Consider the following 53307-nt stretch of genomic DNA (forward strand, 5'->3'; position numbering starts at 1 on the left):
TAATTATAACATTACAAAAATTAATAAAAAATTATATTTATTTTTTATATATATTTTTTATAATTTTAATATAAATGTTATTGATAGATAGTTTTATTATAAAAATTAATAGTTTATTATATTTTTGTTATCTATATTTATTAATAAAGAGGATTGATTTTTTAAGTGTTTTATAACTATTTTTAGTATACATATTATTTTACCAAATTTACTTCTACTAGTATAAAATATATTTTACTATTTTATTTTTTAAATTCTATAATTATTTGTTAAAATTTAATTAACTACCTACAACAAAAACTATATATATAAAGTAATAAAAATTATTTATTTTATTTTTTTGTAATAATTATGATAAATTAATTTTGTATTATCATAGTAAAAAAACACATATATACTAATAAAAGATTATTATAAGAGCAGTGATGTAATCCCCTTATTTCTATCTTGATTTTTAAATATATCTTGATTTTTAAATATATTTTGAAAACAATAATACAAGTATGACATGATTAACACCTTGTAATATATCAATATTTAAAACAATAAGAATTAAAAAAAAAAATATGATGTTCTGTGCATTGTTCTCCACTTGTAGTAATGTTTTGATGGGTCGCACATAAGAATTAATGTTTAAAAATAATAATAATAATAATTAAACATGAAGTATTGTAATCTCCATGACCACTTACTAATTTCTTTTATTTGTTCCTTATACCAAGTTTTCTAAAGGAATACAGTAAAACATTGTTACCACCTACTAATAATATCAAAAGAGGAAGTTAATAATGAAAATTCAAAAGAAAACAAAAAATTTATAACTCTACTTTTCTTTTTCTTTCTCGTACTTATACTATTCTTTTTCTTTTTTTTTTTTCTCTTTACACTTGCAATCACCTCCCATCTTTATCTATTTTTAGAAACTAATCCCACCATAGAGACATTATAAACCTATGGAGCATATTGGACATATCAGTTTGAAGAAGAGTGTCACTATTTTAGGGCTGACAATTTTTTTAACAAAGAGAATTGTGAACAAACTGTTTTGAGTTAAGAGAAGTTAAAAATATTGATGGATACGTATTTAGGTTTATTTGGTATGTTTTGATATATTTGATATATATATATATATTTTTTTATGTCTTTTTCTAATAATTAGTATTTATATGGTGTGAATTATCATAGTGTAAATCTTATTTTTATTATATATCATCATCGTATTAATTTATATTGCATAAATATTTTCATTGTCTAAAGTTATGAATTATTTTGAGAACAAAATGTGATAGTAAAATATGTTTAGTATTCGGATGAGTTATTGAGATGAAATCTTAAATATTGAAATCTATATAATTTTGGTAAAATCTTATATTTTTTATTTTAATTTTTGAATAGAATTAAAAATTTTACACATAGTTCACAAACATATTTTCTCAATCTGTCCGTTACCATTAATAATTAGAGGTTTGTTGTTATGGAAATAACTTTTGCAATTTTGAGAGAAATTTGAATGTCATTTTATTTCTATTTGTTTTCAATTGTCTCGGTAAAACCTTGTGTTCTACTTTATTAACCATTGGATTGACTTGAAACTTTTACACATAGTTTGCAAGTCATGCTTCTTCAACCCGACCATTGGAATATTCTCTTGAGGTTTGTGTTTAAAGAAATTGAACATCATATTGAAAAACCTAGATTCCCATTTATTTAAGCGTTGGATTGGGTTGAAATTTTTCTACATAGTTGTTTACTTTAACCGTTGGGATTGTTAGTTATAGGTCTTCGGTGGTTGGAGATATTTGTCTCGTAATCTTAAGAAAAAATTTGTCAAAACTTAAATGAAGAACTTTTGTTATAAATATTGTAGTAAAGTAAATTATGTGAATCCTTGTTCAGCTATTGATGTGTTAATCTAAGAGTGGATGATGAATGTTATTAAGTAAAGTTAATTGTTTTATTGATTGTGTAAGCTATGAAGATGGTATAATATGTTGGATATTAATTAAAATCGTTGAATCTTTTATTGTTGGAATTATGGACTTTATTCACTATCTTACCCTTGCATGTTTATGGATATGATTTCTACCTATAATAATCATATAATTTTTATACATGAGCAAAGAACCAAGTTGAGGTTTCTACAGAAAATCTTGAGAAAGGGGGTAATGGGACAGTGAAAATAATTTTTATATCATATTGTAAACATGTATTATGTTGTAAAAATTGGAAATATGCTTATGTATTAAGTGTTAAGACTAACTTGGTTATACCAAGTTATAGACTGGATGTGAAAACTTTCATATGTATTATAAATAGAATGTGTGTTAAGATTTATAAAATGATTTTATTAGTAGTATATTATCTACTAATTTAAGTTGTTACAAGTGAAGTATATGTAAGATCTATGTTATTTTTACTAATAAAAGAATAAAAAGGATGTAAGAGAAGAGTGAGTTTAAAAATTATAAAATAAAGATTTAATTAATTTTAAGTTTATGATAAAGGTAGAATTTTGATTTGATTTTTTATTAAACTTTTATGTTTATTGAGTACTTAAAAAATTATAGTTTCAATTGAGTCATTGTCTTTTACATTTTTTGTTAAATGAATGATGTGATTGTTATCCATGGAAGCAAATGACCTATTGGAAATTATCCATAACGGCGTAAGAACATTATGACTTGTGCAGTATAATGGTAGCGTTTAGCAAGCGAAAAAAATACTTAAATTATGATTGTTTGATGACCATATGATTGAGCTTGCATCTTTAATCGATGTGGAATGTGATTGGAGTGGTGGAACCATGTGGTTGAAAGGAGAAGATGAAGGTTTGGTTCGGTGGTGTTGATGTCTTAAAGAGAGGTGAGACCACCTCTTAAGGAAGGAAGCCTAGAGTAATATAGAGAGGACATTAGTCTAGAGTGACTCGAGAAAAAGTAATAATGCAATTTCTATAACATTTATTAACTAATTCAAAAGTGATGTTTAAAAGAGGTGATATCATTTATTTATAGGTTTCATGACCAATGCTAGGACTATAAAAAAGAGAAAAGAAATTTAAATTTGGCTTTTGTGTTTGGCTCTAAAGAAAGTAATGCCTCAAGTGTGACTATGTCACGTGACACACTCATGCCTTTCACAATAAAGTGAGTAAGCTATTATTCACGCTTTGATACACATAATTGTCTTTGTTGTTCATATTTTGATAAACATGTTTTACATAAAAGAGTTATATTTTTGTTGTGATACATATGTTGTACACAAATGATTTATGACTTATGGAATTCCTATTTTATGTTAAAATCTTGAATAAAGTGATAATCATCTGATTGTACAAATCACATTTGTTGATAACATGTTACTTTGATAATGTTAAACGATATACTTTGATACATGAAAAAGAAAATATAATGATATATTCTTTTGCTCTGATAAATATCCCATAATTATGTTTCGCTCTAATACTTCTACGCTTTAATATACATTGCGCTTTGATATAATTGTCAAATATTTACACTTTATGTTCTTATATAAATCGTGTCATATAAAGGCCTAGAATATATAGTAAAAAGGAAAATTGTTGATTCATATTTGTTCTCGTACCTTTTACAAAATATTTGGTAATTTGACACAATATTTTGAAAAAAAAAAATTTGTTAAACATAAAGAATGGAGAGATTGTTAAGACAAGATTGCCTAGAGAATAGACTGTCTAAACAACTCGGCTTTTGAAGTTTAACAAAAAGCATTGAAAGAAATATTGCTTTGTATGAAAAGTTATTTTAAAGAAATAGTGTCTAAGAAAGAAATATTTTGTAACATCTGATTTAAATGAAGCCAAGCTTATGAAGAATGTTTTCTAGACCAAATTGTCTAATGAACAAAAGTTATGAACAATGTCTAAGAAACCTATATTATTCCAAGCTATGCTTCATGATGGCTCCAAAGGTGGTCCAAAAGATAAAGTTTAGACCATCTTCATGGATGATTTCAACTCTTATTGTATATGTTTGACCATGGCTAGGGGTTATGTCATCATCCCCTCCCTCTTGAAAAGGATTTATCCTCAAATCTTCAAATTGGGTTAAGGCAAACTTCCTCATCTTCTTTGGAGCCATTATGTCTCTTTTCCACTGGTGTCAAATACCCATCTTTAATAACATTTAATGTTTTCTTAGAATAACAAAGTGTTTTTGGATTTCCTACCATTGAGGTAGTGTTTGACAACTAAGTTTTTCTTCTAAAGATACCAAACGTTAAGTAAATATTTCATTGTTTGGACGAAGTAATGTTTTAGCTTGTGGTATCGTTTAGACAGTATAAACACATCTTGTGATTTTTCTTGTTTAGATAGAAAGTGTTTAACATTGTTTGTGTTATCTTTGGTGTTTTTAAGCTTTTGTCTTTTAGTGTGTTTTGTCAATGACATTATCTTTACATTGTTTTTGTTTTTTTCGAGAGTTAAACTGAATACCCTTTAGGTATAATAAGCTTTATGTATTTAGCTTCAACTCTTTTAAACACTTTTGACTTAATAGTCATTTAGCATTGCATCTAGATGTTTTGACTTAATTGTTTTTCTGTTTGCTTAAATCCTAAATATTTTTCTAAGGTTTTTTTTGTTAGAGATTTTAGTTTTAAGTCTTGTATTTTCATCCTATGTTGTTTTTAGATTATTATTCTATTTAATGTTATTTGATTAAACTTCAAAAGATGAGAGCTTTTAGGCATATAGATGATTTTGTCTTAACAATATCTGCATAAATGGTTGTGGTTTCAAGTTCTACTTTGTTTTTCATGGGTAACCTTATAGCTGTATAGGCAAGGTTAAGAGAATAAGTGTAATCCTCTTTTGTGTATTCTATTTTGTATTTGAGTGATTATAAATACAAATTAAGTGTTATCTTTTGTATTTTTAACTTAGATTTTTCAGTAGTGAATTTTTCTTCAATTAATATTATTATTGAAGGAAAAATTAATATAAACTCCTTAAAGAGTTGAACAGTGTGTTTCTATTATTTACATTTCATCTTACTTTATTCAACTACTTTTATCTAGATTTTTTAAAATTAAAACTATTTTCAAAACTCAATTCACCCCTTATAACAAGGTATAGGACCTGTATTTTTAACAAGAATATTAATATATAGCAGGATTATTTTTTTCAATATTTAAATTTGTGAAAATAGGTTAGTTTGTGTTTGTGTCTCAATTTTAAAAAATGAATCATTACTAAATATTATAATTACAAAATTATTAAAAGAAAAAATTGAGATATATTTTTACTTATATTTTTTATTTATTTGATATCTGAGATATTAAAAATTAAAACTAAATGGATTTTATATTATTCATACGTGTCTCTAACTTGCGGAACAAAACAATATTCAGTTAAGGTTAATAATCATTACCAAAACTATATTTATATGAACATTTAAAATTAATTAATAAAAATAATTGAATTATTATTAAATATTTTAATTAAATTATAAAATTAAAAATTATTTTAATAAACTTTTATTTATCCTTTCTATTTATTTGATATATGAGATATTCAAAATAAAAACTAAATCAACCTGTTGCATAAAAATTACAAATTTGAATCTTTATATATATATATATATATATATATATATATATATATATATATATATATATATATATATATATAACAATATCTTGGGAACAAAACAATATTCAGTTAACGTTAATAATCATTACCAAAACTATATTTATATGAACATTTAAAACTAATTAATAAAAATAATTGAATTATTATTAAATATTTTAATTAAATTATAAAATTATAAATTATTTTAATAAACTTTTATTTATCCTTTCTATTTATTTGATATATGAGATATTCAAAATAAAAACTAAATCAACCTCTTGCAGAAAAATTACAAATTTGAATCTTTATATATATATAAAACAATATCTTGCGGAACAAAACAATATTCGGTTAAGGTTAATAATCATTACCAAAACTATATTTATATGAACATTTAAAACTAATTAATAAAAATAATTGAATTATTATTAAATATTTTAATTAAATTATAAAATTAAAAATTATTTTAATAAACTTTTATTTATCCTTTCTATTTATTTGATATATGAGATATTCAAAATAAAAACTAAATCAACCTGTTGCAGAAAAATTACAAATTTGAATCTTTATATATATATATATATATATATATATATATATATATATATATATATATATATATATATATATAAATATCTTGCAGAACAAAACAATATTCAGTTAAGGTTAATAATCATTACCAAAACTATATTTATATGAACATTTAAAACTAATTAATAAAAATAATTGAATTATTATTAAATATTTTAATTAAATTATAAAATTAAAAATTATTTAAATAAACTTTTATTTATCCTTTCTATTTATTTGATATATGAGATATTCAAAATAAAAACTAAATCAACCTCTTGCAGAAAAATTACAAATTTGAATCTTTATATATATATATATATATATATATATATATATATATATATATATATATATATATATATAAAATATAATATAATTATTAGAAGTTACTTTTGAAAAAAAAAAAGAGTTATGTAATTTGGAGAATTTTATCATAGATACTTGTGGAAGGAAACACATGCACAAGCGTTCACCCTATTTTAATGATAAAAGAAATAAAATATATTAAATTTATTAAAATATTTTTTTATAAAATAAATCATTTTTATAATTTTACTATTTATAGTCTTTTAGTGTGAGTAATTAATTGAATAAAGATTTATATAAACTAAATAAAAAAGAATAATTTCTTTATTAATGTTCTTAATAGATTTTATAAATAATAAAATAAAAAATATTAATAACCTAATAATAGACTAAATATACTCTTATAAGAGATAAGATCTCATCAGGATGATAATTCACCAACCACCCTACTGCACATATATTCAAATTTGTTTTGTCCCTTGTTAACAGATGAATTTATAAATCTGAATTTATTATGGAATGTTAAAATACTAATAAGAGTCATTTTCTTTTATTTAAATGCTGAATAAAGTGATATATACATACATATATATATATATATATATATAATATACATATATTATATATATATATACATATTATATATATATATATATATATACATATATTATATAATATTATATATACATATTATATATATATATATATACATATAATATATGTATATATATATATTATATGTATATATATATATAATATGTATATATAATATTATATAATATATATATATATATATATATATATATATATTTTTTTTTTTTTTCAAGTAATCCATGAGAAGGTGATGTTTGATTCCTTAAGAAAATAAGTCTTATGGAATAATAACAGAACTTCTAAGTAATCTTTTAGCAAAAACTGACTCTTAATGAGAACAATTCAGAATGGTGCATAGTATTTATCTAATACACATTTTCAGTTTTCCTAATTTTAGTACTTCTTGTCACTCTGAGATCAAATCAAGGAAAACGACGTAGGTCTAAGTGTTGCCAGGTGTGCTCTTAGGTCTGTAAGCTTTTCATCATTATATTTATATAGCACCGTTCTTTTCTTCCTTTCCTATCTCTGTGTAAAACGGTTATCACTCACATTGCATTAACCCAAACCAAAACAGACTCTCAGATAAAGGAATATGGAGGAGAGTGGTGGCGGACCCCGCCCAAGGGAACCGCTTCTGGAGGCGCCGGAGGAAGAGGTTGCAAAAGCTTCGTGGAGACTTAACTTAAAAGAGTTTCGTTTGCCAAGCCAAATAGATGATCATCAACACAAACCATGCTTCACTTTTCAGAGTCTTCTTTGTAAACCAAGTGAGACCATTCTTTCTTCGTGTGGTTTGCTAATGATGGTGTCGTGTTGGACTGTGATGACTCTGTTTTTGTACACTCACTATCTTGCGTGTTGGATTTTGTTTTTCTCTCTACTGTTATCATGCATTTATTGAATTCTGCAAATTGAGGCTGTTTTTTTGCTGAGTGTGTTTTGTTTTCTATGATGTTTTTGAATTGTGAAAATCGAGGTAGTTTGAGAAGTGATTTTTGTAATTATTTTTTGTTGGTTATTTATTTTAGGCCATGGTGGGAATCTTTCGATAAAGACACGGTTTTTTCACTGTGAATGTGCATCTTTGGTAGTGCTTGTGTTTGATATCTTTGGCTGTGCTTGTGTTTGATTACTTTGGTGAAATTCCATTTTTTTTATAATAAGTCAAGAGTACTCATGTATTTTTTATTGATAATTATTACTATTATTAGAGATAGATACTCCATTTATCATATAAAGTATAATTACTTTCTGATTAGAATATATTTACTTGATTATATTGATAAAAATTACTATTATTAGATATAAATTAGATATAGATACTCCATTCATCATATCTTTTATAATTTCTTTCATGTTAGAATCTCTTGTACTTGATTATTCCACACCTAATCGAAAGTTTCCAAACCATAAGCAATCATGAATCTTCCTCTCCTTAATGTCTTCTCAAATGACATGAAACTGCTTTCTGTTTGGATTTCAGATCATTCTTTTATACCCTCTGTATTATCTTTTCTCCAAATATTAAATAAGAGTTGAGTAAAATAATTGACAAAAGTTGAAATGTTTACATAATGTTTAAAATTTTAAATCTTTAATTAAAAAGGGCTTAGTAAATGGTGATTTGAAAATGTTGTGACATTATTGATTATTACTTAAATTAAGTTCAGAGAGAATTCATCATCAACATCTTTCAGTTAAATCCATATTCTCTAGTTTATGGATTTGCGAACATACTCCCTAATCTCTCTGTTAATTTGTGTGTTTCAGGGAAGACACGCAGAGTGGCAGAATATTACAAGAAGCAGGAGAGACTCCTTGAAGGATTTACTGAGATGGAGACTATGACTGAAACGGGTGGTTTCCCTGGAGCTCTCTCTCAGGTTTGATTGTTCCATCACTACTATTGATCACTCATTATGATTTATACATAGAACAGAACTAACCATTTTTGACAATAATCTCAGTGAGTTTATGACTTTCCATTAAACTTGATCATCGCAAACACTTGCTGATAGATTTGGTAAAATATTGGAAGAGAACTCTACTAAATGTGCATTCCAAATGTTTGTCAGGATGAAATGAAGCAACTAGCGAAGAGTGAGAGGATGGCAGTTCATGTATCAAATATGTGTAACTTGGTGCTGTTTGCAGCAAAGGTTTACGCCTCAATTGCTAGCAGATCATTAGCAGTCATTGCCTCAACCATGGATTCTCTCTTGGATCTCTTGTCAGGGTTCATACTGTGGTTTACTGCTCATGCCATGAAAAACCCAAACCAATATCACTATCCAATTGGAAAGAAACGCATGCAACCAGTGGTAACATCTTATTTAAACTGTTTTTCATTAACTGCAACCTTTTATGTATAGTATCATGATATGAAAATAGTGAGAATAGCAATAATTGGTTATATAAGATACTTTGAAAATAGTCCTTGCATGGTTTGTTGATGCAACTACATGCTGATATGATTTCCTGTGCAGGGTATCATTGTCTTTGCATCAGTGATGGCTACCTTGGGGTTGCAGATTTTGATTGAATCTGCCCGGGAACTTATTTCCAAGGTAATTGATATAATTTGTTGTTCTTGTTTGTTCCCATAATTATTATATCTGACACAATTTTAATTTCCGGTGTCATTCTTGTTCTTAAAGTCTAAGCCTGACATGGATCCAACAAAAGTCCATTGGATGATCGGGATTATGGTGGGTGTGACTATAGTGAAGTTCATTCTGATGGTCTACTGCCGAAGATTTAAAAATGAAATCGTTAGAGCGTATGCACAAGATCACTTTTTTGATGTCATTACTAATTCTGTTGGATTAGCTGCTGCTGTTTTAGCTGTTAAGTTCTACTGGTGGATTGATCCAACAGGAGCTATTATTGTGAGTTTATAACTACATCCCAGTGCTTCTCTTCAGTTTTTATTTTGTTTGGTACTTGGAGCCAACTGCGTGATTGAACTACTAATGATACCATGAATGTGTGTTAATGCAGATAGCATTGTATACAATTAACACATGGGCCAGGACAGTGATTGAGAATGTTTGGTCACTCATTGGAAGGACAGCACCACCTGATTTTCTTGCCAAGTTAACTTACCTCATATGGAATCACCATGAGCAGATCAAGCACATAGATACTGTTAGAGCATACACCTTTGGTGCACATTACTTTGTGGAAGTTGACATTGTCTTGCCAGAAGACATGGTTCTTCATCTAGCACACAACATTGGTGAGACACTCCAAGAGAAGCTAGAGCAACTTCCAGATGTTGAAAGGGCTTTTGTGCACATAGATTTTGAGTGCACTCACAGGCCAGAGCACAAGACCATGGTGTGATGATATGCCATTGAACACTGATGGCATAGCTTAAATTTTCCAAATCTCTTGGTTATTTTATTTAAGCCAAATAGCATAGTTTTTCTTTCTGATGTTTATAGTTTCTCATTCCTCTAAATCATACTTCCTATGTGGTTCACTCAAAATAACGTAATAACATGTATTTAGTCCTTATACTTGGTCGACTCAAAATAATTAAGAATCTTTTTCACACCACAACTTTTTAGGTGTATGTACAGGTAGGGTGTAGGAATATATAATTTTGAAATATAAATAAAATTAGTGTTGTTAAAATGAATTAGAATCTACGAGCCAATTTGGTCAGGTTCAGATTGGGTTAGGTTTGAAAAAAATAAAAGTTTTTTATATAGGTCAATTTTCAATTCGGTTTACCCGGATTGAATCTGTGATGGGTCAGATCGGATTTGAATTTTTTCAATTCGCTAAGAAATGAGTCAGACAGCATTAACTCACTAATTCATAGTGGATCGAGCTGAATGACTTGTTTTAACAACACTAAATAAACCACATTGGTAGTTTGTAGTCAAATGACTTAGTTAATGAATGATTTGTTTTCTCTTTTAGAAGATTATTGTTTCTGATACTTAAATTGACTATCTTAGAGAGAAAGATAGAAAGAACAGAGAGAAAGGAAATGATACTTAAACGTAAAGATAAGTTTGAAGAGAGAAATAAACCGGAGTGTAAGATTAGATGAAGAAATTAAAGTATGAAAAAGGTGTGAAGAGATTTAAATCCTCTAATATAACGAATACATAAATTAAAAACTAATATAAAATATACTTTAGTTCAAATTAATAATAAATATATCCTAATTTTTGCATACTAAATGAAAATAATAACCTTTTCATCCAAAATCAAAACTTAGCAACGGAGTGCACTGTTTGGTCAAATGTATGGATCATTTTCCGTACACATATGATTCCGTAATAAAGGTGAAATTAATTGATACCTAATGTATTCTGTCATAAAGGGAAAATTAATTGATAGCTAAGGTATTCTGTATAAAGGTGAAATAACTGATACCTAAAGTATTCATACGGAAAATACAAACAAAAGAATGTAAACCTTGATAACAGCGTCCTCAGGATTGAAACCTTAATTATAGCATTAGATGAATCAAATTTCTTGTTCTTTCATATAGAAAATAAACTACATTGAATGTTAAATAATTTTTTTTATAATAAATTATAGTATAATATAGTTAAATTTCTTAATCAAGTTCATATTGAAATATAACACGTGTCATTTTTAACGTTTTGTTAATTCAAACCTCTTCAATTAATTACATATATTATTTGTAGTTTTAAATATTGCTTTTACTACATTTTTGGATTATCACTTTAATTGACTGAACTCTGCATATATGTTATAATTTCAACATCTGTTTTTCTGATTTTCTGTTTTTAAGAATATCTCGATTTTAATTTATATTTTATGTTTTGTACTGCTTTAACAAGCTAACGGTTATATATATTAAAATTAAATAATATTGTTACTTATTCATTGACTCAAATAAGATTAAAAATTGAAAGTTGATATTCAAATATTTATTTATTACTTAACCTCATTAACCAAAAATAAAAAGTTTATAAATGCAAACTAATATAAAAGAAATACTCATTCAATACTTAATTATTTATTAAAAGTACTGAAGAGTATTTTATAAGTGAATTTCTCATCTATCTTTAGAATAAGTCAAAGTTCATTCACAAAACTTTTATTTTTCTTGTGTTGCTCTGCATTAATTGGTTTGGTTTATAATTTCTTTTATTTTAGTTATTTTTATTTTGAAATAACTATTTATTCTCGAGGTTATGGAGTGTATTTGTGACAAGTCCTTTATGCTTTGAATCATTCTTAATGGAAAAGAATTAATGCATGTTTATGTTAGAAGTGTAACATATGCTTATGTTAGAAGTATTTTACGAAAAAATTATATATTTAAGTCATAAGTAAGAATACTTAAATGAGGTAAGTCAAAAGTGGTTGAGTGTTGAAAGAATACTTAAATGAGATAAATCAAAAGTGGTTGAGTGCAGAAAGAATAATTAAGTTAAATCATGAGTGATTTGTTCAAAAAATATCTTAGTTAAACTAAGAATAGCTTGTAAAAGAACACTTGATTGAATTATAAGTGAATTTTTAAAAGAAATCTCAACACATTACCAAGGAGTGGCTATGAATCCACATAATACTTACATTGTACTTTTTAGTGTTAACTTACTGAGTGAAACTTAATCAACCGATTGAGAACTGGACCTAACTTGCTTGGTTAGACAAACCACTATAAAAATATAGCGTGTATTATCTCATCTTCCTTTGTTGGAATTGTGACTCAAACAACATTTGATTGAAGGAGTCAAAGCAGTTAAATAAAAATATATTTGTATCTTATTTTTAGGAAGATTTTATGCATTATTTAATTAATTACTTTAGGAGACGTTTTACAAAGTTGGTTACAAATTATGTAGTATAAATATTTACTACTTATGCTCAATAAAATATATTAGTTTTCCTTTCATTCTTTTTCCTCTTATACTTTAAAACCACAACATCTGATATCAGAGTCCATGGTTCAGGTCAGGTGACCGAAAAAAAAACAAAAAAACTTCACCATAAGGAGGTAGAAGAACATAACCCTTTGTTTGAGAAGAAGATGTTGGGTACAAACAAAAGTCTCACATCGGATAAAATATAAAATATACATGGGTTTATATACAGATAAGATACATCCCTTAGTAAGAAAGTTTTTTAGAGTGGTACCAAAAACAAATCTGGGCTTAGCCCAAAGCGGACAACATCTTACTAGTATGAAGATCTATGGATATATGTGTATATTAAACCTACACAACGTGATCCTTGTCTTTTTATGTTTTATGTTATTTTTATCTATTCTAAAGTTAAAAGGTGAGTCTTCTATACAATCAAAATATTTTAAACAACCAAATAAGTTAAGTTCTAAAGCTTTATTTGATACATTTTATTAGACGGTGCAATTACTATAAACTAATTTCTTAATATATAAAACTATGGATATTTCCTATCAAACGATATATGCGAGAAGTGCAAAAAAAAAGTTTTAAAACATAATTCATCTCTTTCTTCGTGCATTTTCCTTATTTTCACAAGCTTGTTAGAACTTCAATCTAATACTTGATAATTGGGTTTGAACTATAAATTATTTCATTCCATAACCTGTGCAAATTTAGTAAAGTGTGCAAATTTAGTAAGGTAAATTTCATAAATATTTTATGATTGATTTATCATTTATAATGAAAGTAAAAAAAAATATTAATACTCGTGTTAATCATATCTGTCAACTCTATTTTTTTTTTATTGAAGTTGTATGAAATGTGGCATGCAGTGTAGACCCTCTGTCTACCATCTAACTTCTTCTAATAGTAATGACATGTAATGGGAAATACAACAACCCCAATAAAAAAAATTTATTCAACATGTTGGATATTCTTTAAACATTCACCACCTTCCATAACATATGTTGATATAGCTTTCAACTATATCCTTACAATCTTCATACTAACAAGTTCCTTATACTTATATTATTTTCCAACTCACCCAATTTTTTTTTCCACATCAAACATGTTTTCCACTTCTAAAAAGACACTTCTCTCATGTCATCTATGAATTATTTTAGATCCATAATACCTTGACATATGTTTGATCATGAAAAAAAGACGGCGAAAAACAAAAATAAAATAAAATAAAGATGATAACAATGATTATGACAATTTTCAAATACAAATTCATACCTAGGTCAAGTCACATAAATGAAAACCTAAAAGTCATGTTGGAACTTGGCAATTAAGGAATTGAAACCCTCACTCGAAGCCCATAAGTAGAAAAATAAAGGAGAGGAAGATGGTTCAAAAACTAACTCTTCAAGTCATAACTAGTCATAAAGAAAGAAGTTTGTTCAGAAGAAGGAAAAGAAATTGGCCATAGGAAAGATTGAAATCTCAAAATTTTAAGGACAATAATCAAAAGGGAAATTCCAACTCTAATATTGATAAAGAGTAGAAGTTTGACAAAAGGAAGGTTAAGTGCTACAATTGTAAAAAGTGGGTCATTATTCCTGAGAGTACTAGGAAAGTGATGGAGCCAAAAACATGAAAGTTCAAGCTCATATTGCACAAGATGAGGAGATATCTGATTATGAGATTGTGATCTTAATGGCGCAAACAGATGCAAAATGTATTGATGATGCATTATGGTATCTTGATTCGAGTTTCTCAACTCACATGATAGGAAAGAAAGATATTGGTTTGTAAGAATTCAAAAAGCTTTGCATGGGAAGACCATGTTTGCTGACAATAGTAGTTTGCAGCAAAATGAGTTGGAAGAGTTTTTTTGAGAGCTCTTAATAGCAGGGAAAATATTATTGAGGACGTTTTGTATGTGAAAGAAGATAAGTGATCAGTTCATCCAACAAAAAACATATACCAATTCACAAACATATAGTTAAAAGCAAGCATTCATAAATAAAACAATACCAAATAAAAGAGAGTTTCAAAGGAGTTACATCTCACTTCAACACTTAGAAGATTTAGCTCCTCTTGATAGATGGAAAGAAGATAATACAAGGAAGGAAATCCATATCCTAACCCTTTAATAATATTCTTTTAAGTACAAATAATGTGTGCGAGAAAACTCTCTAAAACCTCTCTCAAAATTTGTATAGAAGTCCCTTAAAATAGATGAGCAATAATGTTTTTATAAATATTCTAGAGTCTGGCTTTAGCAGTGACATCATGGCTCCAATTGCAAGGTTTCCTACCAAGGTGGATTTCCTCTATGGCTCAAGCATCGGGCCTCGCACTTTTGTGCTAGAGCTCTTGAGATAACTTTTAGGAAAATGATTCTTTATGGCTTCAGACTTAGATCTAGTTCTTGAGGTTTCCCTCCAAGATGGATTTCTTCATGTGGCTCTAGCTCAAGTGTCACGCTTTAGCCGCACCAAAGTCAATTTGCTAGAATTTGCTTAGAATTCCTCTATTTTCTCCATTTTTGTCCTTTGACTCTATATTCATCAAAATCTACAAAATAAATAAAATTGTGGTGATTTATTTAAATATTTAACAAAATAAAAACAAGATAAGTGCCAAATTGATATCAAAATTAACTCATATTGGACATTTATCATATATGCACCAATTAGAGGTGAAGTTTGCTTTCTTGAATGGATCTCTTAAGGAGGAAGTTTGTGTTGCAGCCACGTGGTTTTGAGATTAAAGGGCAAGAACACAAGGTCTACAAACTCAAGAAAGCATTGTAAGGCCTAAAGCAAGCTCCAAGAGCTTGGAATCGCAAGATTGACAATTTTTTTTATCTGGTAGGCTTTCTAAAGTGTACATTTGAACTTAGGGTATATGTAAATAAATTAAACAATGGTGAGCAAGCATAAAAATGATTGTTTTATTGTATGTAGATGATCTTCTTGTGAATGAAAGCAGTAAGGAAATGATCATGGAGTTTAAATCTCAGATGTTGAGTGAATTTGGGATGAGTGATATAGGAAAGCTAACTTACTTCCTAGGCATTGAATTTGTAAGAACAAAGCATGGACAATTATGAAACAATCTAAGTATGCTCATGATTTGTTGGATAGGTTTCATATGAGTCTGAGTAACTTTATTGAAACCCCCTCTAAAGTTTTTTTGAGATTGGAGAAGAATTCTATAGGGGAGTTGGTTGATCCTACTACTTATAAGAAAATGGTATGAAGCTTGCATTATTTGTGTCAGACTATGTTTATAGTGTTAGACTAGCATATTCATGCAAGAGCCTAGGCAGTCACACATGATTGCAACTAAAAGGATTTTTAGATATCCACAAGGCATAATTGGCTATGGAATTTTTTTTCCAAAGGATATGTCTGAACATAGCCTAATGTTAATAGGTTATTCAAACTCTAATTGGTGCGAAGATAAGGATGATTATAAGAGCACAATTGAATACATCTTCTTCCTTGGAGGAGCACCAATTTTTTGGAGTTCCATAAAGAACCTATTGTTGCTCTTTTATCATGCCATGCCAAATATATTGTTGCATCATATGCGACATGCAAAGCTGCATGGTTAGCAAATCTAATTAGTGAATTGAAGATTGAAATTAATGGAAGACAAAGGTTTTAATGGACCATAAATCAACAATTGATTTGGCTAAACATCTAACTTGTTATGGAAAAAGCAAACGCATAGAAACTCAGTTTGCATGAACAAGTAAACACTGAGAAACTAGAAGTTGAGTACTACAAATTTAAAGTTCAATTTGCAACTATGTTTACTAAAACCTTAAAATATGTTAGATTCAGATTTTTGAGAGTTAATTGGTGTTGTACATATGAACATAACTTTTACTTAAGGATGAGTGTTAAAGCTTTAAGTTAAAGTTTAATATGCTTGTTCTTTCAATTTGTTCTGATTTTTCGATACATTACTACATTGGTATAGCATTTAAGAAATAAAATGTTGGAATACTCTTTTTGTGTTTGTGTATGTATTTTCTTCTCTCCTTAGTTTCTATAAGTTAAAGGAAGTAACAAACTTATAATACTAACATGCATAATATAATTTATTTTCTCAATTATTTTTATTAAAATCTTATTATTATTTTTTATTTCTCAAATTATATTTAACTAACATCATTAATTTAATTAATTAACCATATGTAAAATATGGTGTATGTGCTTATAAAGTAAATACAAAACGAAATTAAAAACTACAATCTTATTTTTAATTTTTTGAATAAACAAAACAACATATTTTTAAATAAAAAAGTGAAAAATAAAAAAATAAAAAGAGAATGTGCTTGTAAGAATGATTTTTTTTTTTTAAATACAGATAAAGATATACTTTAAAACACGCTTTCATTAGCAAGGAAAAAAATGTTTATAAGCATGATTAAAAAAACTCGTACGTGAAACTTCTCTTTAAAAAAACATGATTTCTTTACTTTTAAATTTAAACTTGTAATTGTTTTTAAAATGTGACGATAAATTGCACCACTTCATAAAAACTTAAAATTTCACAATAATTCCATGTTAACTAATTAACACGACTTTTATTGAATTTTTAATAGAAATTTTTCTTACTTAGAATGTTAGTGGGCAAATTTGACAATTAAAATATGAACAAATCTCTTCTAAGTATTGAAAATGATGTCTTATATTTTAGTTAAACCCTTTCGAAAGTCCCTATTTAGGTGGATTTTTTCTAGTTAGATCCTCGTTTTATTGGTTTCGTCAATTTAGTCCTTAAAAATGAAAAATTGACTCAATTGGACCCCTGTCGTTAAATTGATTTAACGGGATTAAATTTTTTATGACCTGACACGTTGACATGATAAGTTTTTTATACGTGGCACATTCAAGCATGTTACGTGGAATGTATAATTAAAAATTAAAAAATAAAGTTTCTGATAAGGTGGCTTCACGGTTGCAGCGCAATAAGGTGGTGACAGCGAGACTGAAGACTTCGCAACGACGACGATAGGGTTTGCTTGCAATGGCTAGGGTTTCAAGCTTGAGAGAAATTAGGGATTTTGTTGGGGAAGATGGGCAGGAGTGATGTGGCTAAAACTCGCCACGTCAACATCTCATCTCATAAAAAACTTAACCTCGTTAAACCAATTTAGCTTTAAATGCTCAATTGAATTAATTTTTCATTTTTAAAGACTAAATTGGCGAAACCAATAAAACGTGAATCTAATTAGGAAAACTCCACGTAAATAGAGTTCCTAAGAGTTTAACCTTTAGATTCTATATAAAAAAAAGTTATGTTATGCATAAATTGCTTTAATTTATAAAAAAAATTATTTATTTTTTTTACATTTTTCTCTCGTGAAAGTTTTCCTAGAAATCCTTAGACTCAAACAACCACTATCTTTTTTTAACTAAAAAAACAATTTTATATTTCAACATTCATTTAGCATTTTCAACTACCTATTTTCTTAGTTGAAGAATTAAAATAAGTGCTAATAAACAATAACATCATCGGTCACCCTTACCTAGATGCAAGCTACTTCTTCTATTTGTTTTTCTTATTCAACCTTACTAAACCAATCATTTTCGAATCCAAATTATACTTGTGATGTATTTATTTATGTTTTTATTCAGGTAAAGCCTGGGAACTTTCGTTGATAGTCCTATAGGAAAATATTATTTAGTAATTAAACAATTAATGAATATTTTTTTCTTTCCTTTTTTGTTCAACAATATTCCATATAAAAATAATTTTTAAAAGCGACTAAATAAGAATATATTTACCTTTAATTCAAAATAATTAAATAGTAAATTATTCATTTTAATTAATAATACATATTTTTACCTTTTCATGTTCAGCTAACTTTCTAAACTGAAAAATTATACCTTTTTTTTGTCTTTCTTCAAATTTTATTATTCAAATTACATTTTAAGTTATGGTATTTTTCGATCTTATCAATATTATTCTTATAGATTAAGTTAACATTGTCTCTTTTTTCAATTTTTGTTAAAATTAAAATGTTCAATGGAGTGTTTTAATTTAACAAGTTTATGTAAGGCATAATACCCAATTTTGTCCCCACTTTGGTTTGGAAATCTCAAGTTAGTCCCTTTATAGAAAAGTGAGTTGAATGGATCCTTACTTGTAATTAATTGACTCTAATGAGTCCCTTCCGTTAAATAGAAGAAAACGGAGTTAGTGGACTGATGATGTGGCATTTGTCTTTGGTGAGGTGTCAATACGCAATTGTTTGCGTGCTTACGTGGTTCAGAAAGCTTCAGGTTCTCCTCTTCTCTTCGCGCCATTCCAACGGGATGAGACCCAGAGTCTCTTTCTTCTCCCAACAGGTTCTCCGTGCTTATGCTATCAACCTTTATTCCACTTTCAAATTCTAATAAAATTGCTTGAATTGAGGCGAGTATTTGGTCCAATGTTTTTGAATAAAACGCACCAGCAAGATCGTTCTGGCCTATGTCAAACATGTATAACCCCTTCTCAAAGGAGTCTACAGCAGGGACATACTGATCAAATTTTTTTCCTGAAACATTATTGAGATCACTTTCCTTCAAACGAACGGATAAACAGCAAGCTAGATTTTGAAAACAAAGTAGTAAGAACAAAGTTCGTTATTTTATCAAATACCTTGAAGCAATTGAAGAGACAGAGCTCTGAATCTCAGAAACTGGTATACCTGAACCCCAAAGCTGAACGACCTGATGGATGCTGCATTGGCTGGAAGGGGTGAAAGAACCCCAAAGCTCTATGGATTTTTGGTACCAAACTGATGTTGATATATTAAATTTCGTTTTAATATCTCTTAAACCATCAGAATCAGTATCCATCAGCGTATTTTAAAGGCAACACAGCAAAATAACACAGAAAAATCCAGCAGAAAATCCAAATTCATTAAACAATTGCGAGGTGAAAGAACCCTTCTTAGAAGAGGGAAAGAAAAAAAGGGAGTGGTGGCGTCGGTGGAGAAGCAAGCTCCGGCGAGGGCAGCGGTGAATCTGGGCCGCGAGCGGAGAGAGAAGAAGCGTCGCAGCCATCTGGGTCCTGGTGACGTGCGGCGGCGTGGGATCCGTCCGCGGTGGCTGAATCGAGGCGCGACAAGGATGGATTCGGAGCAGATCTGGGGCGTACGTGAAAAGCGAGGTCCTCCCCTCGCACGCGAGAAGGAGGGGCTGGAGCGGCGTCCGACGATGCCGGTTGGAATGCGCTGGAGAGAAGAACTGCAGGGAGAAGAAAGAGACTCTGGGAGAAGAACTGCAGGGAGAAGAAAGAGACTCTGGGTCTCATCTCGTTGGAATGGCGCGGAGAGAAGAGAAGAAGCTGAAGCTTTCTGAACCACGTAAGCACGCAACGTATTGACACCTCATCAAAGACAACTGCCACATCATCAGTCCACTAACTCCGTTTCCTTCTATTTAACGGAAGGGACTCATTAGAGTCAATTAATTACAAGTAAGGATCCATTCAACTCACTTTTCTATAAAGGGACTAACTTGAGATTTCCGAACCAAAGTAAGGACAAAATTGGGTATTATGCCTTTATGTAACGTCAGCTTATTCTGCTTTTACTCACCAAAAAGTAAGCTTGCCTACATACACTCCACAAACTGAGGGTCCCCCACGAGCTCTGTTCTTTTCCTCTTCCAGGGTGACCCTGTAAACTACGGAAGGCTCTTAACCTTTCATGTTCCAGACAACCACCATGACGGAGAGTTGCGGTGGAAACTGCCGGGGGGAACCACTGCTGGAAACGCAGGAGGAAGAGGTTGCAAAAGCTCCATGGAGACTTAACGTGGAGGAGTTTCGTTTGCCAAACCAAACGCATGAACATCACCATCATCGTTTTTTCTCTTTTGGTGGACTTCTTCGCAAACCCAGTGAGATATCCTCTTTTTTCCTTTTGTTCTGTTCTAACGCTCCTTTTTTTTTTTTTTTGTGATGGTTCGTATATGTGCATTCAGGTGTGCAAACCCAGTAAGCCATTTGCCCCCTCTTCATCTTTATCTTTCCTTGAATGTCGGAAGTTTCTGTTTTGTGCAAGAGTTGTGGTTTGTTTAGAATGATTGTATGTTGAATTATGTGGGTCTAAGAAGTGCCATTGTTGATGCCTTCAATGAGTCTTTTACTGGGTGCACAGTTTAATAAGCGAGTTATTGTAAGCCTTAAAAGGTGGCGTGTGGAATTTTAGGAAACCTGTGTTAGTGTGATTATGTTTTTTCTCTGGACCTTTTGATGTGTCTAGTTTTGTTGTAACTTTGGGAGGGATGGTTGGTCTGTTGGTTTGTGCAAACCCAGTGGTGTGCCTTTGTTTACTCTTTGATGCTAAACGTAGTAATGCCTCTATCTCGTGTAGTGGGCCTGTGTTGAAATCGACGAATTCAGACTTCCCTTGTACTTTGAAGTGTTTGATTTGTTTGATGGGTACTTGTTTTTCTCTTCGTGGTAATGCTTTGAATTTTGAAAACTGAAGAAGTTGGAGAGGTGTTGTTATTAGTTTGTTTTATGTTTATCGTAGACCATGCTGGGAATCTTTGCACACAGGCAGATTTTGTGTTGAATGCGGACCATTGGTTCTTGCATTTGATTGATTATGTCGATTTTATTACTTTCTCTCTAATAGTCCCAGTGCTATTCTTTTGATTCAGGGAAGCAACGGAAAGTGGCAGAATATTACAAGCAGCAAGAGAGCCTACTTGAAGGATTTACTGAGATGGAGACTATGACTGAAACGGGTGGTTTCCCAGGAGCTCTCACCGAGGTCATTGTTCTAAGACCATGGAGTAGAAGTAACCAGTTTTGACTTTAATTTCAACTTTGTCTTTTCAAACATGGGAAGAAAAAGTATTTGGTCAAATATAGTCTTATGGAAGTAGATTTTAAATCTAACATAATCTCAAGTCTAAAATGATATTTGCACTCATTTATATAATATAATTTGGACATACTATCTCTAGTATGTGTGAAATCTTTAATATGAGTTAGGTTTAAATCTACTTTCTAAGTTGGTATTGAAATTTATTTTAACAAGATTTGTTGGGTTTATTGTGTTAAGACCGTCTATAAAGATCATATAATATTGAGATATTCAATTATCGGCATGGAAAGGTGTGTTAAAAATTTCACATGGACTAAATATAATCAAATATAATTACAAGTGAGTTTAAACCTTATCATGTAGAATATAAAAATAGAACTCTACTAAATGTACATGTCAAGTCTTTATCAGGATGAAATGAAGCAGCTAGCAAAGAGTGAGAGGATGGCTATTCACGTGTCAAATATATGTAACGTAGTGCTGTTTGCAGCAAAGGTTTATGCCTCAATTGCAAGCAGATCATTAGCAGTCATTGCCTCAACCATGGATTCTCTCTTGGATCTCTTGTCAGGGTTCATATTATGGTTTACTGCACATGCCATGAAAAAGCCAAACCAATATCACTATCCAATTGGAAAGAAACGCATGCAACCGGTGGTAAGAAGTGATTTAAACTGCTTTTCAGGAAAATCAAATCTTTTAGATATTGTGTGATAATGTCCAGGTAGTGAAAATGGCAACAATTGGTTGAATAAGATAGTTGCCAAATAGACATTGCATGATATGACTTGCTGTGCAGGGTATCATTGTCTTTGCATCAGTGATGGCAACCTTGGGGTTGCAGATTTTGATTGAATCTGCCCGGGAACTTATTTCCAAGGTAATTGATATAAATTTTTGTTCTTGTTTGTTCCCAATAATTATTATATCTGACACAATTTTAATTTCCGGTGTCATTCTTGTTCTTACAGTCTAAGCCTGACATGGATCCAACAAAACTTCATTGGATGATCGGGATTATGGTGGGTGTGACTATAGTGAAATTCATTCTTATGGTCTACTGCCGAAGATTTAAAAATGAAATCGTTAGAGCGTATGCACAAGATCACTTTTTTGATGTCATTACTAATTCTGTTGGATTAGCTGCTGCTGTTTTAGCTGTTAAGTTCTACTGGTGGATTGATCCAACAGGAGCTATTATTGTGAGTTATAACTACATCCTAATGCTTCTCTTTAGTTTTTATTTGCTTGCTACTGGAGCCAACTGCGTGATTGAACTACTAATGATACCATGAATGTGTGTTAATGCAGATAGCATTGTATACAATTAACACATGGGCCAAGACTGTGATTGAGAATGTTGGTTCACTCATTGGAAGAACAGCACCACCTGATTTTCTGGCCAAGTTAACTTATCTGATATGGAATCACCATGAGCAGATCAAGCACATAGATACTGTTAAAGCATACACCTTAGGTGCAGATTACTTTGTGGAGGTCGACATTGTGTTGCCAGAAGACATGGTTCTCCACGAAGCACACAACATTGGTGAGACACTCCAAGAGAAGCTAGAGCAACTTCCGGAAGTTGAGAGGGCTTTTGTGCACATAGATTTTGAGTTCACCCACAGGCCAGAACACAAGACCACGGTGTGATGTCTCGGAACAATGCTGTCATAGCTTAGTTTTGGTAATTCTCTTGTTTATTTTATGTAAGCCTAATAACGTAATTTTTTTTAGTAGTTTGTGATTCTTCTGAATGATAGATACTTCCTATGTGGTTGATTAAGAGTAATATGGGTTTAGTCCTACATTTAGTTGTCAAATAGCATTGTTTTGTTATGTCATGGGACAATAATTGTATACCTATCGTGCTTTTTTCTTAGTTATTTTAAACCGAATAGCATAAGATATTTCTACTTGCTATCTCTAAAAAATACTTGCTATGTGTTAATTCATTTTTTTTAAGGATTAAACCCTCTATTGGTCCTCATATTTGTTGGTGAATCTCAAGTGGGTCATCGTTTTTTTTTTCGGTCTCAATTGGGTCCATATACTTGGAAAATTGAGTCAATTGGATTTATATATTTGAAAAATTAAACCAATTACGTCCTGTCTATTAAATTTTCACAAACGGCGTCAAAGTTTGCTGACGTGGTGCACGGTCTTCTATTGACTTAAACTGGGTCGTCTAACCCTTTGGGTTGTTTAACACCTTAGTCGTCTAACATAGTGACTTAGGTTTCTTGGAGGCTTGGATCGTCTAATGCTTTAAATTGGATGATTACTATTATTAGTCTCGTTTTACACTTTGACTCGTCTATTCCTTATACTCGTCTAACATTTTGACACGTCTAATCCTTAGACTCGTCTAGTGTTAAAACTTGACCTTTCCATGATCCAAACTGAAATATAGGAAAAACACTAGAAAAGGTGACACTAGTACAAAAACAACGTACAATGTCACGCGTTCAACGTTCAACCACTGAATAACTAACGTTAAAAATGACTGGTGACATTTTTGTAATACAATTATTAAACGTCGTTTAGAATTGTAATTCGACGTAAAAGGATATAAAACATCAAATGCCCCAGCATTAGACATCAATTTGAGCGGAAGATTGAAAATTCATTAACTTTATCTTAGCGCGCGAGACCCTATTTTCTTCTCAAACCTTTCTCGAACGAAGTTTGACGACCATCACATGTAATCTTTCTTTCATTTGATACAAATGCATTTTATGTATGATTTTCATTTGTTTTGACCTGTTATTTTCGTGCTCTTTTCTTTCATAGGCGCATTCTGCTTTCTCTGTCACCGGTGATGACACTTTATTCCAACCCACCTTTTGAAGATTAGTTTTCATTTTCGTTTTGAAGAACTTATTTGTTGAACTTGTTTGTTGTTTTCTTTGTTGAACTTGTTTGTTGTTGATACTACATTCATAGTTCTTGCTTTATAAAATACCAAAAATTGAAATTTTTTGTTTTTCTGCTTTTCAGGTCTTGTAGAGTTATAAAAAAAGAGCACAATTAATTAAAAAAACAAAAAAAATTAATTAACATCATATATTAACAAAATTTGACGTTAAGTTAACGTTGTATATTGACAAAATTCGACGTTAATTTAACGTCAAAATTTTTAAATTCGATATCAATTTAACGTCTTCTGATATGACGTCGTTCGCAAATTCGCCATTAAAAGCCCAAAATATTCGACGCTGTACGCGATTTTTGTACTAGAGTGAGGAAGGGGGAAGGGGGTTGGGGTTGGGGTTGGCGTTGAATAGCGTTTTTAAATTCTTTTGCAAATCAACACTTAATAACTATTGTAGGGGGTTTCGACGTTTGTGTTTTCAATAAAGCGTTTTATACTTTTGTTTATATTTTTATTCAATTGATGTTAAATAAATTAAGATTTTTATTATGTTAGTTTTCGAGATGTTATCCGATTTTAAAGTTCCACAAGAATGTTTTATACTTTACTCGTGGCATCCTAAATTGGAGTGTTACAAGAAGAATGAATTAATTTTTTCCAGAACTGTCACTAGATAGAGGATGTGCATTGATTACAAAAAACCCAATCAAGCTACAAGGAATTACCATTTTCCACTTCCATTCATATATCAAATGCTAGAGAGATTAGTTGTACAAGAATATCATTGCTTACTTGATTGATACTCAAGCTATAATCAAATAGCCATGCATCATCAAGACCAAGAAAAGATAACATTTACATGTCTTTTTGTTATCTTTAAATACAGGAAAATGCCTTTTAGACTTTGTAATGCTCCAACCACGTTTCAAAGGTGCATGTTAACTATTTTTTTCTAATTTGATTGAGAAAATCATTAGTCTTCATGGATGATTACTTTGTCTATGGTGAATCATTTGATGCATGCTTGAAAAACCTCAATATTATTCTAAGAAGGTGCATAGAAACAAACTTGGTGCTTAATTAGAAAAAAATGTCATTTTATGGTTAAAGAAGGTATTACTCTTGCCTACAAGATTTCTGAAAAAGGCATTGAAGTGGATCCCATAAAGGTGGAGGTGTTGGCTGCAAAACCAACGACAAGTGTATTGGTCGCATCGTAGCAAGTGATAAATATCGTTCTCTCCCAAGAGACTTGTGCAACACATGACAATTCTTCCTTTTATAACTCAATGAGACATCAAAATGCACAAAACAATACAAGAAACTCTTTTTGGTATTTTATCGAACAATTGGTGTGCAAGGAATTTAACATAGTGTATTTACAATTTGTCAAGACTAGAATTCATCCATTTCATTCTCATGCATTCACAAACATCTCAATTCCATCCAATAGGTATTCAATTTCAATTCTAGGTTAAAATCATATTTCTCAATACATCAAGAACCAAAAATCATGCATGGGTGATCAATCCAAAGCAAGCATTAAGCATAGAAATTGAACACTAACATGAAATAGAAAAGCATATATCATTAGCATCACAAAATACATAAGAATTCCATGTTTTACAACTAATCTCAACAAATAGAAAAATCCTCCATGGTGGAGAACTTAGGGTTCTACAAAATTGAAGAGATAGGGAAGAAATTGGAACCAAAGAGAAGATGCACAACCTTTCCCAAGGTTCTTAGCAGTTGCTCCATGCTCCATTTGCGCCTCCCCTTTGCAATTTCATCTCCAATTCGTGACTCATCTTCTTCCTCAACCCAAAAGGGGCAAAATCACCACTGATGAAGCTTAAAGACCTAAGGAGGAGAGGGAGAGCTTCCCAACACCCCAAACATCCTCCAAGGGCCTCTCCCAATCTCTCTAGGTGAAGAATGAAGTGTAGGAGGAGAAGAACGCCCAAAAAATCGCGAGAACCATGCTTAAATAACCCATTTTGAAAAGTCAGCGTCGTCACCGCTCAGCTACACTTTAGCTGCAGCCCAACCGTGGCATTTCAGAGGGCTGGCGCTCAGCTGGAGCCTCACGACAACATTCGAGAGAGCTAGTGCTCAGCTGGCGCACAACTATAGGCAGTTTTGACAACACTCTAAAATTCAAGTTCTTGTGCAATTCCAAAGGTGTCCAACATGGGTATTTGCTTCAAATTGATCTTTTATTTTCCCAAAACATGTTCCCTTGAGTTATTGCTTGCTTTCCTCCATTAAAATTATTTCCTATTCATTTATTTGACACACTCAAATAGAGAGATTGGAGGTAAAAACAAGCATAAACTAACTAAAACATAAGAAAACTAGAAAACACACTAAACTTGAGGATAAAACAAGGTAAAAGTTATGAAGGAGTTGATTTATTCATCAAAATATATACACAAAAACGCTTAAAATCAACCGTTATCATGAGGTCATTTCCAAACTTTCTCCGCCTATTAATGTCAAAAGGGTGCGAAGTTTCCTGAGCTACACTGCTTTTTATTGAAGATTCATAAAAGATTTTGCCAAAGTTGTCAAACCTCTAAGCAATCTGCTGGTCAAGGACACCAAATTCAGTTTTGATCAAAATTGTCTCATGGCTTTTTAGCAGCTCAAGCAAAAAATGAGCTCTACATGTGTCATCATACCACCAGATTAAAATTTCAGCTTTGAACTAATGTGTGATGCAAGTTTTGCAGGATTTGGGTGTGTGCAAATTTAAATATTGAGTTTTGACATTGCTTTTGGAGCTATTACGTTTTGACTTGTTTCCACATATTTAAATATTGAGTTTTTTAAAAGTATGTTTTAGTGCTATAAGAAAGTTTTGCATTGTTCCATTTTTGTAAGAACTCGTGACACTCTGAATTGGGATGTTACACTCTGCAGGCTTATAAGCTTAGGACAATTATGTATTGTTAGAGCAAACCCAAACTATATGATTGCCTGGTCAATTCGAATTGACTATGACTCCAAACCCATGTATTTTTGTGTGAAGCTTCCCCTAATGGTTAACAAGGTTAGAACCCTATTCAATGTCATAACTTATCCAACAACTCAACTAGAACAATGCTACATAGGGTTCTTAGAAACTTGAAAGGAAATAGAGTCAACCTCTATTGAGCCTTGTTTGTGTATCATCAATGCTAAAACAAGCCACATAATGAAGTTTAGAAGTTTTCTAGAGTTAGGTTTAATACTAACTAACTGGATGTGTGAGATTTGATAAAGTCAATAAATTTTGACCATGTTTAAGGCCAAGTCGATCAATCACCCATTGTCACACAAATGTGTACTACACCAACAAATAAGAGAATAAAACACACAAGGAGTTAAACTTCATGGCACTATTCTCTAACCAATTGTTGGTGTAGTTGGCTTGAAGAGCATTTCACCTGTAATAGACTAACATGTCATTGTCAAATTTGTAAGAACATATCAATTTTATTGAGCAAGCATAAATCTAAATTACTATTTTTTATGAGATGTTTTATATATTTTTGTTCCATAAAACTATAATTTATTTTTAAAGGGAAATATTTATTTTTTAAAAGATCGAAATGTTTAAACTTGAAAAAAAAAAGGATTATCTGGAAAACAAATTTTGAATTATTAATTAGACTATTACATAGTAATATAACAAATGTACCCGCAAAGTTTCATTATCATTGGTCACATAATTGAACTTTGATAAATTTTTGTTTTAAAAGGGCACATTTAAAAAATTGAAAACAACTTCAAGATGGGTTGTTTTTGTGGCAGTATCATTTACGTTTGAACTTGTTTTGCATCAAGAGGCCTAAAAATACTTGAATGCATATGTTTCTTTTTCGTGATACCAAAACCAACTAGTCATGACAAACACAAAAAATGATAATTGGATCAACCTATTTAAGATGGGTAAGTTTTAACTCCAAACTTTTCTAATATAATTAAAAGTCCATTTGAAGTTCTTTAACATCAAGACTACTAAAAGCACAAAAATACCACTTAGTGAATCGATTCAAGATGCATTGAATTTGACTTCACTCTTTTTCAATAATATTGTGAGTATATTTAATGTTATTTAACATGAAGAGGGCTAGAAACACTAAGTATAAAATTTTGGTGACTTATGACACAAAAAGTGACTTTTTGCGACAAAAACAAAAAATGATTCATGAGATCAATTCACTCGAAATGAGTTAGATTTTGTCATCTAAACCTTCCCAACATAAGTAGGGATCAAATTTTTGTAACTCATAAAACAAAACTAACTAGCCAAGACAAAAAATTACTGGATCAACTCATTCAAGTTGGGTTAATTTAACCCCTAAATCTTCCTGTTATCATTGAAAATTCATTTAAAAATGTAAAAAATACTCATTGTATCAACCATCCTAATATCATTAGGGGTCTATTTGAGTTTGTTTAATATAAAAAAATTAAAACATATATAAAATTTTGCGAATCAACATACATAATCACTAATGACAATAAAAAAAATGAATGAGTGAATCAACCAATCCAAAATTAGTTAGTTTTGCCTCAAACTTCCCATCATTATTTGGAAGCATTTTAAGTGTTTTAACATCAAGAGGGATAAAAAATACTCTAATGCAAAAACTTATAGGTGATTAGCCATAATAAACACAAAAAAACGACTGAATGAAACAATAAACTCATATGTAACTTTAAGATTTAACCGATTATAAAGGCGAAAATGGTTGAAATAAGTTAGTGGAGTGAGCAAGTAATTGCGTAGGGACTGTGCGGGCCGGAAAAAGAGGGCCTATTATGTGGCCCAAAATAGCGGAAGGACCCATAATGTAATTTCCATCACACTAGAAATTAGGGTTTCACCGTTATTCTCTTCGTTCGCCAACCTCACTACCTATTTAATCCCCCCATCATCTCCACCCTTCAACAGTTCAGATCACAGCTTTCAGTTTTTCGCATATTCGTATTCCGAAGCGCGTCTTTTCCTTATAATCCTTGCGATTTTCTTGTTCAAAGTTTTAATTGTTCGTTGATTTCATCAGTTTTGAGGCAGTGATGACTATTTTATATACCATCAAACTGTGAAAGCTTAATTGAGCTTGTTGATGCCATCTATTTTCTCTGAGCCTTTTCTTTTTCAAAAGTTTTGTTTTCAAACGATTTTCAATGCTTTGTTTATTGTATTGATTTGAATTTTTGGTGGAAAACGAAACAAGGCAACAAATTAGAGTCTCTGATTCGCCTAATCCATGACGCTATCAGTGCTGTACGTTGCCGACAACGATTTGGAGCTAATATTCTGGCATTGGCCGTTAATTTTTCCATAGGCTTATGCATTCAAATGTTCCTACATCTTTTTTTCTTTTTATTTATTAATTTTTGTTAGGGTTTATTTTGCCATTTCTTGTAGGTTTGGTTCATAGTTTGAATTAGTAATTTTGGTAGGATTTATTTTGCTACTTTTGGTTGGTTTTGTTAAGATAATTTCTATTTTTTTTAAAACATTTATTCTGAATTCGATAAGATATTTTAGTTTAAATTCTTATAATTTATTTTAGTTTTAAGCTATGGATTAGAGATTTTTAGTTTTATGCTTAATTCATATTAAAACAAATTATGCGCGTATAAAATATAATAACTAATTTTACTTTTCTCAATTTAATTTAGTGGATATATATATATATATATATATATATATATATATATATATATATATATAAATCTCTATGAAAATAATATATAAGGCGGGTGGTGTCACTTAAAATTAAATACGAATCATTTATAAGGGAAAGAATCTCTTAATTAGTCAAACATATTCCTCAAGGCTTTTGTTTGAAAGATAATAACCTAGTTTTCATCGAAACCCTGAAAAGAGTCGTATAAAAGTCTTTCAGAGGTGAACTTTTCTAAATTACAGTTTAAAATGTGAAAACAAAACAATTTTCTTTCAAAAGAAAGTAATATTTTGAAAAATGAAATGATAATGTATAAGGACCGCTACTACAAAGAGTACTACATACTTGATCGTGAAATATCTCTTGATGGAAAAAAATATGAATGAAAAATCCCGCTGAATTTAATTGGGTCCATGAATCTAAGAAATAGCGAGAATTCTTGATTTCTCTCAATATCTCTCTCAATTCGAAAATCCAGGATTTGAATTGATGTCCTTTCATCGAATCCTCCTAATTGCATTGATTTATCCGAAAGATTTCACTTCAATTGGAATTTGGTTATTCACCATGTACGAGGATTCCCGCTAAGCATCCATGGCTGAATGGTTAAAGCGCCCAACTCATAATTGGCGAATTCGTAGGTTCAATTCCTACTGGATGCACGCCAATGGGACCCTCCCTCCAAAAAGTCTTTACAAAAAATAATTAGTCAATTGGAAGGGAAGCTAATCGTTTTAAAAAGAGAAAATGAAAATCTTGTTTTAAAAAGATGAAAAGTTGGTGGAAAATAAAACTATTGTTGAAGATATTAAGTGTGTCGAGCTTCTTAAACGTGAAAATAACGAACATTTATAACTTCTAATCAAGGGTTGTAAGCACCCATATGATAAACAAGGTTTAGGTTTCAAAGGCAATAATACTCATTGTACATCTAAACCTAAAACTGCTTATTTTGTCAACACTAAAGAGAAAAACCCAAGTTATGCATCAACTTCTGAAAAGAAAAAGATGCCCAAGATTAACAAAATAAGACCCAATGCAATGTGGGTACCTCAAGATATAATTACTTCTCTCGTAGCATGCTTGATCACCATAAGGAAACCCCTATCATGATATCTGGACAGTGGGTGCTCACAACACATGACAGGAGAAAAGTCTATGTTCCAAAGCCTTGGAACAAGAAAGGAGGATCAGAGGAAATCAAAGAGACAAGATAATAGGAGTTGGGAGGATAGGTTTAAGTTCTTCCCCCTCTATTGATAATGTTTTGTTAGTAGATGACCTAAAACATAATATGCTTAGCATAAGTCAATTGTGTGATATCGGATACTATGTTATTTTTGAAAAAGGTCAATGCAAAGTCTTAAATGACCAAGGTCTATTAGTATTTTTTACTAGTAGACAAGGTATCTTGTACAAAATAGATCTAAATTAATTTGCTGCTCAAAGCATTTCATGTTTAGTATCTATAAGAGATGAGGCAATCTTATGGCATAGCAAATGTGGACATGCAAATATGAGATTAATCTCAAAGATTCAATGTCATGACCTAGTAGATGGTTGCCTAAAATATCATTCAATGATACAATCTTTTGTAGTACTTGCATTAAAGAAAAAATGTGGTTTCTATTGAAAGTCCTCTTGAGCTGCTTCATATAGATTTATTTGGACCTACAAGAATCGCGTCTGTAAGTGGTAAACGCTATGGACTCGTGGTAGTCAATGACTTTTCTAGATGGACATGGGGTATGTTCTTAGTCCATAAGGATGAAGCATTTTGATGCTTTTTATAAACTCTCTAAGAAGATGGAAAATGAAAAAGGCTGTAAGATTGTGTCAATCAGAAGTGATCATGGTGGAGAATTTGAAAATGATTTTTTTCAAAAATTTCGCGAAAACTTTGACATTAATAAAAAAATCTCTCAACTCCAAGGACACTAGAACAAAATGGGGTCATTGGGAGGAAAAATAGATTTTACAATAAATGATCAAAATCATGTTAAATGATTTTAATACTCCCAAACACTTATGGGCAGAAGCCGTCAATACAACATGCTATCTTCATAATAGAATTTGTATAACGCCTATCTTATGCAAAACTCCATATGAATTATGGAAGAACAGGAAACCCAACATTTCATACTTTATCCATTTGGATGTCAATGTTTCATCCTGGATGTTAAGGAAAATTTTTTAAGAGTGATGAGGGAATCATGCTTGATTATTCTATATATTCTAAAGTGTAAGACCCGTAAAAAATATATATATATTTTTATTTATTTATATTAAGATAATTTATTATGATTGTGTTTTTTGGGTTAAAAAGTGTGGAAGGAGTAAATAAAAAACTAATTATAATTGTTTTAATTAATTTTGTAAAATGTGTGAAGTATATTAAATATTGGTTTAAACCCTCATTTGGTCCTCGTATTTGTGTGTCAATCTCAAGTGGGTCATCATTTTTTTTTCAGTCTCAATCAGGTCAATAAACTTGTTAAAATGAGTCAATTAAGCCATCTCCGTTAATTTATCAGTAACGTCGTTTGTCTGTGTTGAGTTGTAATTTATTTTAGTTGACGAGGCATTGTGTATTAAATTAGATTGGTGTTCTGTTGTGTAATTACCTTGCCACGTGTGATGTTGTTAATTCATTCTTCACCAACTCCCAAGCCTTTAGTCTTCGTTTTTTCTTGGGTCTTCCTGGCATTGTCCTCTTCTTTGGGGGTAATACATCTTAATATGAAGTTATGTCCGAGACAAGTTGACCATTAATAGGATAAATGATGGTGTTGTAGGTCTCTTCATAAGTAGACTTCCTAAACCAATGGCCAATGTAGTCTTCTGCATTTAAATTCAAGAATTTCATTGCGGTTATGGCGTGAGTGCAAGGAATGCTAGTAATTAACCACTTTCTACAACTTCACTCCTTATTTTCCATATTCACAACAAATTGCTCCCCAAATTGTGAAATGTGTAGGACTTCAAATAATTGATGTGATGACCATCTATCATGAGTACAAAATGACAACACAAATTAATGATGAACAAGCTCTTCTTAATGATGAACACAAATTAATTGTAGGTTTAAAGTTACCTTGGTAACCAATATCTGGTTAACCATGACTACTTTTGAAATTTGTTCAGAACCTTACGGGACACAGAACCTTGATATAATGCCATCTTTGTCCTGTTCGTAGCTCATCTCACTAGTGCAGAATTAGCCTTTAACGTCACCCCGCAGACGTCGGTCCCCCAAACAAGCAACGTAAATTATTGACCGGTGGCATTTTCGTAAATAAGCGGGCATATAGACGTCCGTTAGGAGGGGCACCGACGTCTATAATATTATAGACGTCAGGGCCCCTCCTAACGGACGTTTAGATGACTGAAAAAATAACTTATAAACGTTGGTTAGGTGGGGCCCCAACGTCTATAATATTATAGACGTCGGTGCCCCTCCTAACGGACGTCTATATGACTGATAGGGTAGGTGAGAAGTTATTTTTTCAGCCATCTAGGCGATAGGAAGGGCCCCGACGTCTATAATATTATAGACGTCGGGGCCCTTCTATCGGACGTCTAGATGAATGACAGGGTAGCTGAAACGTTCACTTAGACGTCGGGGCCCCTCTAAACCGACGCCTATAATCCCCGCGAATATGAATTTTTAAATCAGAAAGACGTCATATTAGTTAGGGCCCCGACGTCTATAGCCATTTATTATGCAAAACATAAACCCGCGAGGAGTTACTCTCACTGTTCATCGTCTTCCCCGCGTTTTCTCTCTGAGACAATGCATGTGCAGGTGCGTTTCCTCTCTTTTGGACCGTTTAAATTTACTTTTACTTCGATTAAATTACTCTTTGTTGAAATATCTTCCATTTGAACCGATTAAAATTCATTCTCGTTACGTTTTGGTGTAGTTTCTGGCTTGTGCTTGAGCGGCGCTTTTGACTCTTTTTAGCCTACGTTTTTGGGCCTACGTTACTCCATTTCCCTGCATTGCTTTTTTAATCTGCTAAAAAGGTTAACTTCTTTATTGATAACTTTTGTTGTATGCATGTTATTGGCTTTTGTGTATGCATGTTATTGGCTTTTGCGTATGCATGTTTTTGACGATTAAGTATGCATGTGTTATTGGTTTGAATATGCATGTGATAGTTGTGTTATTATAATTGCCATGTTAGATTATAAGTATCAAATCATTGAGTGAAACTTAGTTCCCGTTTCAAATTTAACACAAACGATTAATCTTTTAATCGTTTGTATTAAATTTTGAATTGTCTGATTGGACATTTGCTGTCCAAGGTAGGGACGACATTCTAACAACGACCATTGGAAAGCCCGAGCAGCCAGGACGTGTACGTGGAGTTCCTGGGGCGATTGGTCTTCGTGACTACTTTGGCCCTACACAGAAAAAAACTCAATCAATGAGTCAGGAGGCACTAAGGCAGATAAATCTTCAGTGGGAGGAAAGACTCAACCAAAGCATGAGATCAATGGAGCAACGATTCATGAAGCAGCTACAAGAACAAAAAGAAATACAAAGAGCGCTTGAAGAGAAGCTGCATTCCATGACGCAGGGCACCATGGGGCCCGCTGAAGCTCCCACACTACCTCGTGTCAGCACTAGAGGATCATGATCTGCTGTAGAACCTAGTCAGTATAGCGGTCAATATGAGCTGTTGGTTGATGGGGATCCCCCACGCATTGTGGTTGTCAGACGAGTGCTTGAGGGAGGGCAGACTATTCACGGTGTTCCCATATTACCCCACTACATGCGTGTGACGATTGACGAGGTTCGGGATCCCCAGGTTCAGGTGCATGTACCCACTCCAGAAATTCATTTTGTGGGGAGGCCATAGGATCATTTATAGTCTGGCCTAGAGCATTGATCATGTCACACATCGCTAATCCATAGGTATAATGTCTTTGTTATTAGTATTTCTATGTTAAATTTAAAAATATTTGTTGATAACTTTGAAATTCTTATCTTCAGTTCACACGTCCTTAGAAGCAGCCGATTTATGATACAGTCATACATGAAGATGGTGACATGGCTGAAGCGGAGGATGATCCTCTATCAAAGCTAATGACAAGGTTACCCAGGTTGAAGAGAGCACCATTAGAACTATACTAGGATTTGAGAGTATTTGGTCTCCCCCACCCCATGTGCTAGTATATATCACATTGACTGATGCATTGGAGGTAATTGGGGGAGACATGATGTTGAATATTTCCATCATTCAACTGTGGTGCAAGTAAGATAGTTAATTTTTTCTTCCATAATAGTTTTATTTAGATTCCTATATTCTAACAACTTAACTTTGTTGTTTTAGGTACATGGACACAATCGTTGTAGACCAAGGACGGTCTTCCATGTATGAATTTGTTGAACCTCAGACCATTCAACCTTTTGGTAACACACTTCAAAGCAAACAACATTATTTGCAAACATGGATGGATGAGTCAAAAAGAGACGTATACCTTGTGCCATACATTGATGGGTAGGTGTTGTTATATGTAAAAGTTCATTAAAGTTTACTTAATTAGTTAACTAACTATTTGTGATTCGTGATAGGTCGCACTGGCAGTTGATGGTCATCATTCCCAAACAATGTAAAATTATATGGTTTTGTTCGCTGCAGAGGAAGATGAAAACTGACTTAAGAACCATGCTTCAAGGGTAAGTGTTTCTACACCCTTAATGACTTTGAATTTGATGTTCACCTTAAACTTTTATGATAAATATAGTTATATTAATTTTACTTTGTGTTTTCAATCTAAATAGAGTTATTGGTAAATCTCGAGGTCAACTAGTTCAAATTTTGTATCCAAAGGTGGTAAGTCATTTATACTTCTAATTCATTTTCTATGTTATTGAATGATCTAAATTCTTGACTATTTAGTTTGTCATTTTAGTGTAACCAGCAGCTAGATTCATGAGAATGTGGCTTCTATGTCATGTGTTGGATTAAGACCATCATTCGAGTTGTCATCACAGATGATTGGAATGAAGTAATGATGCATACCTTGAATACATTACAAATCAAATTCATCTTTAAACATATATGAAACCATAATGAATCTTTCTTCATTTTGCAATGCTTCAAGAGTACATCTCCTATACCAGAGGACACAATTAGGCAGATAAGGCAGGAGTGGACAACTTATCTTCTGCAAAGATGGAGCTAGGATCACTTATATTTCTTGTTGAACATTAGTTTAGTTTAAGTTTATATTTTTATAGTTTTGGTATTGGATTGTTTTTTACATTAAGTAGAACTTTCTTTATATGAAACACACACACACACACACACACACACACACACACAAACACACACACACACACACACACACACACACACACACACACACATATATATATATATATATATTATAGTATATTGTTCTGGGACAATTTTCAGTTTTTCAGGTGTGCTTTTATTGCAAAAACAAATCAATTTTTTTAAAAAAAAACACCGAATAGACGTTGGTTAATGTATTGCCTGACGTCTATAGACGTCTGTCAATGCACACACCGACGTCCAATGAGTTATAGTGAACAAAACGTTTCAGGGCCTATAGACGTCCGATATTCCTACATCCGACGTCTCTATAGACGTTGGATATATCCATTCCTACGTCTATATTGACGTTGTGTATGCCACCTCCGACGTCTACATATACATCGAGTATACACTGCCTGACGTCTTATTAACGTCACCCATAAAGACGTCGGATGCATATCTGATGTTAAAAGGCCAAAATAACAAACGTCTAAAGCCCTTTCTGCACTAGTGTCTCTTCATGATGTAAACCCTAATGTCTTCTAACATAGTGATAATTGGCTTACACCTAGTACGAACTAGCACACTGTTGAAGCCCTAACACATGTTGTTGATAAGAGTGTCAAATTGTGATCTAGGGGTGAATCTAGATCTTGACCAAAACCTGAGAGATTTAAATGTCAGTAAATATAACTGTCAAAGTAAATATAACAATAAAATAACAATAACGTTTGGAGATAAGTGAATACATACCTAGGTGGAATTACAATCAAGTATTTAAATGCCTCTACATTGATCTCTTTAATTTTCCTCATTTCAGCCTCCCATAGTTGTGGATATGTGGTTGTTGCTGCCCTCCACATCAGACGTTTAAGGTCTGCCCTCCACATCAGACGTTTAAAGTCTTTTCCAGGATATTTCTTTCTGAAGTTAGAATACAAATGTCTAACGCAAAATCTTTGCTCTACACCAAGTAGAAGATCTTGAATATCTGGCAGAAGACCTACAATTTAAAATATTGAAGTTAGCTGAGTTATTTCTGAAGTAGGTTGTAATTAACATTTCTTTTCAGTTATTGACCTTTTGTTGGTCTGAAATAAATGTACATGCTCCACAAACAACTTCCCCACCAAGGTCTGCAATGAGAAGCTTCAAGAACCAAGTCCACGAGTCTTTGTTTTCTACCTCAACAACAGCATATGCAATGGGCAAAATTTGTTCATTTCCATCTCTTCCAACTGCTGTTAGTAACTCCCCTCCATACTTGCCTTTCAAAAAGCATCCATCCAACCCAATGATGGGTCTACAACTAATGAAGTTATCTTTGCATGCTTTCAAGCATACATAAATTCTATTGAATATACACTCATCATTACTATTTTCAACCTTTATTTTGACTGTTGAACCTGGATTTGCTCTGAGAAGCTCATGACCATAATCATAGATTCTTCTATATTGTTCATTGAATGACCCCTCAATATTATCTTTTGCCATGGCTTTTGCCCTAAAAGTCATATTTCTAGAGATTCCTACATTCCATTTCCTACTTACTTTGTCCCTAATGTCCATGACCTTCATATTAGGGTTCTCTCTGACAGATGTTTCCATCCTTTGACTCAACCACTTAGAAGTCATCAACTTCACATTGAAATTTGTACTACAGTTGTGATCATCAATCACTTTTCTTAGTTGCCATGACTTCACACCATACCTATAGGCACAATAAGCATACCATTTGCATTTCCCCTTACCCCCAAACATTTTACAGCAACCCTCTTCTTGTTATTATTCATGAATTTCAAATTTCTACCATTACTCAGTGCATAAGTCCTAATGGCGTCTGTGAATTCCTTTTTCTCAGTGAAATAGGTTCTTACTTCCCATTTATAATCCGTCAAACTTTTAGGCATGCTAAATGTGGGAAACAAAGTTCTACAAATGGAATCATCATCCTCGTCACTATTTGGACCATTATCGAACTCATTTGACACCCACTCAATGTTAGACAAGCCATGAACATCATGCATAGATTCATTATCAGTTGTCCTTGAAGACTCACCTACTGGACTGAAAGGTTGTTCTTCCCTTACATTTCCTTTCGAAGTACCAATGTCACACTCAATGGTGACATCAACTAGACTTTCTTCACTCACAGACTCATCTACATCTTCATCCTGACCATCATCTCCAGCCTCATCCTCAGCCTCATCTACATGATCATCCTCATTCTCATCCTCTTCTACATCTTATATCTCAAAATCATTTACATCATGTACCTCAACCTCCTCTACATCATTTACTTCACCATCCTCAACATGTTCAATCTGTTTAGCAACTTCACTCTCACCCTGCTTCATTTCTTTTCCAAATTCAGCCTCACCTTCAACCTCACCCTCACAGTGACCCTCTTCCATTTCTGTTCAAACTTCAACCTGACCCTCATCCTCACCCTCAACCTGACCCTCATCCTCACCGTGAACCTGACCCTCAGCCTCACCCTCCACTTGTCTTCCAACATCACCTTCATCATTAACATCACCATCAACCCAATTAATCATTTCTATTATCTGTGGTTCCATGGTATTATGAACAACGTACAAATGAACTTCATCATTTAATCTTGCAATATTCAGCATATGCATAACACCCATATCATCAGTCAACAATTCTAACCTATCTGGCACCATTGACTGACTTCCTAAACTGTACCAAAGTTCTTTTATGTCTATATAACCTAAGTCTTTCACTGAAGCTAATATTACAAAATAGCACCACAGGTCTGATCACAAGACCATTATGTTATCTCGCCATCAAATTTTAAATTTCCATTGTCATCACTAACAAAATGCCTACAATGATGGACCACAACTTTAATACGTTCAGCCATGCAATATTATGTTTGAAGCACAAGCTTTTAAGACCTGTACATTGGGGGGAATATTATGATTTCACTCTTTACCAACTAAGCTAACAGTAAGACATCAAGGGGACAGGGGAACAAACTAACATCACCACTAAGGAAACACTCAGACAGAAAGGTGACCACTACTTCTAAACAATTGATAAATGCAAATTTGGGACCACAACACTGTACACATTTCAACATACAATAACATACCAAAATTGAGACCCATCACAGAATAACAGTATCAAACCAATTATAACCTAAACGCTAAAAGATAGCAAAATTGGGACCACAACGCAACACATTAGGGACCACAACAACGCATAAACGTAGCAAAATAACTACATATTCGTAAAGGCGAAAAGATACGAAACTAACCTTAACTGGCCTCCACTTTCAATTTGGTTTGTCCACCACCACGTGATTCTCTTCGTCTTCACAAATTCTCCCGAGCCATAATTCTCACACTCACTCACCACATCAAAATCCCTAACTCATGAAATCTCTAATTCCCTTTTAAGTTTTTCTGTTTCAGTTAAAAAAAACCCAATAAAAATCAATAATTCCCTTATTCCCTACCACGTATATACGTTTTTTCAAAAAACTAATATCCACGTATTAAAATCATTATAACTGAGCTCATTATCTGTGCACCACGTAATCACAGGCAAACGACGTTACTGATAAATTAACGGAGAGGGTTTAATTGGCTCATTTTAACAAGTTTATGGACTCGATTGAGACCGAAAAAAAACGATGATCCACTTGAGATTGGCACACAAATCCGAGGACCAAATGAGGGTTTGAACCTAAATATTAATATTTGTAGTATAATATCAATGAAATTGAATTGGTTTAGTGGTATTGCATTGTGTCTAGAATGAGTTGGGATGGAGATGTCTTCTCTTCAACTCCTGATCGGTGGTATTTTCTTGTTTGGTTTTTTCATCTTCAATTGGAAGATACGTGAAGTAGTAAATGTATAAGAAACTTGGTGGGACATGTGGGGTCTACATGAGTGGTTATAATACTTTATTTCTTTTATAGATAATGGGTTGGTGGTGGTTGTAATTAAAAAAGAGGGGTGTGTATAGTTCATATTTGATTATTTATTTTTGGTTGACTTATTATTTTGTTGCTTGATAAATTATTTTGAGCATGTTGGACATATGTGGTTTTACTGGATGATTGTGTGAGTATAATATGATTTCTTTGTGGAATTGTATTTCATGTTGTCAAGTGCCCAGTGAATATCCTGGAAGAGTGGTGGGAGTAACACTGGTACTTGTCCGGTGAAGCTCTTTGAGGGTAGAGTGGTGGGGGTGTATACTTGTCTAGTGAAGCTCCAAGAGGGTGGTGGAAAGCGTATACTTGCCCGGTGAAGCTCTAAGAGAGTGGTGGGAAGTAGTGTATTTGTCGGTGAAGCCTTCCAGAGAGTGGTGGGAAATGTCATGGTGTAATGGCGTGATAAAGTGTACTGGCCCGGTGAAGCTCTTTAAGAGAGTGATGGGAGGTGACGCTCGACCTTATGTTGTATGTGAGTGACCTGGTGGTGATTCAATATATTGTGAATGGTTTCAAACAAATTGGGAAACGAGTTAGTGAATGACCAACTGAGTTTGGGTGTGAATTGGTTACTTTGATGAAAATGATTGTATGGTTACATGCTGGTGATTCTGAATTCTGATAGTGCGGTGTAAATGATTTTATGTGATGTTATGTAAAGATATGTATAGGTGTATGATGATATGTACTATTCAGAAATACTATTCTAAGTTGATGTTTAATACTTATGTATGTTATATGACTTGTTTCTATTAGCTCACCCTTGCATGTTGTGGTTTTCACCTGCGATGATCGTACTTGTACGGGAGTAGATATTGTGACAGGTATAGGTAAAGCGAAGTTGAGCAACGAGATAGGTGAGAGAACTATGGGATTTGAATTTCAACACTAATAGTTTTGTAATGAAATTTTATAAACACTTTATAGTTACGTTTGATTTATGAAGTTTTCTAAATTCAGTTAAAATAAATAGAAGTTTTTGTACAATCGGTATTTCATAATGGTATCAGAGTTAAGTTTTCAAAAGTTTTTGTAAACTCGTGGCATCTCAGAATTTGGGATGTTACATAAAGCGTTTAGGGTTTATACTTCGCGGTGAGATTGGGGGTTAAGAGGTTTGACTTCGCAAATATGTGACTGGGTTTTTCTATAGCAGCACGAAGATAGTTGACGAAGGAAGATGGGGTTCTACTAATTTGGGGTTTTTGGGTTTGGAGTTAGGGTTTTCATGATGGTGAAGATTGCAATTGGGTTTTCGCGTTTCGTGATTTTGGTCTCTGGTTTTGGTTGGTGCTTGGAGGCTGTGTCCACGGCAGCACGAAGGTCTTGTGGTGGAAGATGATGATTGAACAACAATTTTACAAAAACAATTTTAATTTACCATTGTCACATCCTTTTCACTTAACTTACCACATATATCCAAAACTGATAGCTCATGTAATATTAGCTTAGGTGGACATGATGCCATTAGTGATTTAAATACCATGAGCGAAAAAGACCAAAATGAACCCAATTTTACAAAAAATGAACTATTTTGAATGTTTTAAAAACTTGAGGACCACTTTTAACAAAAGTGACTAATATAAAGACCAAAATAAATATTAAATCTAAATAAAAAATATTATCTTTAATTAATAAATACTTAATATAATTCCCTTATTAAATTTTTCCAAGCCTACTAACCGCCTTCTTCTTTCTTGAATTATTGATTGATTTTAAAAAAAATTATTAAAATAATTATCAATCTATTTGAAAAAATTTCATCATGATCAAAATCCTCATAAATTTTAGAATATTTTAATTATTTGATAGATTTTACTATGAAATAGTTAAAGTGTAAGGCCAAAACTTTAATATACATTTTACCAACAAAACTTATTGATAAAAACATCGATAACAAAAACTTTAAATATAAATAAATTTTAAATAAATGCATTATCAATGGATGTTTTTATCAATGATAATACAAAATCTGTTACTAATAAATATTTCTATCAATAAATAAAATTCTATAATCCATCAATAAAATTTTGTTTTATCAATACTTTTTTTTCTTTGGTTGATAATTTATAGTATAACTATAATTTTACTATTATTAATTATATTATTCTGTCATTATTTTCTGGTCACCATTAAAGAACAATAAAGTACAGTCTGTGTATAACCAATAAGAAAGAAAATATATTATTTAGTATGCAGTACCTAGAAAAGGAATGTGCTCTTTCAATGGAGAAAAGATGCTATTATAGTACGTTATATATAGAAAACAAATGTGCTCCCTCTTGCTATTGGCTCTTGAAAAAAAATCAAACCTTTGAAGAATATTCTTGTGAGAATTCCTCTTGGGGAAGATCCTCATTGTATTGTTTCCTCTACTTTACCATTTTATTTTCAACTCCAAGAACTTTATCTAAAGAGGTATGATACTATGACACATTTTTACGCTCATTTAACACAAAATATAAGGATAAAATAGTCATAAAAATATAAAATTTTATATTTTTTCAAAAAAAAAGTAAAAATAATGTCAAATAAATATAAAAAATTTAGGTGTGTCAAATAATCATTTTTCTTATCTAAATAATCTGTAATTAGTTGCACTCAAATAGTATTGGTTGAAATTAAAACAACAACTTTGCTGACTAGTCTACTCTAGAGTAACATAAAGTATTTTAGTTAATTTTTAAATAAATAAAAAAAATTATGTCCATGTACCTAATATTATTTGTTTATTATTTGTTTATATATACAAATTTTATATCTTTCTAGTCAATATTAACACTTTGTAAAAATAATTATTAAAAGTTATTTCATGGCTTAATCTTATAGGTTATATGTTATGTAATATTACTACTTGTCCTTCGTTTTTGTGTAAGTTCATTATGTGTAGACAAAATCAAAACAAAATAAAAAATAGTAATAAATTTCAGTTATAGTTCAAACTGAAACATATAATTAAGAATAAAATTATTACTACTGTAGAAGGTGACAATAATAGAATAAAGATCACGAACAAAAGACTTTCTAAAGCGTGTAGATCACTGTCCTTAAGGATTTATCTGTGGTGTATTGCGGCAAGCCTCTCAGAATACAACAGAAACTTTTCAGGATTTCTGATGATCTCAGAACTAGCAAAGATCTCTAAAAACATAATAAAATAAATCTAGAATAATTTTAAGAGATAAAAGAAAGAAGATAAACTAAAGGATAATAATAGATTAAGAGAAAAAGAAGAGTGCCTAAGTCTCTGTTTGAAATGGATGAAAGCTCTATTTATAGAGTTGGAAAATGAGTGATCCAAGAAAAAATAATCTTGCGGAAGCAGCTACCCGAAATTGATTCTGTAACTTGCGTGAGGAGATTTGACGGAAGATGTTATTCAAAACCTAACTCCCAAGCCTTTCAGGATGGTAACAGTGATAAACAAATATCCCGAGACTTGTGGAATGATATTTGACCCTTATTAGGACAACGTGTTTCAATTTCTCTCGTACGAATCTTTTGCAAAATAACAAGTTTTACAACAATTACTATAATCAAAGTCAATTTCCTCACTACCTGATTTTAAATAATTTTGAATTACTTTGGAAATGGTAACAAATAGACTTTTTGTTATCCAAAAGAACCGTTGCCTTGTTAATCAATAGGTTTCAGTAGAAATAAGAACTAAAACATATGATTAAGAACAGGTTTCGGTTATTGTAAGAATCAAAACATACTCCTCTAGTACTTGGCTTTTAATAATTTTGAATTATTCTTGAAATGGTAATAAAGAGGTTCTTATTCTCTTGTTTCCTGTTTTTAAATAGGCTTCAAATGTCTTGATAACTAAAACATATAAATGTTTTGGACTTTGGTTGTTTTACCAATTTAAGTTAATTTTTGAAATATAGGCTTTTATTAGGAATCAAAAACCTAGAACCGGGATGTAACGTACAAAAAACAATGCTAAAGAGCTTTCTCGCATCATTGTCTTCTTCTCTTCTTCTTTTTCTCTTGATGTTTTTCTCTTTTTTTCTCTTTTGTTTCTGTCTTAGAATTTTAATCATATAATTTCACTTAATTAGATCTAGAGTTAAAATTTATGGATTCCTATTTTTCTTAAATCTTATTTTATAAATTGTGATAAACTTTATATGAATCCACTCCAATGGTAGAAAAACACCACTTTGGACCTTCCATTTCAATCTTAAGATATCATTTACTTCATTAAGGTAAAGGGTATCAATCACAATCACTAACTCATTATAGTTTATTACATTTTTCTTTAAATATACAATATGTCCAATATTTTTACTCAGTATTTATACATACACAATTTGAATTTTCAGAATTAAAAATAAATTCTTTGAGTACGAAAACCTAGGGTTAGGTTCAAAAATCTCCTCATTTAAAATTTTATGCAAAAAGTTATAAATAAAACAAATTTACTGTTCTACTATAAAATATTTAAACAAAAGTTGAAAATTTTTTTATTGTTGTTCTAGTTTCAATTTCCTGTACTTACGTTATTTTTTTTTACAGAAGCCTTATATGATATTTTAAATTAAGTAAACATGCGAAGGATTCAAATGCATAAGTAAAACACTAAAATATATCGTATATATAATTTGTATTGGTTCTCTTGTAATTTTGATGTTTTAAAATTTTTGAGAAACTAAAAATATAGTCGTGATGTCACCAAAAATTTATGAAAAAATTTTAATTTCAAGAATTGTATTGAATTTATTTTTAAAATAATGATTGCATAATAAATAAAATTAAAGATGGAAAAAATAATGTTCATATTTCTTCCATTTTGCAAAAGAAAAAAAAATATAACCTACTCTAAGGATAAGGATTAGTGTAAAAACAAATCCTTATAGTCTTTAGGCAATGAGAATATGTATATAAGAAATTTTATAATGACATGATTATAGCAAGTTAATTTTTTCTTTTCCAAATTTTAAAGTTTTCAAGATGGTAAATTCTAGGTAAACGATAATATTTCATAAACAAAATTAACATAATTGTAAGAAAAATATATTAGGTAAAGTTAATGAGAATTTTATCCATGAGGTACTTGGTCTTAAAACTAGCAGGATTCTCATGATCTAACATTTGAATAATATTTTTATATTCATAGGTCTTTTACATTGGTTAAGAAAAATAGCTATGAAAGTGTTGAATTTGACCATTTCCAATTCATTTGGCTAAGAAAAAGAAGATAAACGAAACCCTATTTATGTGGGAATGGGATATTAACTTTTTTGGGGAAAAAATATTTTTTTAATAATTTTTTTAATAATTATTTTACAATATTAACGTGATATCTTATAATTGGACTGTTTCAAATATTTTTTTTAAAAGTAAATTTAAATAAATCAATAAAATAAAATAATGATACATTATTTATTGTAAAAAAATTGTTATAAAAAATATCAACATAATAACATGAAATTCATGTCTTGATTTAGACTTTAAAAAGTGGCAATTATGTTTGATGATGTGTATCAACTTTACAACAAAATTGTGTGCTTCAAAATTTATTTCCACCTCTCTTCATTGATTTGTTTATCCACACAACACGAAACCATTAGATTTGAAACAATCGAATTATTTTAATTTCTAAGCGCAAAAGTATCAAAGTCAAGAAATCTAATTGGTCACCTTTGAATAGGAGTGAATAAAATACAAAAAGACTATAAAATAGAAAAGAACTTAAAAATAACTCAAAGGTATTTATAGTCGGTGATTTTGACGATTATAGCAAAATATCATCCGTTTTAATTTTTTAGTGAATAATAAAAGGAATTAAATAAATGTATTTTATACAAGAGTTAAAAACTGTACGAAGTAAATTAATTAATTCTTATATTCTGTGGAACAAAAGTAAAATTACCTAAATTAATTAGTGTCGTAATTTGAATATTACAAAGATTAGGATGACGACATCCTAATAAGAAAAGAAGAGGAGAAAAACTTAAGAAATGCTTAGATTGCAAAAACATTTTTCCTAAAGAAATGTTTAGGATTTTAAAAATAGTTTTTTTTTCTATTTTTTGTTTATATTTTAAACTAGGTAAAAACTAAGTAAAAACTATCCGAATTAGTAAAAAATGGTCAAATATAACAATTAATTGAAATTTTTATTAAATTGGTCAGTTAAGCAAATTCTTTAAAAAATACAACCTGACACAAATTTAGTTCATATAAAAAATTGATAAAATCTCCAATTCAAAACAAGTAATGATTTATGAATTTTCCTTTGTCACAACATATTCACTTTTTTTTAATCTTTATTTAATATGAAATTTAAACTGCACTTAGATCTCAACGTATCATAACTTGTGCAAGTTCTATGGCGATATTATGATGACAAAAAATAAAGTAATTTGAACTCACCTAAAAGTTTAGGTTGAACCCTAATTTTTTATTTAATAAGGGTAAAATGGTTTTGGGGTAGAAACGTGGTGCTTCTTTTGTACGTGTAACCCGCACACTTAAAAATAAAATAATTAAATAACGTACGTTTATCACGTGTTATATTAATTCAACATATCTTAAATTGTGCTAATTATTCAATTGTCCAGCAATATACAAAAGTAAATTTTAGATGTACTTTGGTTTAATTAGTTTTTTATTTGATAAAGAGATAAAAGAACAAAAATAATAGTAAAATTTGATTTGAATTATACTTTGATTCAATTTACTATAAATAATTTAAAAAGTTTTCACTTTTAATTCAGATGGTACTTTAGTTAAAACTGAGAATATCAATAAATTAATTGAAATTTTACATTAATTAGTTTTAAAATGTCAAACAATAATTAATTGAATAATAATATTTAGATAGAAATCTTATTTTGAAAATGCAATTAAATCAACTTATTTTTTTTACAATTATTTTCATATTTTCACAATTTTATTTTTTCTTTGATTATTATTATTTTATTTTATTATTATTAATTTTATTTATCTTAGTCTTCTTTTATTACTATTGTTATTTTATTAAATAACTTCTTTTTATAGTTTTTTTTATAAAAACCAATTTATTAAGAATAAATTATATGTTTGTTGGAAGATGATTTTGTATTATCTTATTTATACTAATATCTTTTGTTGCTATGTCTTAATAATACTAAAGATTTTATAATTTAATAATATTAATTTGATTGTGTCAACAATGTTATGAATTATTTTAGTGCTTATAATATTTGAAAGGATAAATAATGAAATCATAAATCTACAACAAAATTAAAAAAAAGTTTTAGAATTTTTTTTAAGAAAATAGTAATTTCTATAAAATTAAACTTGATTAATAAAAAATTTATTTATAATATAGTATTTTAAATAATCAAATTTTATTATTTATTAAAATTACTCCTATTCTTAAATAAAAGAGCACCAAAATTGTGATCTAAATTACAACTTAACCTAAATTTTGAAATAAAATCGACGCATAAAATTATTAAATAAGGTAAGAATGTATATAACTCCGTAGAACAATGCATTTCTAACAAACATTTTTTATTAATTAAGATGTATTAAAAGCTATAAGATTCATGGAGCTAAAACGATGTGAACTCAAATGTATAAATTCATAAATATAATAAATAAGGTGTCAATACCCCTACCATTGCAATATATTCTTTTTGAAATAAATTATGAAAAATGTCTTTTTAACAATTTTGTTTAACATTTTACTGGATACTTTATGATTGATCCATGACCAATAAAATAATAACTAATAATTTATAATAAAAAAAAGTTATTATCGTATCATAGTACATAAATTATTACGTTATTACAAAATACGAGGGTGAAAGCGCAAAATCGGCAACATTTGTATTCATCTAAATTTCATGGCTACGTTGGAAGCCACAAACTCCAAAGCAAACTTCGAAATCAACAACAGCCTCAATTTGCAACATCAAACTCACACAAACACAAAAATTTCTCTTCTTTCTCACACACAGAGAGACAAATGAAAAGCTAAGAATATCTTTAGCAACAAAACCATTGAGAATAACTGAAAGCCATGGCTTTTCTCCTTCCCAACCTTCAACCTTCCCTCTTAGCCCAATCCAAATCCAAAGACAAATCAAACCTTCACCAAAACCAAACCCTTTCACCTCCAAAACCCACTTCTCACTTCCCCTTATCTTCTTCCTCTCTCCATGCTTCCACTGCACAAGTTGCACAGCTCACCACACCACAAGACAATAAGCAGCCAAAGGATGAATTCTACCTCAACCTTGGCCTTGCTGTCAGGACCATACGTGAGGACCTTCCTTTGATCTTCATCAAAGACCTCAACTATGACATTTATAGGTATCTTTCTCACCCCCATCTGCCCTTCTCTTCAATTTCTTTGCTCTCTGTGCTGCTTTTTTCCCCCACTTTCAGACAAGATTCTAATAGAGTATCTCATCCCTTTGTAAATATAATTTTCAATTGAAATTTTCATTCTTTCTTGATATTTATTGTCTTTATATTGCCAGCTAAATTTGGTTTTGGTTAGCCACTTAAAATGCTAAATTTGAAGGATTCTTGAGAGAGGATGAAAGAAGTAATCTCAGTTGCTATAAAAAAATCAGCATCTAATTTTGTGTGGATGTATATAACAAATCCTAAATGCTTTTTTATATATCATTGGAAAGACAACCATGCTTGTTTACTCTCAGTTTTTTCAGTCTTTAGAGTTGGATACAATTATTGTGGTTTTCTTCTCTTGTTTTTTATATATTGAGTAGTTTGTTAGAGCAGGGGTTAAAACTGACCAGTGAAGCGTTTTGCAATGAGTTGAAGGGCAAAGGGTCCAACAAAATGTATACATTAGAAAAGTTATTACAATTATATATATTGCATGCTTGGAAGGGGGAGTTCCTTGTCCAAACTTTTACGGAATTCCCATAGGAATCCAAATATATAGTTAAAATTGTTATAGATGTAATATGGTGTATCTGAGTTATATCCTTTTTCTTCTATTAAATGTTATTACTAATTTAAGGAGGCTTCCACTAAAATTTGATAATTTCAGGGATGACATAACATTCATGGACCCCATGAACAGATTTACAGGGATTGAAAATTATAAATTGATCTTCTGGGCATTGAGGTTTCATGGCAAAATCTTGTTTCGTGAGATTGCACTTGATGTGTACAGGGTGTGGCAGCCTTCAGAGAATGTGATATTGGTGAGGTGGAACCTTAAGGGAGTGCCAAGGGTTCCATGGGAAGCCAAAGGAGAGTTTCAGGGCACTTCAAGGTACAAATTGGACAGAAATGGCAAAATTTATGAACACAAAGTTGATAACTTGGCATTCAATTTCCCACAGAATATTAGACCAGTTTCAGTTTTGGATTTGGTAAGGGCAAGCCCTGCAAGTCCAAATCCTACATATTTGTGGGGTCCTGTTGACGCCTACTCTTCTTCATGGATAGCCTTTTACAAGGCAGTTCGGGAGACATTGGATCAAGAAGGAAGTTTGGTCCTACAAGATGGTCTAGCTACATGCTCATAGCTACGTATGAGCTAGCATTTGATGTTTTATTGGTAATTATGCATACATTAGAGTTTAATAAGTTAGGTATAAATACGATGAATTTGTTCCGCTGCATAAAATGGTTTATCTTCAAGGACAAGAGTGTATATAGATAGGCAGGGATGGAAAAATGAAAACTTTGTTGTTTGGAGGAAATGGGGATTCCTATGTTTTCTGAGCTTATACAAATGATGACATATATCTATTGCAGTAATCTTCCGAAATTCTATTTTGTTTTGGACTATTATTGGTCTGATGCATACAGCAGACTTCATTCTCCACGTGAACATAGATCACACTCAGTTCCTTTCACTTGATAAAGAACTCATACACCTACTTTTGACAGTAATATAACCTAAAGCAGTATCCCCATTTTTGCAATTGTGTGTTTTCATCTATGTTGATAACATAATTGTCTATAAGCATATAATTTTACATAACCCATGTCACCAATTTCGTAAATTTTATCTAATGTGCTTCTATCAGCCACTTCATCATTTCTCGAGCTGTCGTCAAATGAAATTTAATTACTTTCAACATCTGTTTTCTTTTATTGAGGCTTTTGTTCACCAACTCTACACTGGATTACCAGGGTAGATAAGGTAGGTGAATAAGGGGAACCTGATCGTATTCAATTTCATAAGGTGTAGGCTTGATAGTCGTGTGATATGTTGTATTATATCACCATTCTGCCAGGGGAAGCCACTTCCCTCATTTGTAAGGTGATTCATTACACATACATCTCAGATAGGTTTCTAGACATCTATTCATTGTTAGATAAACTTAAAATTAAAGAAGGGTTAAAATAGGAATTTGATGATCATTTAAGTTACTGCTGTGCGTTTCATTAAAATATGTGACAGCTGTTTTCATTTTAGTTTGTTTAGTTACTGATAAGCTGTTTTATCTTGTTTGATACAGTATTATTTGCAGAAAGTTTTTATGTTATAGTTAGGTATTATTTTATATTAACATACGGCCCTTTGGCCCATTCGTAAGACTATTTAAAGCCAGCTCCGTGAATGAAAGAAATCACCTCCTCAATTTCTCACATAATTATATTAGAGAATTTTAGTGCAGAATTTCACTCTAGTATATTTATAGTGTGCGAGTGCAGAAAGTGGTATCAGAGCTTTATGCTCTAAGTACCGAGAAAAAAAAAAGAGAAAGAAGAGAGTCAAATACTATGAGAGAAAAAGCGAGTGCTTATTTTTTGTGAGAGATGACAAAGTTATTCAACAGGATAAGTGTGCCACAATTGTTGGAAAAGATCAATTATGATAATTGGTCTTTGCAGAAGAAGGTTCTTCTTGGATCCCAAGATGTATGGGACATAGTGGAGGACGGGTACAATGAACCCACGGATGATGAGCATCAGACAGTGAACCAGATTGCTGCATTGAAAAAGACACGAGTGAAAGACAAATCGACTTTATACTTTCTGTATAATGCAGTGGATGAATCTGGATTCGAGAAAATAGCTAATGCAAAGTCAGCAAAAGAAGCATGGGAAATTTTGAACCTGGCATACAAAGAAGATACCTGCGTGAAGCAGGTCCGAGTTCAAGCCCTTAGAAGAGAGTTTGAACATATGGAGATGGATGAAAAGGAAGGAGTTGCCAAGTTTATAGCTCGAGTGCAGAAGATGGCCAACCAACTCGAAATGAACGGAGAAGAGGTTCCTCCTAACCGGGTTACAGAAAAGATCTTGAGAAATCTGACAGATGATTTTGAAAGTATCGTGGTCACTATTGAAGAGACAAAAGATTTGTCAACTCTCACTGTGGAGGAGTTAGTTGGGTCATTAAAGGCCCACGAATTGAGGAAGAAGAAGAAAAAGAGGGAACCCGATGATCAAGCACTACAAACAAAGTTTGACTCAAATGGAGCTCGGAATACTCAGAGCGGAGGTCCTGGAGGCCGAGGACAAGGAGGTCGAGGACGAGGACGAGGTGGACGTGGTAGAGGCAATGAAGAGCAAACCAGTTAGCAGAATTGGCATGATCGGGGACAAGGAAAAGGCCGAGGAGATCGGTCAGAAGTGGAGTGTTTTAAGTGTGGCAAGCATGGCCACTATGCAAATGAATGTAGATCAATAAAGTGCTACAATTGTGATAAGCTCGGTCACATTGCTAAATTTTTGTCGAGCCGAGAAGAAAGGTGAGAGTAACCTTCTTACAGAAGAAGGAGATGAAGAAGAGTGTGGAATTTTGTTGACATCAAAGATCTCAGAGTCGAAGGTGGAGAATTCGGATGTTGGACCATGCTTGAAATCAAAGGCTGAGGAGATTTCTACCAATTCGGTATGGTATTTAGATACTGGAGCAAGTAATCACATGTGTGGAAACGAGAATTTTTTTGATAAACTCACCAAGGTGGAGGCTAGATTTGTGTCTTTCGGAGATGACTCCAAGGTGACCGTGAAAGGGCGTGGAACAATCTGGCATATGGAGAAGGATGAACGAGTTGGAGAGATTAGGGACGTTTACTATGTTCCTGAGTTAAAGAGCAATATTTTAAGCATTGGTCAAATAATTGAAAAAGGTAATTTAGTTTTTATGAAAGACCAGGTACTGTATTTAAAGGATAAGCATGGTCGTCTAGCAGCCAAGGTTAAAGCAAAGAAAAACCGGTTGTATGAACTATAACTGAAGATCTTACATAAAAGGTGTTTGAAGCAAGATATAACTAGCAAGAACTCAGATAACTCCACTGATGAGGTAAATGTAGCATGTTTGTTAACAGGTGCAGAAGATATAAAATATGAAAAAGTCGTGCTTGATGAAAGATGGAAGAAAGCTATGGATGAGGAGATCAACTCAATTGAAAAAAATGAAACGTGGGAGCTGATAGATTTACCTACGGGTGTTCAGTCAATTGGTGTAAAGTGGGTATACAGAAAGAAAACTAATGCAGAAGGAGAGGTGGAGTGCTACAAAGCCCAACTTGTGGTGAAGGGCTACAAACAGCAGAAGGGGATTGACTATGATGAAGTATTTGCTCTAGTAACAAGGATGGAAACAATCCGGCTACTATTCTCACTAGCCGTTCAACAAGGATGGAAGATTCAGCAGATGGACATGAAGTCTGCATTTTTAAATGGTTTTCTTGAAGAGGAGGTATATGTAGAGCAACCTCTCGGTTACATGAGAAGGGGTGAAGAAAAGA

The 53307-nt window shown here is 31.5% G+C and overlaps 4 protein-coding genes, 2 non-coding genes and 1 pseudogene across 7 annotated transcripts in view; 6 read left to right on the forward strand and 1 right to left on the reverse strand.

Annotated features, from left to right (window-relative positions):
• The first annotated feature begins 7419 nt into the window (after positions 1-7419).
• Positions 7420-10655, forward strand: LOC124826839 (metal tolerance protein 10-like). The gene is made up of 7 exons (XM_047299784.2): positions 7420-7552; positions 7662-7854; positions 8858-8970; positions 9163-9408; positions 9574-9654; positions 9745-9975; positions 10088-10655. Exons 2-7 carry the CDS (start codon positions 7680-7682, stop codon positions 10430-10432), a joined length of 1191 nt encoding a protein of 396 aa, XP_047155740.2. The 5' UTR covers positions 7420-7552; positions 7662-7679; the 3' UTR covers positions 10433-10655.
• A 9200-nt stretch (positions 10656-19855) lies between these two features.
• LOC124838691 (metal tolerance protein 9-like) lies at positions 19856-23669 on the forward strand. Of its 2 annotated transcripts, XM_088110009.1 has the most exons (7): positions 19856-20421; positions 20617-20846; positions 21615-21727; positions 22196-22441; positions 22584-22664; positions 22756-22986; positions 23096-23669. In XM_088110009.1, exons 2-7 carry the CDS (start codon positions 20654-20656, stop codon positions 23438-23440), a joined length of 1209 nt encoding a protein of 402 aa, XP_087966135.1. In that variant the 5' UTR covers positions 19856-20421; positions 20617-20653; the 3' UTR covers positions 23441-23669. The 2 variants fall into 2 exon arrangements, with proteins under 2 accessions (XP_087966135.1, XP_047170322.1); XM_047314366.2 differs by lacking the exon at positions 19856-20421 and having other exon boundaries at positions 20456-20846.
• A 6055-nt stretch (positions 23670-29724) lies between these two features.
• LOC124838700 (small nucleolar RNA snoR116) lies at positions 29725-29806 on the forward strand. The gene has a single exon (XR_007028864.1). It is a non-coding gene; the product is annotated as a small nucleolar RNA snoR116 (small nucleolar RNA).
• Positions 29807-30940: 1134 nt separating this feature from the next.
• Positions 30941-31014, forward strand: TRNAM-CAU (transfer RNA methionine (anticodon CAU)). The gene has a single exon. It is a non-coding gene; the product is annotated as a tRNA-Met (tRNA).
• A 6225-nt stretch (positions 31015-37239) lies between these two features.
• Positions 37240-38280, reverse strand: LOC148201453 (uncharacterized; annotated as a pseudogene).
• Positions 38281-48478: 10198 nt separating this feature from the next.
• Positions 48479-50383, forward strand: LOC124838699 (uncharacterized). The gene is made up of 2 exons (XM_047314377.2): positions 48479-48925; positions 49635-50383. The coding sequence occupies exons 1-2, from the start codon at positions 48633-48635 to the stop codon at positions 50116-50118; spliced, it is 777 nt and encodes a 258-aa protein (XP_047170333.1). The 5' UTR covers positions 48479-48632; the 3' UTR covers positions 50119-50383.
• A 978-nt stretch (positions 50384-51361) lies between these two features.
• Positions 51362-53307, forward strand: part of LOC148201454 (uncharacterized) — a 2323-nt gene continuing 377 nt past the window's right edge. The window contains exons 1-3 of the mRNA XM_088108911.1: positions 51362-52124; positions 52288-52683; positions 52885-53307. The exon at positions 52885-53307 is cut by the window's right edge and continues 377 nt beyond it. Of these exons, the coding sequence (XP_087965037.1) occupies positions 51362-52124; positions 52288-52683; positions 52885-53307 (1582 nt within the window). The remainder of the gene's footprint in view (positions 52125-52287; positions 52684-52884) is intronic.

The sequence above is a fragment of the Vigna umbellata genome, chromosome 3 (assembly GCF_029865625.1).
Source record: "Vigna umbellata cultivar VRB3 chromosome 3, Vumbellata_1.0, whole genome shotgun sequence".
Lineage (NCBI taxonomy): Eukaryota > Viridiplantae > Streptophyta > Magnoliopsida > Fabales > Fabaceae > Vigna > Vigna umbellata.

Excerpts from the sequence above, each read along its gene's own strand:
- LOC124826839 (XM_047299784.2), top strand. The coding sequence starts at position 7,680 with ATGGAGGAGAGTGGTGGCGGACCCCGCCCAAGGGAACCGCTTCTGGAG. Across the intron at positions 8,971-9,162 it reads TCCCTGGAGCTCTCTCTCAG|GATGAAATGAAGCAACTAGC; the intron begins GTTTGATTGTTC and ends AATGTTTGTCAG. Across the intron at positions 9,655-9,744 it reads CCCGGGAACTTATTTCCAAG|TCTAAGCCTGACATGGATCC; the intron begins GTAATTGATATA and ends TTGTTCTTAAAG.
- LOC124838691 (XM_088110009.1), top strand. The coding sequence starts at position 20,654 with ATGTTCCAGACAACCACCATGACGGAGAGTTGCGGTGGAAACTGCCGG. Across the intron at positions 22,442-22,583 it reads AGAAACGCATGCAACCGGTG|GGTATCATTGTCTTTGCATC; the intron begins GTAAGAAGTGAT and ends CTTGCTGTGCAG. Across the intron at positions 22,987-23,095 it reads ATCCAACAGGAGCTATTATT|ATAGCATTGTATACAATTAA; the intron begins GTGAGTTATAAC and ends GTGTTAATGCAG.
- LOC124838699 (XM_047314377.2), top strand. The coding sequence starts at position 48,633 with ATGGCTTTTCTCCTTCCCAACCTTCAACCTTCCCTCTTAGCCCAATCC. Across the intron at positions 48,926-49,634 it reads CTCAACTATGACATTTATAG|GGATGACATAACATTCATGG; the intron begins GTATCTTTCTCA and ends TGATAATTTCAG.